General features: G+C 43.2%; 1 protein-coding gene and 1 pseudogene across 1 annotated transcript; both read right to left on the bottom strand.

Annotated features, from left to right (window-relative positions):
- Positions 1-1,850: 1,850 nt before the first annotated feature.
- LOC125550890 (transcription factor MYB52-like) lies at positions 1,851-4,650 on the bottom strand. The gene is made up of 2 exons (XM_048714003.1): positions 4,269-4,650; positions 1,851-2,765 (listed from the first exon to the last, which is right to left on the bottom strand). The coding sequence occupies exons 1-2, from the start codon at positions 4,438-4,440 to the stop codon at positions 2,107-2,109; spliced, it is 831 nt and encodes a 276-aa protein (XP_048569960.1). The 5' UTR covers positions 4,441-4,650; the 3' UTR covers positions 1,851-2,106.
- Positions 4,651-33,518: 28,868 nt separating this feature from the next.
- On the bottom strand, positions 33,519-34,925 carry LOC125554637 (annotated as a pseudogene).
- Between the last annotated feature and the right edge of the window lie 37,164 nt (positions 34,926-72,089).

The following is a 72,089-nucleotide window of genomic DNA, read 5'->3' on the forward strand; positions in this document are numbered from 1 at the left end:
ATTGCCTCTAGGGCATATTTCCTTCAGCAAGTGCTTCTCAAATCTCTCTTACGTCATCGACCAAGTGCTTGAATTTTGCTATGAATCGGTCGCCACTGGCAGAGCTAGAGGGGTCAAGTGGGGGCAAACGATGCCCAAAGTGTAGCGCCGGTTACGGTCAACCGACGCAGACCGGTCGAAACCATGACATAGTGGCAAAACCATAAAAGTAGCAAAGTGGCTTGGACATGACAATGATTTTTTTGAAACTAATGGCAAATCAAACGGGTGGGACACAACTAAAGGCATGGAAATGATTATGCTTTTCTTCTTCGGGGCGATGATTTGCTACGTAGATCGCGGTCACTGGCATCATCTTGTCTACATTGATGATTTCTTAGCGGCTACTTATACAAGCTTTTGGGTTTCAACAAGTTTTCTACGCTGAGATGGAGATTCTGAGGCGACAACAACACGCGTGGGCGGATGTACGAGGAAAGGATACTTCGGCACCCCAAGGGTTCGGATGATTAAAAAAATTGTACGGTTATTTTTGTAAGGGTCTATATTTTTCATATATATGACTTTAGCCTTTTCACACAAAAAAAAGAGTTAAACCAATGCAAAAATATTTCATCAAATATACTATGTTGGGTTATGTGTGTAGGCTATGGGGATATAGAAATATACTATGTCATTATCACAATTTCTATATCCCCATATCAATGCCGAATATTTGAAGCAGACATCTTTACACATTTTGTCAAGTCTAGCTTTCCTCTTTGCTTGCAAAAGCCATGCAGTTACTATGTATGCTAAGGCTTAAGAATATCATGGAGTTGCAACAACCTGCAGTCTAGTTGCCAAAGAAGTAAAGGCTTCAGATTTGAACTCCCTGCACAACCGCTTGGTGTACTTATACCTTACTTTAACATGCTCGTCTATTTAACATGCTCGTCTATTTTTTGCAGGTTGGTGCACAAACGGAATAAAGGCGATCACTACATAAGTTAAACCAACGGTTGGATGGTTTGTCTATTTTTTGCAGGTTGTTCATGCAGTTCCATCATGTGAATAGACTTCACACTATTTTCTTTCTAGAGTAACTTTAACATTCAGTCGACAATGTAGATTTGTCCATGTACTACCAGACAGTAAAATTCTTTATCATGGACTACTAATATATAAAAATATTACTGGATTATTAATAAAAATATATTCTTAGTTTTTTGGCAGATATAATTAGATTTAATATCATGAAAAGTGCTTCATAATATTTCTGGAATTTAAACTGTTCACTGACAAACTCAAAAAGGAAATTACAATCGAAGTTCTATGTTGCAGTTTTTGCATGTATATAAAACAGGCCAACATTTTTTCACTGTTATGTGTGGACAAAAGCTGCATAAAGCGATTTTGTTATTTCAGAAAGGTGACTATTTATTACAAGTCAGTGTTGATGACTGCTCGATCTTTCATGAGTTATGCATGAACATATATGATGAGAAAATCTTGATCTTATGGCTATGAGTAGTTGTCTAGAAATAACTGTTTCTAAGTCGATTTAGCCATAAATAGTCTTTTTTTGGGTAATTTAGCCATATATAGTCCCTCCCAATTACTAGTAATTACTTCTGACTAGCGGGACGACGATATTCACCCTTTAGTTTGCAAAATGTGTATTCCATGTGAATGTGATCTTGCTGCCTTTTTTTTGACGGGATCTTGTTGCCTTTTTTATCACAATTTACACGTCTGATGGTGATTAGCACTTTTTTTTTTACAATTGGCGTCTCAACAATCGGCCTTTAATAAGCAGCGATTAGCACACAACACAAATTCAAATTATTAACCAGAAAAAACCAACGATGTGCCACAAACCTTATTTGATCGATCAACAGTTCAACACATGATCATGTTCAACAGTTCAACACATTACACATGATCATCACAGTTCTAATTAAGGCCCTCCTTGATCTCTGCCATAAACAGTGCATGCATGCGCCTATCTAGCCAGTTAATTACCAATTAACGGCGATGCAATGCTCTAACAACACAGATCGATCGACAAGTTGATGGAGGCTGCAGCCGGCTGCTTCCTGCGATCGATCGTTCCATTGCCATGGTTCACGAGGACACGCCGACGCCGAGGAAGTCGATGAACGGTGGCGCATCCTTCGTTTTCAGTGGTTCATCGCCGTCGACATGGTAATCCTTCCTGTGCTGATGGTCAGGGCCGCCACGGCCATCCAACGCTAGTGCTTCTCTTGAAGGTGGGGAGGAGAAGGCGATGGAGTGAGAAGACGGCGCCGCCGGTTGCTTGCCGCCGTCCAGGTAGCTACTGTACCTTGACAGCAAGCTCTGGTTTCCTGAAGCGCCGTAGCCATTGAACAGTACTGGAGTAGAAGAAGGCGCCACTGCCGCCGCAGCCGGCGGTGAGCCGAAGAAACCGCCACCACTAGGCTTGGAGAAGCCAAAGCAGAAGGAGCCGGCCGACGCGCCGGCAAAGTCGAGCTGGGCGCCGCCGCTGTAGTAGGACGGGAAGGTGGACGAGGCGGCCTTCGCGAGGAGCCTGCAGCGCTCACGGCTGCGGCGGGCCCTGACGACGTGCCAGTGATTCTTGACGGCGTTGTCAGTGCGGCCAGGAAAATGGCGGGCGATGAGAGCCCACTTGTTGCCGTGGACTCGGTGCGCCGCTAGCAGACGCTCCTCCTCTTCCTCCGTGAACGGCCGCTTGTTGATCCGCGGGTCAAGCTGGTTGAACCACCGGAGACGGCAGCTCTTGCCTACAATTAATTACCACAAACTAGTTTTAAATATTCGAAATAAAATTGAAAATTTAGCACGTCAGGGAAATACATTCTAGCAATTATTAATAATGAAAGAAATCATAATTCAGTGCAATTCATTGACGAATGAAGAATTCGTAGTTTTTTATTTATTTTGGCCAATATGGGGAATTCATGGTTAAGTAGTGCAATTTTGCAAGGACGTGAAATTCTGATATAGCACTGTAATGTTGTAGGATTTGTGGGACAAATTAATCGGGCGAGTAATTACATAATTAACGCACTCAAGAGAGTAGGTCAGGGCACATAAAGGTTATTGCGTACAAATCGATTTAGTTGCATCAACCTGCATGCATGCCTGAGAGAGACGAGTGAAGAAATCTTCTCATTAGGCTAAGCCGTGTAGGTGATCAACTCTTGACACATGCATCCATATATACATGGATTTTTCACATGTATAAACATAAAACTAACCGTGCTTTGCCTGGTGATTATCTAATTATAATGCTGTCTCAGTGTTGCTAGTAAGAACACACCCTACCGCATCTTTTACATTAAGGAACTGTACAGGGTTTTAGTTATGTTGTTGCTTCCCTTTACCTCATACTATGTAACTTTTTTGTGAAAAATATTATGCAGCTGTATATGTTTTGGGAAAAAATTAGTTAAGTGAAACTAAAAGAGGAGATTTAGAATAAAGTTGCATGCATGCTAATTTCACCTTGTTCATGAATTTTGCAAGCTAGTAGTCATGCAAATAAAACCTTGTGTTCATAATTTCTTCTTCAATCTAGAACAAGTATTTCAGGGATATAACTAATTCCGAACTGCTAAAAATTTGTATGTTATCAATTAGACAAAGATCACTTAATCGTACCTGTTTGCCTTTATGGCCATCAGACTAGATTTATCTTTGGTCTAAGAAAAGTAACACTAATCTTTCCAAATTTCCGAAAATATTAGGAGAATTGTGTATCATTCCATTGAAGCGCCTTGAAAGATAGAAAAAGTTACATCCATAAGCACAGCAAGAGAACTATATAGGTACCGCAAAACAGATTCAACTCGTCATCGTGCACATTAACGAACAACTTATATGATCCTACTGTTTTTTGGGTATAACACAAAAACTCACTAACGAGGCATAATTTTAATTAACTTATATCTAAATAATCTTCTATTTTCAAGATACCCAAAAACTAAGCCCAGCGCAAATATCATTCCCCTCGAGGAAGGATTTTCTTGGTAGATGGCACAAGCAGCTAAAACAACCTGCTGCCCGTGCAGAAATTAGTATGGCAAACCCCCCTCAAAAAAAAAGTATGGCAAACTGAACCAAGGTGCGTAGATCATCTACTTCCTGAGCACAAATCGCATCAACCAAAGTCAATTTCTCATCAAGGTTATATGCATCAACGTCATCTGAAAAAGGAAATTAAGAAACATTTCTTGTTGGAAACAGATCGACGATCAACGAGATAGGCCGGCAGTTTCACCCACCTGATCTGCCCTCGAGCTTCTCGGCTATGGAGTTCCAGTTCTGGGGGCCGTACTTCTCCACGAGCTGGCGCAGCTTCTCGTCCTCCCCCGGCCGCCAGTGGCCTCTCGGGCACAAGGACGCTGGCTTCCCGCCGCCTTCCGACGTGTTGGTCGTCGACGACGACGCCGCCATCGGCCTTTGCCGGCCGGAGAAAAGGCGGAGGATCGAAGCCTGGCCGACGAGAGAGCTCCGAGCTGCGCTTGAGAGAGAGGAAGCTAATGCGTTTTTGGTCCGTAATGAGCTAATGGCCACAAGTCAGAGGCGCGTATGTATATAGAGGTAGAGTGAGAGAGAAGGCTATGGTGTGTGTGTTAGCTTTACCCACACACACGCACGCAGGTAATGACACGCATATTGGGCTAGGGTTTGGGGAAGAGGTCCTTTTAGTTTAGTTTTACACGACAAGAGAGGGGGGGGGGGGCGGGGGGCGGGCTGTGAATGATGCATGCACGCTCACATACACCGCTAATGGAGTATTCAACATCTCTCTTTCTCCCTCTCTCTCTCGTGCGTGTGTGTAGGGCTAGCTACCGTGTGTCCATGTCATCTCTATCTCCCACCAACTTGCCCCGTTTGGCTATTCGCCAGAGACCACTCCTCTCACAGCCCCCATCCAACACAAACCTATCCCCGGCCGGATTACTTCCAGCTGCAATATTTGTACTTCTTCTCTAACTTCCCTAACAATATTCTCCCCCCTCCCCTCCTCCATATGCAACGCAAAGACATCATCAACTTTCTTAACAAACGATCTTATCTAAACAACTCCCTGCCCTGTTGTACGTGTTCTTGACGCTTCTTTTCAATTACGTATGCCGTTTGTTCTGACACCTATTTATATTACATCACAGATCAAACGGGACTTTTTTCTTATGATCTTATGTTCCATGTAGTACAATAATTCCTCCATATGTACGCATCTCATTTACACCAGATGAAAAAGTTGAGAGAGGTTGTTATGGTCAACATCTGGGTGCACCCCCAAGAGGGCAAACCGTTCTATCCCAGCCATTACAGCCATACACAAAAACAGCAGCCGTAGTAATGGCCAATGAGCTAGCACACACACAAGGAAGGTGGTTGGCTGCCTGCATCCTGCAGAGCAGAAGCCCAAAACCTGCAAACCTTTGCAGCATGGGATGTGCTGCAGAAATGGGATGCATTCAAGCGTTCCATGCCGCCCACTGTTCGTTTTGTATGGGTGGTATGGAGTAACATGCATATCTTGAGGTGAGCGAGAACAGTAGATCGGTACATGCATATGCACTCTGCGCCGTAAATGTGACCATCACCATGTGGCCTGCAGGGATGTTGCTCTGCACTATTAACTGCTACGTACGTTTGATGTACACATGTAACTAAGCAAAACGCATGCGCTCTCCAAGGGGTGTCCGGTGTCCTGTCCTTCACTGGTACATTCAATTTGTACTTGCAGAACAAAAGGTAGAAGGGTGAACAGTTTATATTCACAAAATGGGTTCTACAACGATTTTCCAGGAGACCGGAGAAAACATGAACCATAGAAGCATTTAGGAGACTAGATTACAGAACCAAAAAAAAGTCAAACCTGTGAATATATTAGTTGCTATAATACTGGTCCTTCCAGTCTTGTCTTTACATGTACAAATGGTCAATATTTTGCTCAACTGTTTGCGAGTGAACATCTTATAGCATATATATGGTCAATACTTTGCTCAACTTAACTGAAGCTGCGCCAGCTACCAGCATTAGAAAATGTACAAGAGTGTTGCTGCGTAGAGCAGAATTAACACTCATGCATAGCTTTGTTCTGGTATGACTTGGCTTTTCTCTGGCGTTCTTTTTGTGTGTGTGTGTGCGCGCGCTGGTTTTGGTTGTCTGCATCCTAGCTATGCAAAAGTTGGGTTTGTGCCCATTGTGTATGTATCTCCTGCTTGATGCCTCATGTTGAGTCAATAAAATTCGCTCATTGTCGCAAAACAGAATTAACACTCATAAAAAACTAAAAGGCTTACTGCTTGGACGTTCCTATAACTAGCCCTAAGAATATAACTAAAACTGATCAACCCTTCCACCCAAATATGTAACATTGATAGCCCTTGTTTGGTTTAGCAAAGCAAGCACATATTTATGCAAATGGAATGGGAAACTGCTTAGCATAACTAAGTGGGGAAGTAGGCCCCAACAACAATGGACAAAATGCACATCCGTAGCAAACTGCGGAAATCTGATGCAACCACTAACCAAAACATGCACTACACATATATATTCCTTCCTAGATGCAAGTGTGAAGAGACAAATATATCTCGGTTTTTACTGCATATACAAAGTGATTTTTTGCTGACCGAGTCTTTTTCAATTTTCAGGGTTTTAGTTAATTAAATCACCAAAAAAAGTACCTTCAGCTCATTGGCTATAAGTAGCCTATCTGCAACAAGTATGACAGTGCCACCTACTTAAACGTACACTTCGCGGATGCACCCGATTGCAATAGCTTTCCATATTAAACATATGGTCATACATCACAAATACGCCCCCCTAAATTTTGTAGTCAAAGTAGTTTCACCCGTGAGATGCCGACGTTGAAAATTCGGGCGCCAACGACCTATTAACAATGACTTGAATACATTTCAGGTTACGAATTCCGTTCCAAGAAAGTGTGATTGATAACGCACTCGCAACCGCTAGTATTATATGAACCATTGTTTAACTAGTGCATAAGTTAAAACAGGTTAGTTTGTGAGTCTGACTTGGCATGTGTTGAGGGTGTAGCTTTAGCTTGCTGCTTTGGAATTAGAATCGGTTCCAGAAAGGTTTTGGTGATATCAACAGGTGTTGTGAACCTTGAAGGAAAAAGCAGCCAAAGTTACCACAAGATCAATGTAGTGTTACACAAGTTTTAGGCTGGTAAAGGATTGAGAGCTTTGATAAATCATGACTACAAGAGCTAATTGAAGAGCTTAATCAGAATCATCCTAACTAATATAACATGCATTAGGCACACATGCAGTCGGCATGTCCGTTGATCGTTTCGATCAAACTGTTTTAATCTAACTATTTTCGTTGCGAAGGTTCCTAATCATTTGCCATTAAGTAGTCGACACGATGACATGGATAATCCCAAAAAGGAACCAAAAGAGCTCCCCAGCTGTATAGCTGACATGTCTAGAGGGAGTTGTACAGCTGGCCACGCCACATTCCGGACATAATAATTAACTGATTCCGTCAGGCAACGCTAATTTTGGAGATTGACACGCTAACTTTTCTTGTATAATTGTGATTGTTAAACGGTATGTTGACTCAGCTAATTAAATAGTACTAACACCCACGTGTGCATGATGGAGCCACCTAGGAGCATGAGAAAGAACAAGCACTATCTAATCGACACTTGATATATAATAATGTCCAAAAGAGATGAGAGATTTTCAGGCATTGGCAGGGACTTGCAACCAATCCCCTGAAGAGATGGGAATGACAAGAAAACGGAAACTCTTACCAAAGTACATATGATTTCGTATCATCTTAAACAAGGAACCGAAGGTGTAGTGTACTATTAAACTATGGGGTGTGACCAACTACTTGAGATTCTACAATGGTTAATGAGTATGATTTTGGAAATTAATTATCTATTTGTTTTTTTGAAACGGAGGCATAAGATTGGCTTCATCCATTAAATAAGGAGAGAATAGAGTTTAGAGTTTTACAAAACACCCCACACAAGCGGCATGCCAATTACTCACACATGATATGCTGATCTGGCACCTCCCCCCCCCCCCCCCCCCCCCCCCCGCCCCCCCCCCCCCCCCCCCCCCCCCCCCCCCCCCCCCCCCCCCCCGCGTGCGGCAGCGTCGTGCCGCACCGGGGCAACCCCGCCGGCCGCCTCCAGTAGCCACAAGCGACCCTCACCTCCTACCGCCGTCGCCGAGGGCACCACAGGCTAAGCCTGTCACTACAAGAAATATGTCAACTTGTGACCACCACTATTGGTCACTGAAATGTCACAAATTTCCATTTACGACCTTTTTGTGACCAAAAACAGAAGGTCAAAAGCTGGCGGTCGTAAACTAACTATAGCGACCTTTAACAAAAGGTCGTTGATCCTATGACCTTCTGTTTTGGTCGCTAGCTCTCTCCCCAGGCCATGTCGGATCCGACGTGGCAATCTGACGTGGCAAAATTGCGACGAATTGAAAAGGTCGTTGGTTAAAATCAGCCCGGTCCAATTGGGGGTTTTACATGGGCCGAGCCCATTAATTCAGCCCATTTTATGTTTTTTTCAGTTAATTTTCGCTAGCTACATGGGCCTAGCCCAACATGGCGTTTTTTGTTTTCTAAGCCTTTTCCATTTTCTGGGCCTCAGCCTTTTTGCGGTCCATTTTCTATTTTTGAGACTTTTTTTGTTCCATCTTTGTCCAGCATTGTTTGGGCCAAAGCCTCTTCCAACCCATCAATATTTTCAGCCCGCTAATTCATAGGACTGGACAACAGAGAAATATATGAGTTTTTTTTATTTTGCTATCAAAGCAATATTTGTTTCGCCGTACAATCATATATCATATGTACATCTTCATCAGATTATCTATACATAAGCAATAGCAACTAAAAGAATGCCATCTATATCAAACGACAGCGAAGCAACAAAGAAGATATACTGCCATCACAACTCCAACAGACAACTAATGTACACTACCTACGAGAAGGCCAAACAGAAAAGGAATCGCTGAAAAGATGATCACTAGCTTAGATATTCAGAGACCACTGCCATGTTGTCAATTGGATTTGGTTGCAACCCTTCCAGTTTACTAAGAGCATCTTTCCAGCAGCATATCTTCTCATAACCTAAAAAGAGAACATAAACCAGCATAAGAATTTGAAACTTCTTGTCCTACCAAAACATTAGTACTTGTTTAAAACAAAGGATTATCAGCAAAAGTTATTTCCAACAGCATATCTTCTCATAACCTAAAAAGAGAACATAAACCAGCATAAGAATTTGAAACTTCTTGTCCTACCAAAACATTAGTACTTGTTTAAAACAAAGGATTATCAGCAAAAGTTATTTCCAGCAGCATATCTTCTCATAACCTAAAAAGAGAACATAAACCAGCATAAGAATTTGAAACTTCTTGTCCTACCAAAACATTAGTACTTGTTTAAAACAAAGGATTATCAGCAAAAGTTATTTCCAACAGCATATCTTCTCATAACCTAAAAAGAGAACATAAACCAGCATAAGAATTTGAAACTTCTTGTCCTACCAAAACATTAGTACTTGTTTAAAACAAAGTAGTAGTTTTAGCACACTAGTACATGTGACATGAAGTTTGGCTAAATTACAGAGATAAGTCCCACTATAACAGCAAGTCCTACTATAAAAGTTTCAACTAATGCTACTACTGATGCATGACAATATGTGTGTCAAATAGTTACTGCAATATTTAAATAATCTCTGGCAAGTTTCATCTAATGTTTCATTTAGATTTAGTTAATGGAAAAGACTCATCTCTGGAGTAGTTTAATTGAAAAGAATCTACAGAATACTCCAGTAATTAGAGTACACAGCTGAGATGCTGGAAAGAACATTGCACAAGCAGGACAAACTACTCCATCTCAGACCGATCCTTGGACTTTGCTTGAATGGAGGACTTGACACGGTTACTGTCCAGTATCCTGCCATATAATCTCTTGCGGTCCTTTATGTATCGAGTCTGAAAGATATATATTTTTTGTGAGCAGTCAGCACAACAAAATCAACCAGAAACAATACAAGATGACTTTGATTTAGACATTTCAAACCATGCATGTTCAGAACATAAATTAGTACTAGTTCTCTATATATGGTGTTCATTTATTTCAGCATCATATATATGGACTTTGAATGTAAACAAGCAGCCAGATTTAATTTCATGCCAAAATTTCTAGATAAGGCACGGATTAGGTGATGGTTTAAACTGTAGCACCAAACTGTAAAAACAAGCAAAGATTAGAGGATGGTTTCAAAAACTGCATATATATTCATCTACATTACTTCTTCAGTATAGTATAGTACATAGTATGGATGGGTTTGAGTTCAAATGTTTGCTTGCACGTTTACTACCCATATACTTAGGCACATGGAAAATCAACTACAAGCGGGAACACGATGAGTCAAAACAAGCTAGTAAGACACTAGCAGTAGAGAAACCATAATGTGAAGCAAACAGAGGAATCACAAGGTAATTCTACTAATTTCATTGAAAGAATAGTGGCAATTTTAGGCAGTGTGCTAGATGAGGTACAAACTGAATACTAGTACAGATTAAAGCAGGTTGAATGTTGAGCGGCACATATAATATGATGGTAAGAAAATGATGGCATCAAACAGATTGACAACAAGAATTTCTCAGCTTGGGCATGGAGAGCTCTGTATAATTGACAGATCCTCAAAGCAATTTTCATTACGTCAGGATTACATCAGTTACAGCTTACAGGTTACAGTACTAACATGTCCTGGGCGTCAACACATCCACTCTCAACACAGAGAAACACTTGAGCATTGGGATTAGTTTGTTCATGTGGGTTGCGATTGGTGCGGCAGTGCCGGTTGAACCCCCGGGTTCAGACCATTTCAGTTTGTACGGCATCAAACCAAACCACCCCAGTCCAGTTCGATTTTCTGTTCAACATAGACCAATCCAGTCCGTTCCTATTAAGCACCCATTTGAACCCATACGTACCAAACTAGCCCAAAGCAACAACAGAACCAAATAAACCAAGCTAACCCGCCTGATTCCCATGTTGAATGGACAGCAAGCAAGCACGCACTCTATTTTGATAGTACAAAGCTGTGCAAGCAAGCACACACTATAACATGGACAACAAGTTCAGAGATTCAGTGTATAAGCGGAAACCGGGAAGCAATGATTCTCCAAGAACTCACCCACGAGGCCAGGATCGGCACTGGAAACAGGGACAACCAGTGCTGGAGGAGATGAGGGCGTCGGCTGTCACCTGTCAGGACTGGAGGCGGGAGCAGTGGCGTCCGTGCTCTAATGGCAAGGGACTGGAGACGGGAGCAGCGGTGCCCTAGTCTGAGTCGGAGAAGATGATGCCGACGTCCGTGATCCAAGCCCAGTGTTCCCGGCCGCCTCCCGCAGGAGGAGGCCACCCCCCCCCCCCCCCCCCCCCGGAGGGGGGGAACTCCGGCGCATGCTCCCGCCCCTCACCATAGCCGAAGACCAGGAACACGGTGAACGCATATCTACAAAAAGGAGCATGAGACGAGGTGAGGTGAGGAGATGCTGCACGAAGAAGGAGGGGAGGGGCTTACCGGTGCTAGATCCGGCCACCTCTGGCCTCGCCGTCGTCGCATGTGGCAGATCCCGACGAAGTTAAAGTGGCGGCCGGAACCCTAGCCACGGGTGATGTTGCCGGCTTGCACAAGAGGGTGCGAGACACGGATCTGACGGGAGGGGGAAGAGCTCCGTGAGGGGAGCCCGGGGTGTGCTGCGCGCCGACGAGAGCCGCCTCAACTCGCCGGAATTGAGTGGAGCAGAGGAGTCGCGGGAGGGAGAGAGAGAGGGCTCGCGGGGAAGAAGGGCTCGCGGTGAGGGAAGGGGATGGGAGATAGGAGGAGGGCATGGGGAAGGCCATGGACGGCGGGGAGCTCGGCCGGAGGGAGGTGGAGGCGGCGATCTAGAAAGGAGGAGGTGGAGGCTGCGATCTGGAAGGGAGGAGGAGTGGTGTGTGGGCGGATCTAGAAGGGGAGAGGAGGAGGAGAGAGCGAGGGAAAGAAAGGAGGCGGCGGGGTGGATGTAAAATTACAACAGGGCAGAGGTAGGGTTTCGGGGATGGTGTGGAAGGGCTGATGACTGCCGTTGGATCCACGATCATCCGACGGTATTCGATGCATGATCCGCGTGATGCGTCCACGGACCAATCAGAATACAGTACGACGTTATCACCATCTAAATTGGTCAAAAAATTCATTTTCTATTTTTTGAGTGCGTAAATTGAGTTTTTTTAAATGACCTACCATATATTTGTTGCAAAATGGGACCAGATCATTTTTATAATATATTAGGCCATATTTAATGTTCAATTGACAAAATGATTGGTTGTCAAAAGTTTTCATTTTCTTTGGACGAAAAAACCATTTTTAATTTTCCGAGTGCCCGAAAGGAGGTTTTTTTGTGAAGGAACTACCAAATAATTGTTACAAAATTGGACCAAATCAATTTTCTAAAATACTAGGACATATTTAATGCACAATTGACAAAATGGTTGGGTGTAAAAAGTTTTGATCCACCTCTCGTGAAAAAGACAAATTTCCGCCGATTCAGCTGGAAGCGGGTCAAATTTGAACTGCAGCTGCCTCATAGTTCGCTATTTATTTTTTACAAAAATCATTTCTAGGTACATAAGTACCTATTTAATCAGAGAAACACCAAAAGTTTTCCAAGATTCAACCACTAGCTAGGAACGGTCAAGCCCGCCGTTTTGACCGCATTTTGAAACGGGCATAAAAAATTCAAAAAAAATCAAAAAATTGGGAAACCTTCGCATTGTGTCATTATATGTGGCCAAGTTCCCAAGAAAAATAAAAAACTTGTAATACGGCAATTATTTTAAAAAAGTGTTCTCAGAAATGAGCTATCATCTCTGAAGATTCATGGCTTTCAAGCCAAATGATCAATCTTATGGCCACATTCGTGGCATAGTTTGTTCAAATGATCTCCTATTGTGCACAAGGGTGCATATTGGAATGGCAAACAATGTTGCCTAAGGAAGTTTTCATTTTCTTTGGACGAAAAAACCATTTTTCATTTTCCGAGTGCCCGAAAGGAGGTTTTTTTGTGAAGGAACTACCAAATAATTGTTGCAAAATTGGACCAAATCGATTTTCTAAAATACTAGGACATATGTAATGCACAATTGACAAAATGGTTGGGTGTAAAAAGTTTTGATCCACCTCTCGTGAAAAATACAAATTTCCGCCGATTCAGTTGGAAGCGGGTCAAATTTGAACTGCAGCTGCCTCATAGTTTGCTATTTATTTTTTCCAATAATCATTTCTAGGTACATAAGTATCTATTTAATCAGAGAAACACCAAAATTTTTCCAAGATTCAACCACTAGCTAGGAACGGTCAAGCCCGCCGTTTTGACCGCATTTTGAAACGGGCATAAAAAATTCAAAAAAAATCAAAAAATTGGGAAACCTTCGCATTGTGTCATTATATGTGGCCAAGTTCCCAAGAAAAATAAAAAACTTGTAATACGGCAATTATTTTAAAAAAGTGTTCTCAGAAATGAGCTATCATCTCTGAAGATTCATGGCTTTCAAGCCAAATGATCAATCTTATGGCCACATTCGTGGCATAGTTTGTTCAAATGATCTCCTATTGTGCACAAGGGTGCATATTGGAATGGCAAACAATGTTGCCTAAGGAAGTTTTCATTTTCTTTGGACGAAAAAACCATTTTTCATTTTCCGAGTGCCCGAAAGGAGGTTTTTTTGTGAAGGAACTACCAAATAATTGTTGCAAAATTGGACCAAATCTATTTTCTAAAATACTAGGACATATTTAATGCACAATTGACAAAATGGTTGGGTGTAAAAAGTTTTGATCCACCTCTCGTGAAAAAGACAAATTTCCGCCGATTCAGTTGGAAGCGGGTCAAATTTGAACTGCAGCTGCCTCATAGTTTGCTATTTATTTTTTACAAAAATCATTTCTAGGTAAATAAGTATCTATTCAATCAGAGAAACACCAAAAGTTTCCCAAGATTCAACCACTAGCTAGGAACGGTCAAGCCCGCCGTTTTGACCGCATTTTGAAACGGGCATAAAAAATTCAAAAAAAATCAAAAAATTGGGAAACCTTCGCATTGTGTCATTATATGTGGCCAAGTTCCCAAGAAAAATAATAAACTTGTAATACGGCAATTATTTTTAAAAAGTGTTCTCAGAAATGAGCTATCATCTCTGAAGATTCATGGCTTTCAAGCCAAATGATCAATCTTATGGCCACATTCATGGCATAGTTTGTTCAAATGATCTCCTATTGTGCACAAGGGTGCATATTGGAATGGCAAACAATGTTGCCTAAGGAAGTTTTCATTTTCTTTGGACGAAAAAACCATTTTTCATTTTCCGAGTGCCCGAAAGGAGGTTTTTTGTGAAGGAACTACCAAATAATTGTTGCAAAATTGGACCAAATCTATTTTCTAAAATACTAGGACATATTTAATGCACAATTGACAAAATGGTTGGGTGTAAAAAGTTTTGATCCACCTCTCGTGAAAAAGACAAATTTCCGCCGATTCAGTTGGAAGCGGGTCAAATTTGAACTGCAGCTGCCTCATAGTTTGCTATTTATTTTTTCCAAAAATCATTTCTAGGTACATAAGTATCTATTCAATCAGAGAAACACCAAAAGTTTTCCAAGATTCAACCACTAGCTAGGAACGGTCAAGCCCGCCGTTTTGACCGCATTTTGAAACGGGCATAAAAAATTCAAAAAAAATCAAAAAATTGGGAAACCTTCGCATTGTGTCATTATATGTGGCCAAGTTCCCAAGAAAAATAAAAAACTTGTAATACGGCAATTATTTTAAAAAAGTATTCTCAGAAATGAGCTATCATCTCTGAAGATTCATGGCTTTCAAGCCAAATGATCAATCTTATGGCCACATTCGTGGCATAGTTTGTTCAAATGATCTCCTATTGTGCACAAGGGTGCATATTGGAATGGCAAACAATGTTGCCTAAGGAAGTTTTCATTTTCTTTGGACGAAAAAACCATTTTTCATTTTCCGAGTGCCCGAAAAGGAGGTTTTTTTGTGAAGGAACTACCAAATAATTGTTGCAAAATTGGACCAAATCGATTTTCTAAAATACTAGGACATATGTAATGCACAATTGACAAAATGGTTGGGTGTAAAAAGTTTTGATCCACCTCTCGTGAAAAATACAAATTTCCGCCGATTCAGTTGGAAGCGGGTCAAATTTGAACTGCAGCTGCCTCATAGTTTGCTATTTATTTTTTCCAATAATCATTTCTAGGTACATAAGTACCTATTTAATCAGAAAAACACCAAAAATTTTCCAAGATTCAACCACTAGCTAGGAACGGTCAAGCCCGCCGTTTTGACCGCATTTTGAAACGGGCATAAAAAATTCAAAAAAAAAAATTGGGAAACCTTCGCATTGTGTCATTATATGTGGCCAAGTTCCCAAGAAAAATAACAAACTTGTAATACGGCAATTATTTTAAAAAAGTGTTCTCAGAAATGAGCTATCATCTCTGAAGATTCATGGCTTTCAAGCCAAATGATCAATCTTATGGCCACATTCGTGGCATAGTTTGTTCAAATGATCTCATATTGTGCACAAGGGTGCATATTGGAATGGCAAACAATGTTGCCTAAGGAAGTTTTCATTTTCTTTGGACGAAAAAACCATTTTTCATTTTCCGAGTGCCCGAAAGGAGGTTTTTTTGTGAAGGAACTACCAAATAATTGTTGCAAAATTGGACCAAATCAATTTTCTAAAATACTAGGACATATTTAATGCACAATTGACAAAATGGTTGGGTGTAAAAAGTTTTGATCCACCTCTCGTGAAAAAGACAAATTTCCGCCGATTCAGTTGGAAGCGGGTCAAATTTGAACTGCAGCTGCCTCATAGTTTGCTATTTATTTTTTCCAAAAATCATTTCTAGGTACATAAGTACCTATTTAATCAAAAAACATGGTTTGGTGGCGATACGTCGAGGTTTGGGCGGTGGTCGAGGGCCCCATCTCTAGAGCGCGTAAACTCGCATGCCCGCCGCGTGGTCACCGCGTGACCGTGGCGTTGCCATGTGTTCTGGGTGGCCTAGACATGTCTAGTGGGTTGGGCACTCCCCAGGTTGGTGCTAGGAAGAAAATTACAACATAAGATTCTCACGAGGAGACCGATCGATGCTCAAACATGAATTAGCAGCCAAGTGTTTGATTAGCGGTACGGGAAATGTACATGGCCAATGGGCGTGAGTTTTGGATGAGGATGATCATCTACTAAGGAGAATGTCTTCACAAATTTTGAGCTCAAAAGGAGGATCCTAGGTGGTACTTGCTTTGCAAAGTACCACGCTGGACAAAAATATGAATGTTGAGGCTGGGCTCAAAATAATGAATGGAGTGAGCTGAAATTTTGTGAAGGATGGTTATTTGGGCATAGGAAAGCATTGTAGAAAATTGATACCATTTGGACATGCCAAAGTAGTACTTCCTTCACAATGCTCTTCTATGGACAGAAACTTGGGAAAACTAATGAGAGAGATTGGATGAATGAAATGAGCTCAAAATTGGTGTAGGTAAGTTACTTAGGTATGGTCATGCGCTGGTAAATTTTCAGATCATTTGGGTAAGCCTAGCTAGTACTTACTTCACAAAGCTTCTCTCGAGGTAGAAACTTTGGAAATTTCCCGAGAAAGATTTACTAGGAAAATTGAGCTGAATATTATCATGTGGCAATGATTTGGGTATGGAAGAGTGCCCGAAAAGTTTGAGGTTAATAGGAGGGGTCTATATAACACTTGCTTTGCAACGTGCCAATTTGGCCATAAAATATAAATTGAACCTGGGCTCACATAGATGATTTGACCGAGCTGCAATTTGGAGGAGGGTGATAATTTGGACATATGAAGGAACTGTATAAATTTCATGTCATTTAGAGATAAAAAAGGTACTTCCTTCACAATGCTTCTAGGTGGACAAAAACTTTGGAAATTTGCCGAAGAAGATTTGCTAGGCAAATGGAGCTGAATTTTGTCATGCGGTAATGATTTGGATAGGAAAGAGTGCCCAAAAATTCCGAGGGCAATCAAGAATATATAAATAGCACTTCCTTCATAAAGTGTTGTTGTGAACAGAATAGGAAAATGAATATTGTTGAATTAGTTTTGAACTAGGCAAGGAAGGATTTTTATATATTTGATGAAGATATGCCCCAAAGAATTTATGAGATTTTTTTGGGAATTTTGGGAATGATAGAAATATAGGTTGCTTCACAACCTAGGGCAAAAACTGCCACATGGACATGACACATAGGCAAAACTGATGAGATGGCGCCTAGTCATCACAACCCACCACAATCTACAAGGCTATGACCATCTATATTGGTCATTAACAACTAGAAATAAGGCAGCGGACTAGCACTGTTTGCTTTGTGACCATTTCGTGTAAGGAAATTACGACCTTTCTGACCAAAATGGTCGCAATGGTTTAGGGTTTGGAGCCCCCTGAACAGCTTTTGACCAATTGGTCTAAAATGGTCATAAATTTATGACCAATTCTTCGAGGGTCACTGACAGAAGGTCATAAGTTGACATATTTCTTGTAGTGTGTGGGCCGCAGCGGCGGCGGCATCAATCCTCCTCAGCCCGCGATTGGATCTGGGTGGCAGCGCTCTACTCCGGCCGGATCAAGGGAGGTGGCGCGGGCCGCGGCGACCAGGGTCGGCGTGCTAGAGACGGTGACGGAGAGATCTCCGCGGCGGCGGCTAGGGTGCCTGATCTGGGCCCAGATGGGCTTCAGCGGGCCGCTCCACACGCTGTCGTGCATCTCCGCTGATCCGGCGAAGTCAAGCGGCTTCTGGGTTAGACCTGCAACACGAGGACGTCAGGGGCTCCAGCCCTGGACGTGGCAGTGGTGGCCATCTCCTTCGAAGGAGGTGGTCGGCCTGATGCTAGATGGGCAGATCTCGAGATCCATCATCTTGCTCCAGCTGCGAGTCGGGAAGACATAGTTGCCAGTGAAAACCGAGCCGATGGCAGGCGATGGCGGCATTCTGTGTCGTTACCTTGATGAAGGTGTTGAGGAACGTAGTAATTTTGAAAAAAATCTACGCACACGCAAGATCATGGTGATGCATAGCAACGAGAGGGGAGAGTGTCGTCCATGTATCCTCGTAGACCGTAAGCAGAAGCGTTATGACAACACGGTTGATGTAGTCGTACGTCTTCACGATTGACCGATCCTAGTACCGAACGTATGACACCTCCGTGATCTGCACACGTTCAGCTCGGTGACGTCCCACGAGCTCACGATCCAGTAGAGCTTCGAGGGAGAGTTCCATCAGCACGACGGCGTGGTGACGCAGGGCTTCGCCTAAGCACCGCTATGATATGACCGAGGTGGATTATGGTGGAGGGGGACACCGCACATGGCTAAAAGACCAATGATCAACTTGTGTGTCCATGGGGTGCCCCCTGCCCCCGTATATAAAGGAGCAAGGGGGAGGCTGGCCGGCCCTAGGAGGGCGTGCCAAGAGGAGGAGTCCTCCTCCTAGTGGGAGTAGGACTCCCCTTTCCTAGTCCCACTAGGAGGGGGAAGGAAGGAGTGGGAGTCGGGAAAGTCAAGGGCCCCCCCCTTTCCTTGTCCTATTAGGACTCAAGGGGAGGGGGCGCGCGGCCTGCCGTGGCTGGCCCCTCTCTCTCCACTAGGGCCCATCAAGGCCCATTAGCCCCAGAGACTTGTGCAGGAAATATTGAATATTCAGATATCCTAGAGACTTGGTGAGTATTCTACATGTGCAAAACTAGCTTGCACCCATTGTATGTGAATGTAGAGCTTATCACACCCGATCATCACGTGGTGTCTCGGCATGACGAACTTTCGCAACAGTGCATACTCAGGGAGAACACTTATACCTTGAAATTTAGTGAGAGATCATCTTATAATGCTACCGTCGATCTAAGCAAAATAAGATGTATAAAAGATAAACATCACATGCAATCAATATAAGTGATATGATATGGCCATCATCATCTTGTGCCTTTGATCTCCATCTCCAAAGCACCATCATGATCACCATCGTTACCGGCTTGACACCTTGATCTCCATCGAAGCATCGTTGTCGTCTCGCCAACTATTGCTTCTACGACTATCGCTACCGCTTAGTGATAAAGTAAAGCAATTACATGGCGATTGCATTTCATACAATAAAGCGACAACCATATGGCTCCTGCCAGTTGCCGATAATTGTGTGACAAAACATGATCATCTCATACAATAAAATTTAGCATCATGTCTTGACCATATCACATCACAACATGCCCTGCAAAAACAAGTTAGACGTCCTCTACTTTGTTGTTGCAAGTTTTATGTAGCTGCTACGGGCTGAGCAAGAACCGTTCTTACCTACGCATCAAAAACCACAACGCGATATAGTGATTGCTTTTTGATCTTCAGAAAGAATCATGTTCATTGAATCCGATTCAACTAAAGCTGGAGAAACAGACACCCACTAGCCACCTGTGTGCGAAGCAGGTCGGTAGAACCAGTCTCACGTAAGCGTACGTGTAATGTCGGTCTGGGCCGCTTCATCCAACAATGCCGTTGAATCAACAATCAACTAGTGATGGCAAGAAATATGTATGTACCCACGCCCACAACTCCTTTGTGTTCTACTCGTGCATATAACATCTACGCATAAACCTGGCTCGGATGCCACTGTTGAGGAACGTAGTAATTTCAAAAAAATTCCTACGCACACGTAAGATCATGGTGATTGATACGTCTCCATCGTATCTATAATTTTTGATTGTTCCATGCCAATATTATACAACTTTCATATACTTTTGACAACTTTTTATACTATTTTTGGGGACTAACATATTGATCCAGTGCCTAGTGCCAGTTCCTGTTTGTTGCATGTTTTTTGTTTCGCAGTAAATCCATATCAAACAGAGTCCAAACGGGATAAAAACTGACGGAGAATTTTTTGGAATATATGTGATTTTTGGGAAGAAAAATCAACGCGAGACGACGCCCGAGGGGGCCACGAGGCAGGGGGCGCACCCCAGGGGGTCAGGCGTGCCCCTGACCCTTGTGGCCACCCCGTAAGGCAGTTGATGCCCTTCTTTCACCGCAAGAAAGCTAATATCCGGATAGAGATTGTGTTAAAATTTCAGCCCAATCGGAGTTACGGATCTCCGGGAATATAAGAAACGGTGAAAGGGCCGAATAAAAAAACGCAGAAATAGAGAGAGACAGAGAGACAGATCCAATCTCGAAGGGGCTCTCGCCCCTCCCACACTATGGAGACCATGGACCAGAGGGGAAATCCTTCTCCCACCTAGGGAGAAGGTCAAGTAAGAATAAGAAGAAGGGGGGCTCTCGCCCCCTCACTTCCGGTGGCGCTGGAACACCGCCGAGGGCCATCATCATCACTACAATCTACACCAACACCTCCGCCAACTTCACCAACATCTCCATCACCTTCCCCCCCCCTCTATCTACAGCGGTCCACTCTCCCGCAACCCGCTGTACCCTCTACTTGAACATGATGCTTTATGCTTCATATTATTATCCAATGATGTGCTGCCATCCTATGATGTCTGAGTAGATTTTCGTTGTCCTATCGGGGATTGGTAAATTACTATGATTGGTTTAATTTGCTTTTGGTTATGTTGCTATCCTTTGGTGCCCATCATATGAGCGCGCGCGTGGATCACACCATAGGGTTAGTTGTATGTTGATAGAACTATGTATTGGAGGGCAAGAGTGACAGAAGCTTCAACCTAGCATAGAAATTGATGCATACGGGATTGAAGGGGGACCAATATATCTTAATGCTATGGTTGGGTTTTACCTTAATGAATGTTAGTAGTTGCGGATGCTTGCTAATAGTTCCAATCATAAGTGCATAGAATTCCAAGTAAGTGATGACATGCTAGTAGTGGCCTCTCCCACATAAAACTTGCTATCGGTCTAGTAACATAGTAAATTGCTTAGGGACAATTTCGCAACTCCTACCACCACTTTTCCACACTCGCTATACCAACTTTATTGTTTCTTTATCTAAACAGCCCCTACTTTTTATTTATGCGCTCTTTATTATCTTGCAAACCTTTCCAAAAAGACCTACAAAGTACTTCTAGTTTTATACTTGTTCTAGGTAAAGCGAACGTTAAGAGTGCGTAGATTTGTATCGGTGGTCGATAGAACTTGAGGGAATATTTGTTCTACCTTTAGCTCCTCGTTGGGTTCGACACTCTTACTTATTGAAAGAGGCTACAATTGATCCCCTATACTTGTGGGTTATCAAGACCTTTTTCTGGCGCCGTTGCCGGGGAGCCATAGTGTGGGGTGAATATTCTCGTGTGTGCTTGTTTGCTTTATCACTAAGTAATTTTTAGTTGCTGTTCTAAGTTGTTCTCTATCTTTAGTTATGGATATGGAACATGAAATACCAAAAAATTAGGTGTGCCAGCTACTCATGGAGATGGGGAACCTCCTGAAACCCTCGATGCTCATTATGTGAAAGAGATTATGTACTACTTTGATAATCCTGAGAAAACCCCATTCAATTATGTTATGGGAGACACGTTGGATCAACATGAATACTTTAGGGATTATCGCTTGACTCAAAAAGGGAAACTATTATGGGATCAAATTCATATGTCGCATTGGTATGCTCGAGAACTATGCTTGAGATATGATTATACTTGTTGCTCTAGGATGAAGGCTCCACACCTTCCCTTTTCATGCAAATTTAATGATGATAAAACCTTGGCTTCTTATGCTAATGGTATATATGATTACTATGATGTGGAAGAAATAGAAGAATTTGTTGCTTTTATGGGTGATTATGAAATTGAATCTTTGTTTAAAGAGTGTGAAAATTTTGATGATTTAGTTTATAGACCTGAAAATTTAGCTATCCTTAACTATTGCTATGAGAATTATGAATTCAATTCCGATATTGATGATTCTATTGAGAGAGTCTTCGCTGTCCAAGAAGAGACTAATATTTTGCAGGAGCCTATGAAAGAAGAAATTGATGACATTGTGATCTCATTGGATGAAAAAGATGAGGAGGGGAGCGAAGAACAAAAGGAGGAAGAGCGGATTGATCACCCGTGCCCACCTTCTAATGATAGTAACTCTTCAACTCATACATACATTTTTTAATTTCCCTTCGTGCTTACCGAAGGATGATTTCTATGATGACTGTTATGATCCCGTTGATTCTCTTGAAATATCCCTTTTTGATGATGCTTGCTATGCTTGTGGCCAAGATGCCAATATGAATTATGCTTATGGAGATGAACTTGCTATAGTTCCTTATGTTAAACATGAAATTACTATTGCACCCATGCATGATAGTCCTATTATCTTTTTGAATTCTCCCAACTACACTATATTGCAGAAGTTTGCTCTTGTTAAGGATTATATTGATGGGTTGCGTTTTACTACTACCATGATGATTTTGATAGATATAATATGCATGTGCTTGCTGCTCCTACTTGCAATTATTATGAGAGAGGAACTATATCTCCACCTCTCTATGTTTCCCACGCGATAGAATTGCAAGAAACTGCTTATGCTATGTATTGGCCTTTACTTGATGTGCATGAATTGTTCTTGTATGACATGCCGATGCATAGGAAGAGAGTTAGACTTCGTAATTGCTTGATATATGTTACTTTGTGCTCACTACTAAATGCCAAATTATTGCTAATTCAAATTGGCTTTGATATACCTTGGGATCCGGGTGGATTCATTACTTCAGTACCTTATGCCTTGCTTAATGGCTTTAAAGAAAGCGCTGCCAGGGAGACAACCTGGAAGTTCTAGAGAGTCATTTATTTCTTTTGTGTGCTTTTATGAAGTTTAAAAATAAAAATAAAGTGTCAAGGTTTTCCTTTAGGATGTTTTAGATTGCTTGTTGGTTTGTGCGGTGCAGGACAGAAACTTTGGTTGTAGTGCGTGATTTTACATTTTTTACTGGAACGCCAAACGGTTCTGAAACTTTTTGCACTGTCTTTCTATACAAATTTTTTATTTTTCCTAATTTTGGTAGAATTTTTGGAGTACAGAGGTATGGTGAATGTTCAGATTATTACAGACTGTTCTGTTTTAGACAGATTCTGTTTTTGATGAATAGTTTGCTTGTTTTGATGAAACTATTGATTTATATCAGTGGATTAAGCCATGAAAAGTTATATTACAGTGGCTACAATGCAAAAACAAAATATGAATTGGTTTGCAACAGTACTTAGAGTAGTGATTTGCCTTATCCTATATACCTAAGAGATTCATCCCCACTAACTTATTTATCTCAACATGCAAGCATGCCACATCACCATACAATTATGAATGGGATAAGACCCACCTCATCATGCAACCATGAATGGAAAAAACCAACCACCACATGCAACCATGCATGAAAAAAATTCATTCTATTATTCTACTTATATTCAACAAATATTTTACAACTATACCTAATAAAATATACTAAGTTGTATACATTTTTTATTTTGGTTCACATGTTATCAAATATCATCTAAATATACTGCAAACGATTCCCGCAACAACGTGCGGGTTATCATCTAGTTATACTAACGGATCTTACCGAGCTTTCTGTTGAGTTTTGTGTGGATGAAGGGTTCGAAGATCGAGGATGTCTCGGTATGAGGATAAGGAGGAGAGACAAGAGCTCAAGCTTGGGGATGCCCAAGGCACCCCAAGTAAATATTCAAGGAGACTCAAGCGTCTAAGCTTGGGGATGCCCCGGAAGGCATCCCCTCTTTCTTCAACAAGTACCGGTATGTTTTCGGATTCGTTTCGTTCATGCGATATGTGCAATCTTGGAGCGTCTTTTGCATTTAGTTTTCATTTTTATTTTATGCACCATGCTGGTATGAGATGGTCCTTGGTTTATTTATAGAATGCCCTTTGCACTTCACTTAAATATTTTGAGTATGGCTTTATAGAATGCTTCATGTGCTTCACTTATATCATTTGAAGTTTGGATTGCATGTTTCTCTTGACATAGAAAACCACCATTTTTAGAATGCTCTTTTGCTTCACTTATATTTGTTAGAGCGTGGGCATATCTTTTGTAGAAAGAATTAAACTCTCTTTCTTCACTTATATCTATTTAGAGAGATGGCAGGAACTGGTCATTCACATGGTTAGTCGTAAAATCCTAAACTTGTAGATCAGTGAATATGATATGTTCAATTCCTTGCAATAGTTTTGTGATATAAAGATGGTGATATTAGAGTCATGCTAGTGGGTAGTTGTGGATTGTAGAAATACTTGTGTTGAAGTTTGTGATTCCCGTAGCATGCACGTATGGTGAACCGTTATGTGATGGCCGGAGCATGAGGTATTTATTAATTGTCTTCCTTATGAGTGGCGGTCGAGGACGAGCGATGGCCTTTTCCTACCAATCTATCCCCCTAGGAGCATGCGTGTAGTACTTTGTTTCGATGACTAATAGATTTTTGCAATAAGTATGTGAGTTCTTTATGACTAATGTTGAGTCCATGGATTATACGCACTCTCACCCTTCCATCATTGCTAGCCTCTTCGATACCGTTCATTGCCCTTTCTCACCTCGAGAGTTGGTGAAAAATTTGCCGGTGCATCCAAACCCCGTGATACGATACACTCCATCACACATAAGCCTCCTTATATCTTCCTCAAAATAGCCACCATACCTACCTATCATGGCATTTCCATAGCCATTCCGAGATATATTGCCATGCAACTTCCATCATCATCATATACATGACTTGAGCATCATTGTCATATTGCTTTGCATGATCGTAAGATAGCTAGCATGATGTTTTCATGGCTTGTCCCCTTTTTGATGTCATTGCTACGCTAGATCATTGCACATCCCGGTACACCGCCGGAGGCATTCATATAGAGTCATATCTTTGTTCTAGTATCGAGTTGTAATATTGAGTTGTAAGTAAATAAAAGTGTGATGATCATCATTATTAGAACATTGTCCCATGTGAGGTTATAAAAATAAAAGAGGCCAAAGAAGCCCAAAAAACAAAAAAACAAAAAATGAGAGAAAAAGAGAGAAGGGGCAATGTTACTATCCTTTTACCATACTTGTGCTTCAAAGTAGCACCATGTTCTTCATATAGAGAGTCTCTTGAGTTATCACTTTCATATACTAGTGGGAATTTTCATTATAGAACTTGGCTTGCATATTCCGATGACGGGCTTCCTCAAATGCCCGAGGTCTTCATGAGCAAGCAAGTTGGATGCACACCCACTTAGTTTCAGTTTGAGCTTTCATACACTTATAGCTCTTAGTGCATCTGTTGCATGGCAATCCCTACTCCTCACATTGACTTCAATTGATGGGCATCTCCGTAGCCCATTGATTAGCCGCGTCGATGTGAGACTTCCTTCCTTTTTATCTTCTCCACACAACCTCCACCATCATATTCTATTCCACCTATAGTGATGTGTCCATGGCTCACGCTCATGTATTGCATGAAAGTTGAAAAGGTTTGAGAACATCAAAAGTGTGAAACAATTGATTGGCTTGTCATCGGGGTTGTGCATGATTTGAATATTTTGTGTGGTGAAGATGGAGCATAGCCAGACCATATGATTTTGTAGGGATAACTTTCTTTGGCCTTGTTATTTTGAAAAGACATGATTGCTTTATTAGTATGCTTGAAGTACTATTGTCTTAATGTCAAATGATAGACTATTGCTTTGAATCACTCGTGTCTTAATATTCATGCCATGATTAGATTACATGATCAAGATTATGCTAGGTAGCATTCCACATCAAAAATTATCTTTTTTTATCATTTACCTACTCGAGGACGAGCAGGAATTAAGCTTGGGGATGTTGACACGTCTTCGTCTTATCTATAATTTTTTATTGTTCCATGCCAATATTATACAACTTTCATATACTTTTGGCAACTTTTTATACTATTTTTGGGGACTAACATATTGTTCCAATGCCCAGTGCAAGTTCCTATTTGTTGCATGTTTTTTGTTTCGCAGTAAATCCATATCAAATGGAGTCCAAGTGGGATAAAAACTGACGGAGATTTTTTTTGGAATATATGTGATTTTTGGGAAGAAAAATCAACGCGAGACGATGCCCGAGGGGGCCACGAGGCAGGGGGCGCGCCCTTGACCCTCGTGGCCACCCCGTAAGGCGGTTGATGCCCTTCTTTCGCCGCAAGAAAGCTAATATCCGGATAGAGATCGTGTTAAAATTTCAGCCCAATCGGAGTTACGGATCTCCAGGAATATAAGAAACGGTGAAAAGGCAGAATAAAAAAACGCAGAAACAGAGTGAGACAAAGAGACAGATCCAATCTCGGAGGGGCTCTCGCCCCTCCCTCGCCATGGAGACCATGGACCAGATGGGAAACCCTTCTCCCACCTAGGGAGAAGGTCAAGGAAGAAGATGATGAAGAAGAAGAAGAAGGGTGGCTCTCTCCGCCTCGCTTCCGGTGGCGCCGGAACACCGGCGGGGGCCATCATCATCACCGCAATCTACACCAACACCTCCGCCACCTTCACCAACATCTCCATCACCTTCCCCCCTCTATCTACAGCGGTCCACTCTCCCGCAGCCCGCTGTACCCTCTACTTGAACATGGTTCTTTATGCTTCATATTATTATCCAATTATGTGTTGCCATCCTATGATGCCTGAGTAGACTTTCGTTGTCCTATCGGTGATTAGTGAATTACTATGATTGGTTTAATTTGCTTGTGGTTATGTTGCTGTCCTTTTGTGCCCATCATATGAGCACGCGCGTGGATCACACCATAGGGTTAGTTGTATGTCGATAGGACTATGTATTGGAGGGAAAGAGTGACAGAAGCTTCAACCTAGCATAGAAATTGATGCATACGGGATTGAAGGGGGACCAATATATCTTAATGCTATGGTTGGGTTTTACCTTAATGAATGTTACTAGTTGCGGATGCTTGCTAATAGTTCCAATCATAAGTGGATAGAATTTCAAGTCACGGATAACATGCTAGAAGTGGCCTCTCCCACATAAAACTTGCTATCGGTCTAGTAACGTAGTCAATTGTTTAGGGACAATTTCACAACTCCTAACACCACTTTTCCACACTCGCTATACTAACTTTATTGTTTCTTTATCTAAACAGCCCCTACTTTTTATTTACGCGCTCTTTATTATCTTGCAAACCTTTCCAAAAACACCTATAAAGTACTTCTAGTTTCATACTTGTTCTAGGTAAAGCGAATGTTAAGCGTGCGTAGAGTTGTATCGGTGGTCGATAGAACTTGAGGGAATATTTGTTCCACCTTTAGCTCCTCATTGGGTTCGACACTCTTACTTATCGAAAGAGGCTACAATTGATCCGCTATACTTGTGGGTTATGAGTGATGCATATCAACGAGAGGGGAGAGTGTCATCCATGTACCCTCTTAGACCGTAAGCGGAAGAGTTATGACAACGCGGTTGATGTAGTCGTATGTCTTCACGATCGACCAATCCTAGTACCGAACATACGGCACCTCCGCGATCTGCACACGTTCAGCTCGGTGACGTCCCACGAACTCACGATCTAGTAGAGCTTCGAGGGAGAGTTCTGTCAGCACGACGGCATGATGACGGTGTTGGTGAAGCTACCGATGCAAGGCCTCACCTAAGCACCGCTACGATATGACCGAGGTAGATTATGGTGGAGGGGGGCACCGCACACGACTAAAAGATCAATGATCAACTTGTGTGTCCATGTGGTGCCCCCCTGCCCCCGTATATAAAGGAGCAAGGGGGGAGGCCGGCCGGCCCTAGGAGGGCGCGCCAAGAGGAGTCCTCCTCCTAGTGGGAGTAGGACTCCCCTTTCCTAGTCCCACTAGGAGGGGGAAGGAAGGAGTAGGAGAGGGGAAAGGCAAGGGGGCCGCCCCCCTTCCTTGTCCTATTCGGACTCAAGGGGAGGGGGCACGTGGCCTTCCTTGGCCGGCCCCTCTCTCTCCACTAGGGCCCATCAAGGCCCATTAGCCCCCGGGGGGTTCCGGTAACCCCTCCAGCACTCCGGTTTTCTCCGAGATCATACGAAACCCTTCCAGTGTCCGAATATAGCCGTCCAATATATCAATCTTTATGTCTCGACCATTTCGAGACTCCTCGTCATGTCTGTGATCACATCCGGGACTCCGAAGTACCTTTGGTACATCAAAACACATAAACTCATAATACCGATCGTCACCAAACATTAAGCGTGCGGACCCTATGGGTTTGAGAACTATGTAGACATGACCGAGACTCATCTCTGGTCAATAACCAATAGCGGAACCTGGATGCTCATATTGGTTCCTACATATTCTATGAAGATCTTTATAGGTCAAACCGCATAACAACATACGTTGTTCCCTTTGTCATCGATATGTTACTTGCCCGAGATTCGATCGCCGGTATCTCAATACCTAGTTTAATCTCGATACCGGCAAGTCTCTTTACTTGTTCTGTAATACATCATCCCGCAAATAACTCATTAGTTGCATTGCTTGCAAGGCTTATAGTGATGTGCATTACCGAGAGGGCCCAAAGATACCTCTCCGACAATCGGAGTGACAAATCCTAATCTCGATCTATGCCAAATCAACAAGTACCATCGGAGACACCTGTAGAGCACCTTTATAATCACCCAGTTACGTTGTGACGTTTGGTAGCACACAAAGTGTTCCTCCAGTATTCAGGAGTTGCATAATCTCATAGTCATAGGAACATGTATAAGTCATGAAGAAAGCAATAGCAATATACTAAACGATCAAATGCTAAGCTAACGGAATGGGTCAAGTCTATCACATCATTCTCTAATGATGTGATCATGTTAATCAAATGAAAACTCATGTCTATGGTTAGGAAACTTAACCATCTTTGATTCAATGAGCTAATCAAGTAGAGGCATACTAGTGACACTTTGTTTGTCTATGTATTCACACATGTACTAAGTTTCCGGTTAATACAATTCTAGCATGAATAATAAACATTTATCATGATATAAGGAAATATAAATAACAACTTTATTATTGCCTCTAGGGCATATTTCCTTCAGAAGGCATCGTCGTGTAACTACTGTTGACCCACTCGTGCTGCTCTGGGGGAAACTCTAGGATCTGGTCTTCCAGATCGAACGATGGTGGTACTACTGTGTCGTTTTATCTCTTGGGAGCATCGTCTGTTGAGCAGCGCTGGAAGACAAAGGTAGGAGGTGGAGCTGCTTTGTCTTGCACAGAGCTTTTGGTGGAGATGTCAAGTCATGCATGGCCGGTAGGTGCTACGCTGTGTCATGCCTGGTCAACAGGTGCTACGCATGGCAGATCTTCCAGAATCTTTGCGTCTGGATGGACAAGCGTGAGGCGGTGGCACCATTGGGTGTCGTGGTGGCGTTGACGGGTGGACGGACTAACAAGGATGATGCAGATCTCTCTCCTGGAGATGGGCCAACGGTCCGATGAAGATGGCGGCGTCTACAATGTATGCATGTGGTGTACACTTTAGGTCTGCTGCACCGGTTGTTGGTTCCGATAGGTTATGTGGATGGATCAGCGACGACATCGGATTTAGATATGGGGAGTGAGAGCACTACACATTATCGAGTTTTGTAGGCGTGAGTGGTGGCTTCGGGTGGCTTGATGTATGTTCTTGTTAGACCTTTGTTGATAATAAATAAAGATGGTCGTATGCATCGTTTGATGTAGAGGCCGGGGGTCTTAACCTCCTTTTCCAAAAACAAAATAGTCACACCAAATGATAGTCCCTAGTTTCTTTGCGCCAACAATAACCCATAACTTTGCCTCTTCAAGAATGGTTCTAAGAAGAATAGGTGGTGGCACAATTTTTTGTCGATACACCCTAGCATTTTGCTCGTTCCAAACTATCCATGCGATGAGCATAATGAGGGACGTCATCGCATGCAAATTTGGGTTTCAGTTATCGGTTTGTTTGCCCCACCACTCATTGATAGATTCATCTAGATGCCATTCAGGGATATTGATGTGAGGTAGCCCAAGATTCTCAATGATTGATGTCCAAAGCCTAAGCGTGTAGCGACACTTTAAGAAGAGGTGTGGCCCATGCTACTTGCATGTATCATTAGGGCAACACGGGTGGCAATCCCTCGATGTGGCTACACGACTCCGGTTCTCATCACCCATCGCCATTGTTGGACAAAGCCGGTATTGTGGGAAACGTTGCATGGAAAAAAATCTACGCACACACAAGATCTATCTATGGAGATGCATAGCAACGAGAGGGGAGAGTATGTATGCATACCCTCATAGACCGTAAGCGGAAGCTTTTAACAACGAGGTTGATGTAGTCGAACTTCTTCGCGTTCCAATCGATCAAGTACTGAACGCACGACACCTCTGCTTTTAGCACATGTTCAGCTCAGTGAGGTCCTCCGCCTTCTTGATCTAGCAAGACGGCGAGGTAGTAGATGAGTTCTGGCAGCATGACGGTGTTGTGACGGTGATGGTGTAGCTATCGCCGCAGGGCTTCGCCTAAGCACTACGAAAATATGACCAAGTGTAAACTTTGGAGGGGGGCGCCGCACATGGCTAAGACAATGTTGTGGTGTGCTAGGCACCCCCTCTCATATATATATAGCCAGGAGGGTGCCCCAAATAGGCTGAATCCTACTTGGGGTCTCCTCCCAAGTGGCGCCCCCCTGCCATGTATAGGTGCGGGGGAAAGGTAGGGGAGGGAGCCCCCCCCTTCCTTTCTCCCATGAGAAGGGGAGGGAAAGAGGGGCTAGCCCTCCCCCCTTTCCTTCCCTAGGGCTGGTCGGCCAGGGAGAGGGGTGCACCAGCCCCCTGTGGGCTGGTCTGTCCCCTCCTCGGCCCATTAAGCCCATACACCTACCGGGGGGTGTCCGGAACCCCTTCCGGTGACCCGTTGACTATCTAGTGCATCCCGAAACTCTTTCGGTGTCCGAATATCATCGTCATATATATCAATCTTTACCTCTTGACCATTTCGAGACTCCTCATCATGTCTGTGATCTCATCCGAGACCCTGAACAACATTCGTTCACCAAATCATATAACACTATATTGTCAACGAACGTTAAGCGTGCGGACCCTGCGGGTTCGAGAACTATGTAGACATGACCGAGAAACCTCTCCAGTCAATAACCAATAATGGAACCTGGATGCCCATATTGGCTCGTACATATTCTATGAAGATCTTTATCGGTCGAACCGTTATAACAACATACATAATTCCCTTTGTCCATCGGTATGTTACTTGCCCGAGATTCGATCGTCGGTATCTTCATACCTAGTTCAATCTCGTTACCGGCAAGTCTCTTTACTCGTTCCGTAATACATCACCCTGCAACTAACTCATTAGTCACTTTGCTTGCAAGGCTTCTTATGATGTGTATTACCGAGAGGGCCCAGAGATACCTCTCCAATACTCAGAGTGAAAAATCCTAATCTCGATCTATGCCAACTCAACTAACACCTTCGAAGATACCTTTAGAGCATCTTTATGATCACCCAGTTACGTTGTGACGTTTGATAGCACCCAAGGTATTCCTCCAGTATCCGGGAGTTGTATAACCTCATAGTCGGAGGAATATGTATTTGACATGAAGAAAGCAATATCAATAAATTGAACGATCAATATGCTAAGCTAACAGATGGGTCTTGTCCATCACATCATTCTCCTAATGATGTGATCCCTTTATCAAATGACAACACATATCTCTGGTTAGGAAACTTTAACTATCTTTGATCAACGAGCTAGTCTAGTAGAGCCTTACTGGGGACACGGTATTTGTTTATGTATTCACACATGTATTTAAGTTTCCGATCAATACAATTCTAGCATGAATAATAAACCTTTATCATGAATAAGCACTACAAGAAATATGACAACTTGTGACCTTGACTATTGGTCACTAAATGGTCATAGTTTTTCATTTGCGACCTTTTTTTGACCAAAAACAGAAGGTCAAAAGCTGGCGGTCGTAAACTGAAATTAACGACCTTCTCTATGAGAAGGTCGTAGACGTTTATGACCAAAATATTCCTACTGTTTTGTTTTGGTCACTAGCAGCCTCTCCGGGCCACGTAGGCATTCGACGTGGCAATCTGATGTGGCACAAGAATCAGCCCGGTCCAATTCGGCGTTTTACATGGGCCTAGCCCAACAATTCGGCCTTTTTAATGTATTTTTCCTATTAATTTTTGGTTGACTTCATGGGCCAAGCCCAACATTGCAGCCTTTTTATTTCCAGGGCGTGATCCTTTTTTACACCATTTATTTTTTGGGTCGCATCTATTTCTCAATTGGGCCTCAGCCTTTTTACAGTCCATTTCCTTAATGTTTAGTTTTTTCCCTATGAATATTATTTGGAAAATGCCCATTTTAGATGCCAAATACTATTAGGTCCCACTTGTCAGGTTCTAATTAAAGACAAACCAGGTTTCAATTTCCACACAATTATTTCAGTCAGAACAGCAAAGAAATGAAAAAAATTCAAACCACATACCAATTTTGGCTAAGAGCACAATCTTTACATAATTCATTTCACCATTACATGTGATACTATCTCAACATATAACTACTATAACTATACTCCTGACTTTTTCACTTTCACTTTCAGGCTGGAGCTTCTTAAGTGAGAGGAAACACCATTTCTGGATATGTTCGTACAGGCTGAACGAAGGCACCTACCAATAAATCAAAAGAGTTAGAAACAAAATAAAAAATATATAGAAAGCAGCTAGGGACTAAATCATGAAGCATCTCTACATATTCATTTTCAGAATGAGACATGTCATATGATTACAATTTGGTGCCAGAAATGACATCAAGGAATGCAAACAGACTTATGCACATAGTATCATGTTGTATCTCAGTTGTAAGAATACGAACAGATTCATGCACAAAAGATTTTGATCTAGCAAATAGCTAATTTATACTCAAGTATCAATGGCACGTATGCTGAAGAGAAATGGTATGAACAATAATATCATTAGTATTAGCTCTGATGTGCATTTGTTTGTCAATTGCAATTACACAAAACAGGATATAATGTTTCCTTGGTGCAGAACATACTTGTTTGGCAAGGACAGAACTGGTCGACTACGAAATAAATAGGGAAACACAAACAAAGATGGCCCAGTAGGATACTAAGCAACTGGGCATTTTAACCGCTTAAAACCGGTTATGAGTTTGACAAGAAAAATATTAGCAGCGCCATTTCCTAATATAACCGGTGAACCACAATAGTGTAATTAATGGCGAGTGCTGGCTGTACTGAATGCAGAACATGCATGGTCTAATCAAAGATCAGCTGCAGCCACGACATCGATCAACCTTCATTTAGTTGAGAACAACCTTGTAAACTACTAAAATTAAAACATTCTGGAGCAGAAGCTTACTTGAAGGGCAAAGAACTCGGTGTTGAGGTTCTGGGAGTTCTACAGGATGTGCACCACTTGCAGCCACATCTCGGGGTTATTTTGCAGATCCCGCAGTATCAGATCAGCGGCACTCCTCTGAAACAAAGCAGCCCATTTTAGTCAACACAAACCACAACAGTAGTAACACAACAGCAACACTACACACCCAGACTCATCTACTATAGCATGCAATCGGTTTCCAGGATGGAGAAGTAGAAACAATTAGCTTCATCAATGGGACAACTTGAGTTGCCATGGTCAAGTTAATGGAGAAACATGTTCCTTATGATTAAACTTGTACTATGGATAGGTTAGTAGGCCTTATATGTGCAAGAAGGATTTCTTAAACTTGGTCAAACTCTCGTTGTACATGTTTTGCAGTTTACCAGGGCCCCACAGAGGAAACCCATTCATCACATGAAGAGACACCCATAAGATTGAACTGTATGCACAAACTATATGGATTCGTACTACCAAATTCAGCAATTTACGCATACAAGCTAGTGAATTTAACACTACACACTGCAAGATGTGTAAAGTAGGCAACATAAGTTGAGTGCATGCGAGGAGACTCAATCTAAACGAAGCATCAACATGAATCACCGATTCATCTGGTATCGGAAACACCATCAAAGTGGCACATCACAGTCCCATAGCTATCACAGTAGATCAGCAGAAAATCAAACCCATAGAGTGGTAAGCTATATGATGAAACGGCATGAAACAGAATGAACCTAATACCGTCAGCGCTCAGCAGGCAACACAAGTCAGTACATCAAATTACAGGGAGGAGACGTACGTGGTGCCCAAGTTTAGCTATTCAAGGCTTCAAGAAATAACAGCAACATGAAGCAGAGTCTGCAGTTTCAGACTTGCTGCAGTCCAGTCACATGTGTGACACTATCTTGACCCTAAATATCCCCTGAACAAGCAAGCGGGGTCTAATACACACATGACAAGTCTCACAACTCCATAAACAGTGGCACAGAACTAGATATCACAGAAGGTATATAGCTCAATTCAGTTTGTTTAAATCTTATGCATGCCACGGAAACAGACAACCGGAGAAGTTCGACCCAACAACTCACCATGGCCTCAGCGGGGGTGAACTTGGCGCGGATGACGCCAGTGTTTCTGTGGGAGAGGGAGACCTTGCCCCAGATGCAGTGGTAGTTGGTGTCGTTGCTTGGTCTTGGCTTTGTAGACGCATGCCATCCTTTTGCCGCCGTACCAGGCCACGTCCTCCCTGGTGTTCACTTGGATCTGCCTGGATCTACGCGCCCAACCAAGACCAGCAATTCAGATACCCACGCGAGGGAGAAGGAGCAGAGCCGCGCCGGCGGAGGGAGCTTCTCACCTCTTGTATCCGAGGATGGTGCCGTGGACGTAGAGCCTCACGCGCTGGCCGGTGCGTCCCCTCACCATCTTGCTGCTGCAGCGCCGCCGAGGAGGGGAGTTGAGGTTCACCATCTTCCTGACAATCGCCGCCGCCTCCGTCCCCACAGACGAGGCGAACATGGCCCCGCCGTCTTGGATGGCCTGCACAAACCCGCACAAATGTAATGAGATTCGAGCAAGCTGAAGAAATCTAGAAGGAGGAGGAGAAGAAAGGGGGCAATACCAGATCTCACCTGCACGCGCAGCCTGCGAGGTGGCCATAGCGTCTATCTAGGGTTTAGGCATGGAGAGAAGGAGAGGGTGGAGTCGAAGGAGGAGGTCGCCGGCGGGTATGAAGTAGAGGATGTCAGGGGGCAGTCGAGGAGTGGGGGAGGAGGTCGCCGGAGGGGCTGGGGCTGGGATTGGGGGACTGGAGGTCGGCGGCGGGACCGGGTTTGGGGTTGCGGGAGAAGGAGGGCGGTGGGACCGAGGAGAAGGGGGGAAGTGGGTGAGTGGGGGTAGCGGAGGGTGGGGATCTGGGGGGTCGAGGGGAGGGTGGGTGGGTGGGTTAGGGTTTTTGATTCTCGGGAGAAGCTCCACCGTTGGATGGGTGCCTGATGGATGGCCCAGATTGTGTCTAATTTGGTGATCCGCGTGAAAATGGTTCCTCGCGTCTCATTGGCCGGCTCTCTCGCACTTGGATCTCAAAATTTTAGACCTAAAACTTTGATTTTTTTAAAACATAAGAATGGCATAGTTTGTCAAAATGATATCATTTTTTCATAAGTGTCCATCATAGAATGGCAAACGATGGCATAGTTCAACGGCTTTCATTTTCTTTGCAGAAAAAAATGATTTTCCATTTTTCGAGTGCATAAAAGGGTTTTTTGTGAAGAAGCTACCAAATATTTGTTCCAAAATAGCACAACTTCATTTTTCAAAAATATTAGACCACATTTTATGTAAAATTGACCAAGTAGTTACATGTCAAAAGCTTTTGATCCACCTCTTATAAAAAAACAAATTTCACCCATTCAGTAGGAAGTGGGGCAAATTTGAACGATAATTGTCTCATAGTTTGTTCAACTGATTTCATATTGTGCACAAGGGTGCATATTGGAATGGCAAACAATGTTGCCTAAGAAAGTTTTCATTTTCTTTGGATGAAAAAATCATTTTCCATTTTCCGAGTGCCCAAAATGAGTTTTTTTGTGAAGGACCTACCAAATAATTGTTGCAAAATTGGACCAAATCAATTTTCTAAAATACTAGGTCATATTTAATGCACAATTGACAAAATGGTTGGGTGTTAAAAGCTTTTATGCACCTCTCGTGAAAAAGACAAATTTTCGATGATTCAGCTAGAAGCGGGTCAAATTTGAACTGTAGCTACCTCGAAGTTTGCTCTTTATTTTTTCCAAAAATCATTTCTAGGTACATAAGTATCTATTTAATCATAGAAACACCAAAAAAATTCCAAGATTCAACCACTAGCTAGGAACGGTCATTTCCGCCATTTTGACCGCATTTTGAAACGGGCATAAAAAATTCAAAAAAAATCAAAAAATTGGAAAACCTTCGCATTGTGTAATTATATGTGACCAAGTTTCCAGGAAAAATAATAAACTTGTAATACATAAATTATTTTTAAAAAGTGTTCTTAGAAATGAGCTATCATGCATGAAGATTCATGGCTTTCAAGCCAAATGTTCAATCTTATGGCCCCATTCATGGCATAGTTTGTTCAAATGATCTCATAATATGCACAAGGGTGCATCTTGGAATTCCAAACAATGTTGCCTAAGGGAGTTTTCATTTTCTTTGCACGGAAAATTCATTTTCCATTTTTCGAGTGCCCGAAATGAGGTTTTTTGTGAAGGACCTACCATATATTTGTTGCAAAATTGGACCAAACAATTTTTTTAAAATACTAGGCCATATTTAATGCACAATTGACAAAATGGTTGGGTGCCAAAAGCTTTTATGCACCTCTCGTGAAAAAGACAAATTCCCGCCGATTTAGCAGGAAGCGCGTCAAATTTGAACTGCAGCTGCCTCGTAGTTTGCTCTTTATTTTTTCCAAAAATCATTTCTAGGTACATAAGTATCTATTTAATCATAGAAACACCAAAAAAATTCCAAGATTCAACCACTAGCTAGGAACGGTCATTTCCGCCATTTTGACCGCATTTTGAAACGGGCATAAAAAATTCAAAAAAAATCAAAAAATTGGAAAACCTTCGCATTGTGTAATTATATGTGACCAAGTTTCCAGGAAAAATAATAAACTTGTAATACATAAATTGTTTTCAAAAAGTGTTCTCGGAAATGAGCTATCATGCGTGAAGATTCATGGCTTTCAAGCCAAATGATCAATCTTATGGCCACATTCATGGCATAGTTTGTTCAAATGATCTCATATTATGCACAAGGGTGCATCTTGGAATTCCAAACAATGTTGCCTAAGGGAGTTTTCATTTTCTTTGCACGTAGAATTCATTTTCCATTTTTCGAGTGCCCGAAATGAGGTTTTTTTGTGAAGGACCTACCATATATTTGTTGCAAAATTGGACCAAATCATTTTTATAAAATACTAGGCCAAATACTAGGCCATATTTAATGCACAATTGACAAAAAATTTGGGTGCCAAAAGTTTTGATCCACCTCTTGTGAAAAAGATAAATTCCCGCCGATTCAGCAGGAAGCGGGTCAAATTTTAACTGCAGCTGCCTCATAGTTTGATATTTATTTTTTCCAAAAATCATTTCTAGGTACATAAGTATCTATTTAATCAGAGAAACATCAATTTTTTTCCAAGATTCAACCACTAGCTAGGAACGGTCAAGCCCGCCATTTTGACCGCATTTTGAAACGGGCATAAAGAATAAAAAAATCAAAAAATTGGAAAACCTCCGCATTGTGTCATCATATGTGACCAAGTTTCCAGAAAAAATAATAAACTTGTAATACGGCAATTATTTTAAAAAAGTGTTATCAGAAATGAGCTATCATGCGTGAAGATTCATGGCTTTCAAGCCAAATGATCAATCTTATGGCCACATTCTTGGCATAGTTTGTTCAAATGATCTCATATTGTGCACAAGGTGCATCTTGGAATTCCAAACAATGTTGCCTATGGGAGTTTTCATTTTCTTTGCACGGAAAATACATTTTCCATTTTCCGAGTGCCGGAAATGAGTTTTTTGTGTGAAGGACCTACCATATATTTGTTGCAAAATTGGACCAAATCAATTTTCTAAAATACTAGACCATATTTAATGCACAATTGACAAAATGGTTGGGTGTCAAAAGTTTTGATCCACCTCTGGTGAAAAAGACAAATTCCCGCCGATTCAGTAGGAAGCGGGTCAAATTTGAACTACAGCTGCCTCATAGTTTACTATTTATTTTTTCCAAAAATCATTTATAGTTACATGAGTACCTATTTAATCATAAATACATGGTTTGGTGGTGATACGTCGAGGTTTGGGCGGTGGCCGAGGCCCCCAACTCTAGAGCGCGTAAACTCGCATGCCCGCCGCGTGGTCACCGCGTGACCGTGGCGTTGCCATGTGTTCTGGGTGGCCTAGGCATGTCTAGTGGGTTGGGCACTCCCCATGTAGGTGCTAGGAAGAAAATTACAACATAAGATTCTCACGAGGAGACCGATCAATGCTCAAACATGAATTAGCAGCCAAGTGTTTGATTAGCGGTACGGGAAATGTACATGGCTAATGGGTGTGAGTTTTGGCTGAGGATGATCAGTTACTAAGAAGACTGTCTTCACAAATTTTCAGCTCAAAAGGAGGAGCCTAGGTGGTACTTGCTTTGCAAACTACCACACTGGAAATAAATACGAATGTTGAAGCTCGGCTCAAAATAATGAATGGATTGAGATGGAATTTGATGGAGGGTGGTTATTTGGGCATAGGAAAGCACTGTAGAAAATGGATACTATTTGGACATGCCAAAGTGGTACTTCTTTCACAAACTGTTGTTTTGAACAGAATAGGAAAATGAATATTTTTGAATTATTTTTTAACTAGGCAAGGAAGGTTTTTACATATTTGACGAAGATATGACCCAAAGAATTTATGAGATTTTTTGGGAATTTTGGGAATGACAGAAATATAGGTTGCTTCACAACCTAGGGCAAAAATTGCCACATGGACATGACACATAGGCAAAACTGATGATGTGGCGCCTAGTCATAGCAACCCACCACAATTTACAAGGCTATGACCATCTATATTGGTCGTTAATAACTAGAAATAAGGCAGCGGACTAGCGTTGTTTGCTTTATGACCATTTCATGTAAGGAAATTACGACCTTTCTAACCAAAATGGTCGCAATGGTTTAGGGTTTGGAGCCCCCCGAACAGCTTTTGACCAATTGGTCTGAAATGGTCATAGATCTATGACCATTTCTTCCAGGGTCACTGACAGAAGGTCACTAGTTGACATATTTCTTGTAGTGAAGGAAATATAAAATAACAACTTTATTATTGCCTCTAGGGCATATTTCCTTCCGTCTCCCACTTGCACTAGAGTCAATAATCTAGATTACATTCTAATGAACCTAACACCCATGGAATCTTGGTGTTGATCATGTTTTGCACACGGAAGAGGTTTAGTCAACGGATCTGCTACATTTAGATCTGTATGTGCTTTGCAAACTTCTTTGTCTCCATCCTTGACCTTTCCACGAATGGAGTTTAAGCGTCTCTTGATGTGTTTAGTCTTCTTGTGAAACCTAGATTCCTTCACCAAGGCAATTGCTCCAGTGTTGTCACAAAATATTTTCATTGGACCCGATGCACTGGGTATTACACCCAGATCGGATATGAACTCCTTCATCCAGACTCCTTCATGAGTTGCTTCCGAAGCAGCTATGTACTCTGCTTCACACGTAGATCCCGCCACGACGCTCTACTTGGAACTGCACCAACTAATAGCTCCACCATTCAATATAAACATGTATCCGGTTTGTGAATTAGAGTCATCTGAATCAGTGTCGAAGCTAGCATTGATGTAACCATTTACGACAAGCTCTTCATCACCTCCATAAACGAGAAACATATCCTTGGTCCTTTTCAGGTACTTCGGGATGTTCTTGACCGCTGTCCGGTGATCCACTCCTGGATTACTTTGGTACCTCCCTGCCAAACTGATGGCAAGGCACACATCAGTTCTGGTACATAGCATAGCATACATGATAGAACCTATAGTTGAGGCATAGGGAATGAATTTCATTTTCTCTCTATCTTCTGAAGTGGACGGGCATTGAGTCTAACTGAACTTCACACCTTGTAACACAGGCAAGAACCATTTCTTTGACTGGTCCATTTTGAACTTCTTCAAAACTTTATCAAGGTATGTGCTTTGTGAAAGTCCTATTAAACGTCTCGATCTATCTCTATAGATCTTGATGCCCAATATATAAGCAGCTTCACAGAGGTCTTTCATTGCAAAATTCTTATTCAAATATCCTTTTATGCTATCCAGAAATTCTATATCATTTCCAATCAACAATATGCCATCCACATATAATATCAGAAATGCTATAGAGCTCCCACTCACTTTCTTGTAAATACGGGCTTCACCATAAGTCTGTATAAAATGATATGCTTTGATCACCTCATCAAAGCGTCTATTCCAACTCCGAGATGCTTGCACCAGTCCATAGATGGATCGCTGGAGCTTGCACACTTTGTTAGCACCTTTAGTATCGACAAAACCTTCTAGTTGCATCATATACAACTCTTCATTAAGAAATCCATTGAAGAATGCAGTTTTGACGTCCATTTGCCAAATTTCATAATTATAAAATGCAGTAACTGCTAACATGCTTCGGACTGACTTAAGCATCGCTACGGATGAGAAGGTCTCATCGTAGTCAACCACTTGAACTTGTCGAAAACATTTCGCGACAAGTCAAGCTTTATAGATGGTGACATTACCATCGGCGTCTGTATTCTTCTTGAAGATCCATTTATTCTCAATGGCTTGCCGATCATCGGGCAAATCCACCAAAGTCAACACTTTGTTCTCACACATGGATCCTATCTCAGATTTCATGGCCTCAAGCCATTCATCGGAATCTGGGCTCGTCATAGCTTGTTCATAGTTTGTAGGTTCGTCATAGTCTAGTAACATGACTTCCAGGACAGGATTACCGTACCACTCTGGTGCAGAACGTGCTCTGTTCGACCTACGAGGTCCAGTAGTAACTTGGTCTAAAGTTTCATGATCATCATCATTATCTTCCTCTCTAGTTGGTGTAGGCATCACGAGAACGAATTTCTCTGATGTGCTACTTTCCAAATTGAAAGAAGGTACAATTACCTCATCAAGTTCTACTTTCTATCCACTCACTTCTTTCGAGAGAAACTCCTTCTCTAGAAATGTTCCATTCTTGGCAACAAAGATCCTGCCTTTGGATCTATGGTAGAAGGTGTACCCAATTGTTTTCTTAGGGTATCACATGAAGACGCATTTATCCGATTTGGGTTTGTGCTTATCAAGCTGAAGCCTTTTGACATAAGTGTCGCAACCCCAAACTTTAAGAAACGACAGCTTAGGTTTCTTGCCAAACCATAGTTCATACGATGTTGTCTCAACAGATTTAGACGGTGCCCTATTTAACGTGAATGCGGCTATCTCTAATGCATAACCCCAAAATGATAGTGGTAAATCGGTAAGAGACATCATAGAACGCACCATATCCAATAAAGTATGGTTACGAAGTTTGAACACATTATTACATTGTGGTGTTCTAGGTGGCATCAGTTGTGAAACAATTCCACATTGTTTTAAATGAAGGACAAACTCATAACTCAAATATTTGCCTCTACGATCAGATCGTAGAAACTTTATTTTCTTGTTACAATGATTCTCTACTTCACTCTGAAATTCTTTGAACTTTCCAAATGTTTCAGACTTGTGTTTCATCAAGTCGATATACCCATATCTACTCAAATCATTTGTGAATGTCAAAAAATAACAATACCCGTCGTGTGCCTTGACACACATCGGACCGCATACATCGGTATGTATTATTTCCAATAAGTCATTAGCTCGCTCCATTGTTCCAGAGAATGGAGTTTTAGTCATCTAGCCCGTGAGGCATGGTTCACAAGTATCAAATGATTCATAATCAAGTGATTCCAAAAGTCCATCTGCATGGAGTTTCTTCATGCGCTTTACACCAATATGACCTAAACGGCAGTGCCACAAATATGTTGCACTATCATTATCAACTTTGCATCTTTTGGCATCAATATTATGAATATGTGTATCACTAGATCGAGATTCAACAAGAATAGACCATTCATCAAGGGTGCATGGCCATAAAAGATATTACTCATATAAATAGAACAACCATTATTATTTGATTTAAATGAATAACCATCTCGCATTAAACAAGATCCAGATATAATGTTCATGCTCAACGCTGGCACCGAATAACAATTATTTAGATCTAAAACTAATCCTGAAGGTAGATGTAGAGGTAGCGTGCCGACGGCAATCACATCGACCTTGGAACCATTCCCGACGTGCATCGCCACATTGTCCTTAGCCAATCTTCGTTTAATCCGTAGATCATGTTTCAAGTTACAAATATGAGCAACCGAGCCAGTATTAAATACCCAGGCGCTACTACGAGCATTATTAAGGTACACATTAATAACATGTATATCAAATATACATTTGTTCACTTTGCCATCCTTCTTATCCGCCAAGTATTTGGGGCATTTCCGCTTCCAGTGACCAGTCCCTTTGCAGTAGAAGCACTCAGTTTCAGGCTTGGGTCCAGCTTTGGGCTTCTTCCCGGGAGTGGCAACTTGCTTGCCATTCTTCTTGAAGTTCCCTTCTTTCCCTTACCCTTTTTCTTGAAACTAGTGGTCTTGTTAACCATCAACACTTGATGCTCTTTCTTGATTTCTACCTCTGCGGCCTTAAGCATTGCGAATAGCTCAGGAATCATTTTATTCATCCCTTGCATATTATAGTTCAACATGAAGCCTTTGTATCTTGGTGGCAGTGATTGAAGAACTATGTCAATAACACTATCAACTGGAAGTTCAACTCCCAGCTGAGTCAAGTGGTTGTGACACCCAGACATTTTGAGTATGTGCTCACTAACATAACCGTCCTCCTCCATCTTGCAGCTATAGAACTTGTTGGAGACTTCATATCTCTCAACCTGGGCATTTGTTTGAAATATTAACTTCAACTCTTGGAACATCTCATATGCTCCATGATGTTCAAAACGTCTTTTAAGTCCCGGTTCTAAGCCGTAAAGCATGGCACACTGAACTATTGAGTAATCATCCGATCGAGCTTGCCAGACGTTCATAACATCAGCTTCAGCTCCTGCAGCAGGCCTTTCACCTAGCGGTGCATGAAGGACATAATTACTTTGTGCAGCAATGAGGATAATCCTCAAGTTACGGACCCATTCCGTGTAGTTGCTACCATTATCTTTCAACTTAGCTTTCTCTAGGAACGCAATGAAATTCAGGGGAACGGTAGCTCAGGCCATTGATCTACAACATAGATATGCAGAACTATAAGACTAAGTTCATGATAAACTAGGTTCAATTAATCAAATTACTTAAGAACTCCCACTTAAATAAACATCCCTCAAGTTATCTAAGTGATACATGATCCAAATCAACTAACCCATGTCCGATTATCATGTGAGATGGGGTAGTCATCATTGGTGAACATCTCTATGTTGACCATATATACTATATGACTCATGTTCAACCTTTCGGTCTCCAGTGTTCTGAGACCATATGTGTACATGCTAGGCTCGTCAAGTTTAACCCAAGTATTCTGCATGTGCAAAAATGTCTTACACCCGTTGTATGTGAACGTAGAGTCAATCACACCCGATCATCACGTGGTGTCTCAAAACGACGAATTGTAGCAATGGCGCATACTCAAGGAGAACACTTTTATCTTGAAATTAAGTGAAGGGATCATCTTATAATGCTACCGCCGTTCTAAGCAAAATAAGATGCATAAAGGATAACCATCACATGCAATCAAATATATGTGACGATGATTATGCATTTCTTCATCTGATGCTGCCTTATGATCTTCCATGCAGCACGGTCTATCTCTCCATTCTACTGGCTTTGCACCTTTTGATCTCCATGTTGGCATCTTGCGTTGCCAACTGTGTTTTAACGACTATCGCCTACACTTGATAAGTATAGCAATTACCATGCCGTTGCTTCTACATTAAGCAACACCATTAGGCTCCTGCAAGTTGCGATAACTTACACTAATGGGTTTCATACAACATTTATATTTCAGTTCTTGCCATTTCAATCACCACTGCTTGCGCAAAATACAGTTGCGTCCTCACTTTGTTTGTTGCAGTTTCTACGTTGGTAGCTCAGGGCTTCGTAGCAGACGTTTTTACCTATGCATCTAAACAGCATATTTTGTCATGGTGTGATGTTTTACCCGTTCAACAGGACAGTCCGGCGGTGTACTTGATTCAACTAGTTGGGAATCGACCCGTTCAGCTCACCTGTGTGTAACCCACGTTCGGTGACCAGTCTCTACGCGGTCATGTTTAATGTCGTGGGCGCTTTATCCATCATCATCGCCGGATAATTAGACGTTGGTGGTAAGTGATATGGCTTTATCTGCCACGCACTCTTTGTTTTCTACTCGTATATAACATTTTACCATTAGACAATGGCTCTTGTGCCTACCTCGCTTGGGGAACGCAGGTTTCTTTCTCAAAACCTATCGATCACACAAGATCTAATCTAGGAGATGCATCAACGAGAGGAGAGTGTGTCCACGTACCCTCGTAGACCGAAAGCGGAAGCGTTTAGTAACGGTTGGATGTAGTCGAACGTCTTCACGATCCAAGTACCGAACGTACGGCACCTCCGTGTTCAGCACACGTTCAACACGATGACGTCCCTCGAGCTCTTGATCCAGTTGAGGACGAGGGAGAGTTCCGTCAGCACGACGGACGTGGCGACGGTGATGATGAAGTTACTGGCGCAGGGCTTCACCTAAGCACTACGATGATATGACCGAGGTGTTGAATGTGGAGGGGGGCACCGCACATGGCTAAGAGATTGTCTGTTGTGCTATTGGGGTGCCCCCTGGCCACGTATATAAAGGAGGGAGGGAGAGAGGAGGCCGGCCAGGTTGGGCGCGCCAGGGGGAGTCCTACTTGGACTCCTAGTCCAAGTAGGATTCGCCCCCTCCTTTTCCTTTCTTCCACCGAGGGAAAGGAAGGAGGGGAGAAGGAGAAGGAAGGAGGGGGCCGCGCCCCCACCCCTTGTCCAATTCGGTTTGGGCAGGGGGAGGCGGCGCCACCTCGTGGCCCTTCTTCCCTCTCTCCACTAAAGCCCACTAAGGCCCATTAACTTCCCCGGGGGGTTCCGGTAACCTCCCGTACTCCGGAAAAATGCCCGAACTACTCGGACCATTCCGATGTCCAAATGCAACCTTCCAATATATGAAATTTTACCTCTCGACCATTTCGAGACTCCTCGTCATGTCCGTGATCTCATCCGGGACTCCGAACAACTTCGGTACATCAAAATGCATAAACTCATAATATAACTGTCATCGTAACCTTAAGCGTGCGGACCCTACGGGTTCGAGAACAATGTAGACATGACCGAGACACATCTCCGGTCAATAACCAATAGCGGGACCTGGATGCCCATATTGGCTCCTACATATTCTACGAAGATCTTTTATCGGTCAGACCGCATAACAACATACGTTGTTCCCTTTGTCATCGGTATGTTACTTGCCCGCGATTCGATCGTCGGTATCTCAATACCTAGTTCAATCTCGTTACCGGCAAGTCTCTTTACTCGTTCGTAATATCATCTCGTCTAACTATTAGTACACATTTGTTGCAAGGCTTATATTGTGCATTGAATTTTAAACATTTATCATGCTTAGGAATATACATAAAACTTTTTTTTTTGCCTCTCGGGCATACTCTTCCTTCGGTGACTTCCATCGGAATAAGTTTTAGGCGCTGAGTATATGGGTCCTGCACGTCCTCATGCTCGTGATCATCATCGTCATCTCCCCCTTGGTTATAAAATCAAGTATAGGTGGTGGAATGTTCACAGGACCTTGGAAACACAAGAAGGTTAATTGTAAAGGGAAACTAGCTAACCCGCATGCATGTGGATGAAACAATTATAATTACGGTGGAAGACAAACGTACCGAAAGCATAGGATTCCATGCAAAAACAGTGCCACGAGTGGTGGCAGCAAACACAAGACCCTCGTATTGAATTGCATCACAGTACTCATCCAGTGTACAGAAAATTGATTTTTGAGCAATATCCATCGAGGCGTGGAAGTAAGGAGGCAACAAGCTTGTCGAAGATAGCAACAACTTCATAGTTCTTGTAATCCCAAGAGCGGTTGGGAACTCGACAAATTGCTATCTTCCATAGATGACAGTCACCATGATCGTATTTGAACTCGTAGATCATCTGTGTGCTCAACCTCAGGGCAGTCTGTGATTTTTGGAAGTGGAACCCGGTGACGAGTGTACACATTAAGTTCCCACTCGCAGTTATACCAATATAAACTACCCAATCTCCATTTGCACCTGCCCAAGCCTTACCCTCAAGCGATGGCATATTAACATCACACGTATCATTATCTAGCGATATCAACTTGCACAAGGCGAGGCTTCCGTCGTCCCCATGCCGGCGACCTGTGTCATGGCGAAGAAGATAGGGGAGATCAAACCGCTCCTGAACCCTTGGTTTTTTGCAATGATGTTATTTGTTGAGTCGAGAATGGACTTGAATGAACCTGCCATGCTAGCCGAGGTGATGACGTCGCACCGATCAATGAGTTCCTCCACCAGTCATCTTTCAGATTGGGCAAGAATAATGGGGTCGTTTCCGGCCTGTTCCCTCCATGGAGAAGGAATCGAACAATGGCAGAAGGAAGGGTGAAGGAAAATGGAGGGAGGAAGAGCGTTGCAACAATTTCCAATTAAGAGGGGAGCGAAGAGGTCGGTTGGATGGTTGCCCTGGTACAAGAGAGGTAGTAGGACGCGACAGTTGCACCGAGGTCACCATAACGATTAGGCCGATGTGAACCGCATGCCGGTTCGCCACATGTCTGGCTGCGTTCTTTTTTAAGTTGCTTAATCCAAGTTCATCGAGTGACGTATTGTATATTCGACACCTTCATCTGGCTGCCCGTTACTTTTGTTCCTCCTCGCACAGTTCAATTGAACTGAACTGTATGCCCTGCATCGCACACACAACTAAAATCTGAACCGTGTTTGATGCATTCGTCATCGCAAACATTTTGCACTTTTTGACGGGTTTTTTACACCATCGTTTGCGATTATTGCATCGCACATAGTTTAGTCGAAAGGGTCTTTGATCGTAGTGTCGCGTTAGCAGCATCCTGCAGTAGTGGTATGTTCTTATTCAGGTATGTGCAAGAAAACGGCTCTTGTGCAGGGTTCAAGTTTGGCGTTTGACGACTTCTTCGTCTGAGACGTAGCCCTAGTCTCGCGGCAAGTATTTCCAGACATATTTAATGAGGAGTGTTCTTGGAGATGGCGCCGTTAGAGGAAGATGACATGTTTTTTCTTTGCTTCTTTTCAAGTGATTTTTCTTTCTCGTTTCCTTTGTTCCTCACTAAGGTCATCGCTCCGGAAATAATGCGCTATGTTGCCAAATGATTCAGGCCGGCATATATCTATATACATCTGCAACCACCTCATCCCATTGCGCGCTTGCACTGGCTTCTCTCGTAATCTGCTCTCGATTGCGTGATTCATGGTATGCCTGCAAGGATGCGCGACAGTGAATTTGCTTTTTTTTGGCGGGAATTCTGCACTCTAGCCCATCTTCGATCTTCCTTAGCTCTCGCGCCTATCATGCGCGAATTATTGAATGGGTGCTACATTGGATATGTGCTTTCCTTTGAGTCACGCTTGTTCTCCTGGCTTCTGCTCATACAGGCAATGTGCGACACACAAGGCACGCACAGTCTCTTTTGTGCGCTAAGGGTCCTGCTTTTCTGTGACGCGGGTTGGAAGATTGAAAGGACTTGATTCGACCAGCGGTAGGGCAGAGGAATCATTCATTCAAACTGATACCATCCACTTCAACGTTGCATGTTTTCGGCCCTATCTCCACCAGCCGTATTCTTCTTTCAAGCAGAACTTTTGGCTGTTCTTGCGACCATGTTGGCTGAAAAGCTTCACATTACAGGAACCAACTTTTTCACAGATTTCGTGATATTGGCTTCGAGATGACAACTACATCCGTCTTCAACACTGCAGATCATTGGGTCATCAGCCACTTCTTGCAGCTATTCACACAGTCCGCAGTTTTCATCCAACAGAATAGCTCTGTTAACAGGCAGGTGTTCAATGTTCTCTCAGTCGTTATAGCTCTTTACATTTAGTTCTAAGATCTTCTAGCTGTTAGGTGCCTCTCTTCAGGTTCATGTCTGTCAGGGGAGATGTTCTCCCATTGTCAGTGTGAGGTCCTTCCACACTTTCTTCTGTAAATGTTGCTAGATTGATAATAAATCTTTTATGTTCGAAAAAGAAAAACGCCAGCTTCGTATCGTGAATAACGGAAATCTTCTATCCGTTCTCGGTCCGGCCCAACGTCCGATCGCTTGCGTATTCGAACGCTTCCGGGGTACTAACCTTATATAGCGCCCGCGTGCGCGCCCAGGACGGCGCGGAAGAAACGGGACTCGAGAAAAGTGGAGGTTAAAGCGTGGGCAAGGAGAAGGCAGACAGGATTGTTGTTGGATTCGCCGGCGGTTTCGGGATCGACTGGGAGACGGAGGTTCCGGAGGGCAGTTATCGGTGCGGTTGATGGGGGCAGGGAGCCGGCGATGGAGATACCGGTGGAGGAGGGGGCGGCGGCGAGGGTGCCGCCGCGGATCAGGAGGAGGCTGTCGAGGGCAGGACCAGCGGCGGCGGCGGCCCTGCCAGCGCCGAGGAAATCTGAGGCCAAGCTCAAGGAGGCGACCACGTAGGCAGGTAGGTGTCCTGTCGTACCTTTAGTTTCCTCATTTATCTTTCGCTTTTTCCCTCTCTTCCTCTCACCGGTCGATTTGCGAAGTCGGAGGCGTTGAAGTGTGATTTCGACCAGTGTTGGGGACTGCTTTTTTTCTATGCCTGGTGACGTAGTTGCGTTTCTGAGAGATTCAGTACTTCGACGTTAAGTAGTTCTATGTGAATGCCGTAATTGTGGGAAGGTTGCGTGATGTGAAGATTCCTTTTGGTTGAGCCTGTTTCGTGGGGGAAAGTTACATTTCTTTTGGGAACTTTTAGGCGAGTAAGGTTAGTCGTGAGCTGTTATCCTCGGTCTTTGGGTTTTCTGCTGTTGAAGTGTATTATTATTTTTTATATTCTCAGAAAGTGGTATTGTTTCCGGAAGATTTACAGTCACTTTGGACGTTCTAGTTAGTATGTGAACTACTGTGTAATTGTGGAAGTTGTGGGTATTGTGAAAGAAATCCTTTGGAAAAAAATTAGGCGGTAGGTGTCGTGAGTGAGTTGGTCTCGCGGTGCCACGAATTGCTTTTCTGTTGGTTTTGCATACTTATACTTGTTTGGTTTTCCGGTGTGTTGGACTGAAGCGTTTCCCCTTATTGAAAAGGTCTCAATTTTATGCTGCGTTCGGTGAAGCGTAAACAGGGCAATTGGTATTGTAACAAATTATTGGCTGTTAAAGGAGTTTTCTTATACTAATAATGATTATTGTAGGTTGTAACTGCTAGCCATTGGTTTCAGGTTTATATGTAGTTTGTTAGGATAGTTTGCTTTTATCATCGACACTTGGTTTGGCTTTAGTAATCATTGCACTTGTACTGGTGAAATTTTAGTTGCAACTTCTGTACTTCTGTTAGTTGCTGTATTGGGGTTTGGTAGGGGCCTAATAGAAAATAACGTTCTTTTGGGTTTAATGAGGTTTTGAGTGAATTTAGCCATAATGCTTGATCAAATTGATGTTCAATTGGTTTCTCTGCAGCATTCTACATTGGTTATTCCTGCAAAGCAAGGAAGAGCCACGGAGCCTCTGTGGTCGTCTCAGAGGAGATTACGGACGTACCTTGAAGCCAGCTTCAGGCAGTCTGAGCGAAGGCTAAGCCTCTTGGCAAAGGCACAGAACCGGTTAGCCAGTTGGATGAACTCGACAAGCAGCGAAGATGATGTGGAATGCGGATTGGAGAGGAGAAGGAGACTTGAGACTAGAGTCGAGACTCGTGTTCGGCAGGCAGGGAAAACCGTATGCACTTCTGCATGCATATTTGAAGGGCGGGGCGCACTGAAGGAGAGACGAAAGGTCCTGGTGCAGAGGCCGACATTCTCGAGGCGTATACAAGAACGGGTGGATCTGCTATTCCCTGGAAAGCCGTGACAATAGGAACGCGGAACTCGGACCGACAATCTGAAGTGAATGCCAGCTTACCCCACTTCTGGGCACTACTTTTGTATAAGCCGCCGCACCTCCTCTTGTTAGTTAGATCGAAGATCCACGGCTTAGATTAGATTAGATTAGTTGTTGTTTTTTTAGTCGAACCGGTATGTGGTTAACCGCGGTTTTTATTTTAAAAACTACCGGTCGGTTCCCGTTAAACCGTGCGGTTTTATTTAAACCGAACGTTGGTTTTTCTTTAGTTAGCCGTCGCCGTTGTTTTTCTTATTTAGCGGCCATTCGCCGTATAGCCTCCGCAGCGGACGCTGCTCAGCCACCCGCAATCCGCCACGTGGCCAGGGACATGTTTGCGATAGTTTTCTTCTCTGTTTAGTCCCTATGATTAGCAGATTAGTCCCTGAACTTTGAGTAGCCACAACTTTTTAACCATAGATCCAAACTCGATGAAACCAACGGTAAATTTTTCGTCATGTTTAGATCTATCCAGTGGTATCCTTTCTGCAAAGTTTTGTCAGATTCAAATTTGAATTTATTCAGATTTGAATTTGAACTTCAAATGGCCATATCTCCCAAACCGTAGCTCCGATTAAGTTGATTCTTTTTACGCTTTGTCACCGTAGCCAAACCCTATCACCTGGACCTTTGTCACAATAATTTTTCACACACTAGAATCTGTCCAGTAATATTTTTACTAGTATGCATAGTATGCACTATAGTTCACATCACTTTTTGAACCATAGGCTTATGTTGTTTTGCATTTAGAATATTTTTGTGGTAGCTAAGTGTGTTGTATGTTCATTTGGTTTTTCTGAGACTTCTTTCTTCGCACGTTCTTCTTGGTTTTCTGAAATGTTTGCTTATGTTTGTTTATCTTCTTTGTGATAGATCGCACGAAGTGCGAAGCAGAATATTATCAGTCTTTAGAATTCAACCAGCAGTACCAAGGCAAGTTGCATCTTGATCATGTTTCATTACCTATGTTTTTATTATGCACTTAGTTCTTTGCGGTAGGACTGCATGGTAGGAATTGATGCCGCATGACTATGCTTTTCACCCTGTAGTTCATTGAGGTAGGTCTGAACCATATAACATTGTCGCCATCGTTTTAAATTATGTTGCTTCACTAAGTAGACGTGGATTGGGGAGTGATCATTGTAAAGTTTGAGTGAAAATGTAGTAAATAGGACCTAAGATAATTAATGAACTGCCTGGGCGGAAACTTGTTGGAATGTTGGCGAAGTACAGTGGGGCACGCATGGGAAATCCATGGTGGTGCACCACTAGTGGACCGTCCGCTCAGGCTCAAAGAGATCAATCGTATTCTTATGTCTAGAAGCTTATGTGTGCAGTCACAAGCCAATATGGGCTCTGGCTTAGTTGAGTAGTTAGTGTGACCCCTTCCGGGACGGGCTAGGAGATGTAGAATGAGTAGGTGTACTGGCCTATCCGTGGGTTAAGGGGGAATACTTTCGATAGACTATGTCTCGGTCACCCTGTTCTCAAACGCCAGGAAGTGCGAGAACTTCAAGGGAGGCGATCGAATCTTGTGGGAAAAGTGCGCAAACCTCTACAGAGTGTCAACCTAATCGATTAGCCGTGTCCCCGGTTACGGACAACTTGAGCATCTAGTAGTGGAAATGTCGGGAGATCTCCTCACCTTTAATCAAACAGTTGGGTTTTAAATGAAACTTGGGAATGGATGGAGTTGGGTTTGCCAACTCATCCTATGCAAATGTGTAGTAGTAGAATAACATCTTTTCTAATAGGGAAAAACTAGCTTTATGCAAAAACTAAACATAGAGCTTTCCACCAGCCAAATTGCATGTACAAGTAGGTTCATTACACTTATGATGTGACTTGCCAGTACATTCAATGTACTGACCTATATGGCTATAACTTATCACGTTGCAGACATATCCGACGAGGATTAAGGTGCGATAGGTCGATGTTCTACACTCAACCTTGCTGGTGGAGTTGGACTCATTTATTACTTTGCTTCAGTAGTATTTGCTTATTGGCTACATGCCCTATTTTGTAATAAATGTATTGCTCCTGGACTATCGATGTAATAAAGAGATGTGTGTTATTTCTGTTATGTCATCGAGTACTGTGTGTGCTAGCAAGTCGATCCAGGGACTAGCACGGTAAGCACTGAGACTTCGACTCTTATCGAGTCGGGTCGCTGCAAGATGGTATCAGAGCACACGTTGACTGTAGGACGCGACCCCTAGAAAATGGAAAATCCATAGGATAAAAACTATGTTTTCACTTTCCCTATATATCCTTTGGTCTCGTACCTTCTCTGCTTCAATACTAATTTCTTCTCTCTTTCAAAATGTAGATGTCATCCGCCCTTGTTGAGTTCGAGCAGCCCGATGAGACCATGCCCTTTGGACGGCAGCTGGTGAAGATCGCGAAGCACCTGAAGATTGGGCTTCCCACATTCACTGGAACCTTCACAGCCACCCTGCCCGAGGAGACACGTTGGAGGATCGATGCTCATATCCCCGGACGCATCCTCGGAAACTGCACCAAGTCCATTGATTTCCATTTGGATACCGCAACATGGGGCTTGGGCAGGACCGGGGTATCGCTGCTCACATTGCTCTCGGACGCATTCGAGAGGTGTATGATTAAGACCTCAAGAGGACCTCCTTCGTGATGTACGGACGCCGCGACGCAAATGGAGATGTGGTTCGTACCCTGGAGGACGAGACGATAGCATCCCATATCCAGGACATGGAGGAGCACATTCGCATGATGGAGCTAGAGCTGTCCGACAACATGATCGTCATCAAAAACCTCATGACCCGCAAGGCCGAGCTCGAGGAGGAGCTCCAGGACGCTCGCATCGAGCATGAGGGAGAGCTGGATGCACTGCAGGAGAAGATCGACAACCTGAAGCTTGAGCTTGAGGAGGCCGAGGAGAAGCTGGATGAGGGAGAAAACATCCAAGAGGATCACTCGTACGGTGCCTATGTCAGCCAAGAGAGGGACCAAAATGATGAGCTCGGAGATGACGACACGGAGAGTGATGCAAGGACACCCGATGTTGACATGGTTGACTGGTCCTCATGTAATGAGAGTTAGATTTTATACCACCATGAGAGTTTAGAAATTTGATTTCGTTATCCGATTAGTTTATTTCATCTGTAAGACCTTGTCAAATCTTGTGACATGGCTTACCTTAGGTTTGATTATTCATGTGAACCTCTTTGTTTGAAATTGAATTGGAGTGATTTGAAATTTTATTGCTACCATGTGCATATGGGTAGTGTGATTTTACTCACTAGGCCTTATTCTATTCTAACTCCTCATCCACTCTAAACCCATCAGATGCCTCCAAGACGTGACCCCGGATTCAACTTTCCGCCGGAGCTCACGCAATTGATCCAGCAGCAGAATGCTCTTATGCAGATGCTCATTCAGAACCAGAACCATTACCAGAACAACAACAACAACCCACCGCCGCCACCCCCAGTTGACAGTCTTACCCGTTTTCTGAGGCTGAACCCACCCGTGTTCTCCAGCAGCACAGAGACGATTGTCGCAGATGACTGGCTTCGCAAGATAGGAAGGGAGCTGGCCACAGCAGGATGCAATGATGCTGAGAAGGTGAAGTTTGCTGCCCACTAGCTGGATGGACTGCAACTGCTTGGTGGGAGAACTACACCACCACATACCCCATGGAGAATGTGACTTGGACTCAGTTCCAGCAGGCGTTCCGCACTGCTCATGTCTCAGCTGGAGCCATGAGTCTGAAGAAGAAGGAGTTCCGCAACTTGTGCCAGGGAGGACGCATAGTATCTCAGTATGTTGATGAGTTCAGTAAGTTGGCCCGTTATGCCCCAGAGGACATGGCCACTGATGCAGCCAAGCAGGAGAAGTTTCTGGAGGGACTGAATGATGAGTTGGGAGTTCAGTTGACTGTGGCAACCTTTGCGGACTATCAGGAGCTGGTTGATAAGACTACCATTCTCGAAGGCAAGCACCAACAAATGGAGCATTGTAAGAGGAAGTACGGTCATGGGAAGTATAACTCTGGAGTTCAACAGAAACCCCACTACAGCCCGTACTCAGGAAGTTCTGGATCAGGCACTAGCAAGTTTGGAGGGAATCACCATAACCATGGAGGCCACATTCATCATGGAGGAAATGGATACAACCACCATGGTCACAAGCATGTCAATGGCAATGGAGGAAATGGCAATCAGTAGCATTTCAACTCTTCTACACCAATGAAGAAGGATCTGAGTCACATCACCTGCTTCAAGTGCAAGAAGAAAGGTCACTACTCCAATGAGTGTCCTGAGGCGCAGAATGGAAATGGAAATGGCAATGGGAATTCTGGAGGCAAGAAGCCCAACCCTTTCACTAAGGGGCATGTGAATCATGTCAATGTGGAAGAGGTTTATGAGTAGCCTGACGCAGTGATTGGTAAGTTCTTGGTTAATTCATTTCCAACACTCATTCTTTTTGACACTGGTGCATCGCATTCATTCATATCAAGGGGATTTGTGGATAAACATAAGTTGCCTACCATAGCTCTTAAGTCACCCATTCTAGTGAGTTCCCCAGGAGCCGAGTCTATGGCTAGTCAGGGATGTTTCCAGTTTCCTTTGAACATAGGGGGACATGTTTTTCCCACAGATATGATTATACTAGAGTCGCAAGGGTTGGATGTAATCCTAGGGTTGGATTGGATGTCCAAGTATGAGGGAAACATTGATTGTGCTAGTAGATCGATTTTTCTCACCACCCCAGAGAAAAAGAGGATCAAGTTTGTATCCAGGCTTAAACCTAGGAGGACTTAGGTGAACTCTCTTACGGAAGTTGTCCAGGAAGAAGTACCAATGGTGAAGGATTATCCCGATGTATTTCCGGATGAGTTACCGGGTATGCTGCCAGATCGGGAGATTGAGTTTTTGATTGAGTTGCTGCCAGGCACAGGACCTATCTCCAAGAGGTCGTATCGGATGCCCGCTAATGATTTGGAGGAAGTCAAGAAACAGATTAAGGAGTTGTTGGAGAAAGGGTATATCCACCCGAGTTCATCACCTTGGGGAGCCCCAATACTCTTAGTGGAGAAGAAGGATGGAACCTTAAGGATGTGTGTGGATTACCGCTCTTTGAACGAGGTGACAATCAAGAACAAGTATCCCCTCCTGATGATCAATGACTTGTTTGACCAGCTAGAAGGAGCTAGTGTTTTCTCCAAGATCGATCTTCAATCGGGTTATCACCAATTGAAGATCCGTGAGAAGGATATACCCAAGACAGCTTTTACCACAAGGTATGGGCTTTATGAGTATACAGTCATGTCCTTTGGTTTGACTAATGCCCCTGCCTATTTTATGAGCATGATGAACAAGGTATTCATGGAGTTCTTGGATAAGTTTGTTGTGGTATTCATTGATGACATATTGGTTTACTCCAAGAATAAGGAGGAACACGCCGAACATCTGCGCTTAGTTTTGGAGAAGCTCAGAGAACATCAATTTTATGCCAAGTTCAGCAAGTGTGAGTTTTGGCTCAAGGAAGTCAGATTTCTTGGACATGTAGTGTGAGGTGAAGGGATTGCAGTGGACCCTACCAAGGTAGAGTCAGTCACATAATGGAATGCACCCACCACAGTTGGCGAGATTCGTAGTTTCCTTGGACTTGCAAGATATTATCAAATATTTATTGAAAATTTATCCTAGATTGCAAGGCCCGTGACAGCGTTGTTGAAGAAGGACACCAAGTTCATTTGGACTGAAGAGTGTGAAGCCAGCTTTCAAGAGTTGAAGAAGAGTTTGGTTACAGCTCCAGTGCTAATCCTGCCTGACGTACACAAGGACTTTCAGGTGTATTGTGATGCTTCACGTCAGGGACTTGGAGGTGTTCTTATGCAAGAGGGAAAGGTTGTAGCTTATGCTTCACGACATCTTCGACCTCATGAGTTGAACTATGCCACGCATGATTTGGAGTTGGCAGTTGTAGTGCATGCACTCAAGACATGGAGACACTATCTTATTGGGAATCGTTCTGATGTTTACACGGATCACAAGAGTTTGAAGTATATCTTCACGCAGAAGGAGTTGAATCTCAGACAAACGAGATGGTTGGAACTTATAAAGGATTATGACATGAGTCTACATTATCATCTAGGAAAAGCCAATGTTGTGGCAGATGCTTTGAGCCGTAAGAGTTATGTTAATACCCTTACAGCAGGAGGTTTACCTCAGGAGTTATGTGATGAGCTTAGAGACCTTTAGTTGGAAATAGTTCCCAGAGGTTATGTTGCCGCACTCGAGGTGTGTAAGTGCACCTAGTGCCCCTTAGTGATTTTGGTGTATTGAAGACTTATAGGTTAAGGGACTAATGTGTTTATGAGTGTACACAGGTCTATAAGTCTATGAGGAGTTTGATATTTACAGAGAAAGTCGACCCCTAAAAATGAAGTTCTTCGTCTGAAGACTTTGGTATTCTGAAGACATTATGAAGACTTTGAAAGTGAAGAAAATGGTGTGACCTTGAAGACTTGGTATTCATTCGAGGAACATAAAGCGTGAAGACTTTTGTTTTCATAGTTTCATTTTCTCTTTCTTGAGTCATAGGAAACACCGTACTGTTAAAGGGGGTCGAGGAAATACTAAGGAAAAATTTCCATGTGATGCTCAACTCAAAATCCTACACCTACCAATCCCTTCGAGTGAAGCCATTGGAAATCTCATACAGTCCAGTCATATTCTTCACTGACAGAGACGAAGTTCTTCTGGTCTCTGAGGAATTTGTTCTGACTGAGGAGTTAGGAATTCGCCAGTGCGGATTTCCTACACAGTGAGGAACATGATAGCCCTGAGGATTTTGCTACTCAAAATTCCGACCGTTGCTGTGCTATGCGCTAGTTGTCCCAAAATATCTATCCACCTAACGGTCATATCATTGAAGGGCATTTATGTCTTATCATGTCGGGCTGCTCCCTAGGCTATAAATAGCCGCCCCTACAACCACTAGCTGGTTGGCTACTCCGAGAGAAACTGACACTTGTCATTTGAGAGCAACCCATCCTCCAAGGACTTTGAGAGAAAATCATCAAGTGAGGAAAAACCAAAAACCCAAAACCCAAACACCTACAAACCCCAAGTGATTGAGCATCACTGAAGAGATTGATCCTGCGTGGATCGGACGCTTGTTACCTTTGAAGACTGTGCTTATTCCAGACGGTTAGGCGTCATGGTCTAGAGCATCCAAGAGGAATTGTGGATCGCCGAGTGACCAAGTTTGTGAAGGTTTGGAAGTCACCTGAAGACTTACCACAAGTGATTGGACGAGGTCTGTGTGACCTTAGTTCAAGGAGAATACAGTGAGGACTGGGTGTCCTGAGCTGCGTGTTCAGGACTGGGTGTCCGGGACTGTGTGTCCTTGAGTTTAAATACTCAGCCGCTCCAACCAGACGTACAACTGAGACAACAGTTGGAACTGGTCTACCAAATCATTGTCTTCACCAAGCTTACTGGTTCTATTTCCTCAACTCTTTCATTTCCTCATAACTGTGTTGTTTGCTTGTTCATATCTGTGTTTGAAGACTTTGACTGAAGACTTTCTCAATTTCCTCAGTTCAATTTCTTCAGTCTGTTTGTCTTCATCCTGTGTTATCCTGTGTTTACGCTTCTGTACTCTGTGCCTGTCTTCATTTCATCATGATGACTATGCTTGTATTCTGTTATGTTTACTTTTGAGTACTCATTCCGCTGCTGGTAGTTCTTCGCTAAGGAATTTCCTCACCAGCAAATTCCTCAGTGAAGAATTTCATAAAAATCGCCTATTCACCCCCCTCTAGTAGATATAACGCACTTTCAATTGGTATCAGAGCAAGGTACTCCCTTGTTCTGTGTGATTTTGGTTTAACCGCCTGGAGTTTTAGTTATGTCGACCACAGGTATGATCAAGGTCTCTGCTGGGTGTCCTACCTTCGATGGGACGGACTACCCCTACGGGAAGAATAAGATGCGAATGCATCTTGAAGCAATTGATAACGATCTCTGGTATGTTGTGGAAAATGGTGTTCCCTTAGTCACACCTTCTCTGAATGCTGCTGATGTGAACAGATTCAAGCAACTCGACTCTCAAGCGAAGAATATCATATGTGGCCATCTGAGCAAAGGACAGTATGGCAGAGTGAGTGCTTTGGAGACATCGAAGCTTATCTGGGACAGGTTGTCCAAAGTGAATGAAGGAGTCTCAACTCAGTGTGACTCTCGAGTTGATGTTCTTCGCAATCTCTTCAACCGCTTCAAAAGACTCGACAATTAAAATGTTCCACAAACCTTCGATCGCCTCACTGACATCTCAAATGAGCTTCAAGCACTTGGTGCCGCTGACATCACCGACCATGAGGTGGTGAAGAAATTGCTGAGATCACTTGATTCCTCATTTGACACTCTGGCATTGATGATACAAGAACGTGCTAATTACAAGTCACTTGATCCCGCTGATATTCTCGAAAGGCTAAATACTCATGAGTTCCAACTTGCTGAAAAGAGAGATCTCTATGGTTCAAGCTATGGCAGAACACGTGCACTGAAGGCCAAGGCCGTATATGAGTCCGAAGATGAAGACTCTGGTAGAAGCCTTGGTGATCCTGAAGAACTAAGCCATGATTTGGCTCTGCTTGTGAAGAAGTTCCAAAAGTTCTCAAGACATGGTCGCTTTGGGAGACCCTCAAGGAGCAGTGATTCCTCATCAAGTGACTACAAGAGGAGGCTCTGCCACAAATGCAAGAAGCCTGGACATTACATTCAAGATTGTCCTCAATGGGAAAAGGAATCAAAGAAGAAGAAATAAAAGGATTACAGTTCTGATGATGCGAAGAAAAAGAAGAAATCCACAAAATCCTCATCATCGAAATCCTCAAAGCCTTCATATCACAAGAAGAGCAGCTCCAAGAAGGCCAAGGCATTCATTGGCAAGGGAATGGACTCTGAGGCTGAATCTGAAGAAAATGAGGAAGAGGAGTCATCTGAGGAGTCCGAATCCGAAGTGGCGAGCCTAGCTCTCGCTACTGCATTCGTCAACAAGTCTATCTTCAACACTGAAGAAAATAACCTCACCAACAAAGCTGATGAAGGGGATGATGACTACGCTCCCACCTACTACTTCATTGCAAAGGGTGCCAAGGTACTCAAATATACCTCATCTGAATCAAGTGAGAATGAATCTGATGAAAATCTTAAGCCCAGCTATTCTAAACTTGCTAAGATTGCTGTAAAACAACAAAGGGCTTTAGAAAAGGTTCAAAACATGCTAGACAAAAGTGATGATATGTTGGGTGAAGAATTGGATCGCACTAAAGCCCTGACTGAAAATCTTCAGAGGTTTCAGACTAGGTTTGACAATCTTCAAAGTCATCATAACACTCTCTTATCTGATCATGAGAAGCTTTCTTATGAATTTCTTCAAAGAAAGCAAGACCTTGAGAAGCTAAGAGTGAGTTATGAAGATCTTCAGAAGGAGCGAGATTCATTACTTGCTCAACATATCGGCGCTTCTCAGGAAGAATTTGTTCCTCCATGCTTGAAGTGCATTGAACGTGAATCTGCTAATTCTTCACCTAAATGTTCAAATGCTGCTAATGTTTCAAATTCTTCACATACCTCTGCTATCACTAATTCCTCATCTGAGGACATTGCTAGTATCACTGATGATGCAGGGTTGAAGGAATTGTACACGACAGGCATGTACAAAAGCCTCAAAGGGCATCAGGCTCTTTGTGATGTGCTTAAAAAGCAGATCCTCAACAGGAACCCTAGGAAAGAGGGTATTGCCTTTGAGAGGAAACTCAATGTTGATGGTACATATTGGAAGCCTGAGCAGTACCCCAAAACTACATGGGTTGCTGCAAAGGGACCTCCAGTTGATCCATCTAACTTATCTGGATCTGCATGTGAATCTCCTCATTCTGATGATGAGTCAATTGACTCCAACTATAAACTGTTCAAAAATCAGAATGGTGAAGTATTTGCTAGATATGTTGGCACTAACTACAGGAACGGCTCCCCTATGAAGAAAATCTGGGTTCCCAAAAGATGCCTTGAAAATCTTCAGGTGAATGTCATCATGACACCACCTGTGAAGAATAGGAACCCTAGAACAAATTCTTCATATGGACCAAATTCTTCATATGGATTCAAGTCCTCGTACGGACCAAATTCCTCATATGGATCAAAGTCCTCATATGAACATCATCGCGCTAACCTGTAGGATCAAAAGTATGTCTAGAGGGGGGGGGGTGATTAGACTACTTGACCAAATAAAAACTTAACCTTTTCCCAATTTTAGTTCTTCACAGATTTTAGCTATTTTAGGACAAGTCAAGCAATCATCACATAATTTAAGCAAGCATGCAAAGAGTATATAGGCAGCGGAAAGTAAAGCATGCAACTTGCAAGAATGTAAAGGGAAGGGTTTGGAGAATTCAAACGCAGATGGAGACACGGATGTTTTTTCCCGTGGTTCGGATAGGTGGTGCTATCCTACATCCACGTTGATGGAGACTTCAACCCACGAAGGGTAACGGTTGCGCGAGTCCACACAGGGCTCCACCCAAGGGCAACGGTTGCGCGAGTCCACACAGGGCTCCACCCACGAAGGGTCCACGAAGAAGCAACCACCCACAAAGGGTCCACGAAGAAGCAACCTTGTCTATCCCATCATGGCCATCGCCCTCACAGGACTTGCCTCACTAGCGGTAGATCTTCACGAAGTAGGCGATCTCTTTGCCCTTACAAACTCCTTGGTTCAACTCCACAATCTTGTCGGAGCCTCCCAAGTGACACCTAGCCAATCTAGGAGACACCACTCTCCAAGAAGTAACAAATGGTGTGTAGGTAATGAACTCCTTGCTCTTGTGCTTCAAATGATAGTCTCCCCAACACTCAACTCTCTCTCATAGGATTTGGATTTGGTGGAAAGAAGGTTTGAGTGGAAAGCAACTTGGGAAGGCTAGAGATCAAGATTCATATGGTAGGAATGGAATATCTTGGTCTCAACACATGAGTAGGTGGTTCTCTCTCAGAACATATGAGTTGGAATGATGTGTGTGTTCTGATGGCTCTCTCATTGAATGAGAAGAAGGTGGAGGGGTATATATAGCCTCCACACAAAATCCAACCGTTACACAGTTTTCCAATCTCGGTGGGACCGAATCAATAAGCTCGGTCGGACCGAAAATGTAAACCTAGTGACCGTTAGTGATTTTCGGTGGGACTGGCATGCAAATCGGTAGGACCGATATGGTTATGGTTTGGGCATAGCGTAATCTCGGTGAGACCGATTACACAAAGTCGGTGAGACCGAATTTGGTAATTAGCTAACCAGAGAGTTGGTCAGGCAAACTCGGTGGGACCGATTTGCTCTTTCGGTGAGACCGAGTGGAACTCGGTGAGACCGAAAAGTTACAAAGGGGAAACACTGAGTTTACATTGCAATCTCGGTGGGACCGATTCGCGCTTTCGGTGGGACCGAAAAGTTACGAAAGGGAAACAGAGAGTTTGCAACCCCATCTCGGTGAGACCGAGATCCCTATCGGTAGGACCGAATTGCTAGGGTTTGGCAGTGGCTAATGCCAAGTGAAACTCGGTGGCTCCGGATAGGAAGAATCGGTAGGACCGAGTTTGGCTTAGGGTTTAGGTCATATGTGGATATGGGAAAGTAGTTGAGGATTTTGGAGCATATCACTAAGCACATGAAGCAAGAGGCTCATTAAGCAACACCTCATCCCTCCTTAATAGTATTGGCTTTTCCTAAAGACTCAATGTGATCTTGGATCACTAAAATATATAAAATGAAGAGTCTTGAGCTTTTGAGCTTGAGCCAATCCTTTGTCCTTAGCATTTTGAGGGTTCCACTTTCACATCCATGCCATGCCAATCATTGAGCTTTCCTGAAATAATCATCTTGGAATAGCATTAGCTCAATGAGCTATATGTTGTTATGAATTACCAAAACCACCTAGGGATAGTTGCACTTTCAATCTCCCCCTTTTTGGTAATTGATGACAACATATAGATCAAAGCTTCGACAAAAGATAATAATCATGAAATATATCGTCGCTTTGAGAAGTATGTGATAAGTAAGAGCTCCCCCTAAATTTGTGCATATTTAAAATTTTCTTTGGACTGCAAATGCACAAAGAGTTAGAGTCATGGGTTACTCTTCCATGTCACATACATCTTGGTGGAGCGCTTAAAATGATAAGAATGAAATACATGCACTCATCACCAAGAATAATGAATGATCACATAAGATAGATAAGATAATAGCATTAAGCAAGCATTAAGTGTAGCTTATGATCAAACACATGATCATCAATGTCTCACAAATAAGGACGTAGTATCTCAAGCACTCAAAAGCAAACAAGTTCGAAAAACCACCAAATAAAGCAAGAGAGAAAAGCAACACTCTCTCTCTCGAAGCCTATGATCTATACATCTTCTCCCCCTTTGGCAACAAGTTACCAAAAAGTTCCTAGAAAATGCATAGTGCTAAATCGACGCTCAGGCTTGATCTTCAGGTGGTGGTGGAGTCCGGATCACTCCAAGGACGAAGGCTTCGGTAGATGCTGAAGTATACGCTGGAGTTGGAGCTGAAGTAGATGCTGGAGCTGGTGGAACTGAGGCTGTGGCTGGTCCTGAGGTGGTGGCTCTTGTGTCAGCAACTGGCACGGCAGATGACCTCGGGCCTCGTGGCACTCTGGCAATGGCATGAGTGGTAGTCCTGCCTCTCCTCTCCTGCATGTCCTCCTGGAGCTGCTCCACTGCAGACTGAACTTCCGTTACTTTGACATCCAAGTCATAGAACTTCTGTTCCATGATTCTCTCTAGGCTCTGCTGATTTTGAGTGAGGGTGGCCAGACTTTGCTCAATCCTCAGCGTGGATGCAATCAAGTAACCAAGCTGCTCTTGTTTGGTCTTCAAGAAGTATTCAGATGCCTCCTCTTGAGTAGGCATCTTGGCAGCTTTCTCCTTCCTCGCCTTCTCCTTCTTTGCATATGCTTGTGCAGACGATGGCTCGTTCTCAGTCATCACAACTTCATTGTTCTCAAAATCTGGATGGATGGGCAAATGTTCCTTGTCCAATAAATATATGCCCGTGCCCATCTTGGAGTTGATGAGCTCCTGAAATCTGAGGGGCATATCTGCAGCTCCTCTTCTGGTCTGCTGCAGTCCTCTTGATTGTTTCCACTATGAGGCTCATCACCTTGAACTTCTGAGGCACATCAAACACATGTAGCAAGTTGATAGCATGGCCTCTGATCATCTTGTGATCTCCAGACTTGGGCAGTAAGGTGTGCCTTAGTATCCAATTGATCGTCGGCAGTCCTGACAGAAGGTAATGCACAGACCCAAATTTGAAGGTGTCAAGAGCTTCATTGGGAATTTCCTTGTACATATTGGACATGGAGTTATGGTCCATCTTATTCTTGGCATAGATATCCAAGTCATCATCTCGCTCCTCTGGGGCATTTATGATCTGTGCCCACTCAGCAACTGTGGATTGGTACCTTGTACCCTCAGACATCCATGTGATCCTCCCATCTGGATAAAAGTGAGCTGTGGAGTAGAACTGCATGATGAGTTCCTCGTTCCACTTTGTGAGCTTCTGCCCAACAAAGTCAGCTACTCCACAAGCATTAAAGCTGTCATATACTCCTGGGTAGTGCTCCTCCTTCTCCTTGATGTAGGTCCAGTCAACCCATCTCATGTCACAGACAATTGGCTTCTTATCTAGCAAAACAGTCTCATAAAAATCCTGCTGCTCCTTGGTGTGAAACCTGTAGTCTACGGCAGTCCTTCTCCTTGAAGCATACGGGTCTGCTTCTCTCCACTTTCTCATCCCTGAATCTCTCCTGAGCTTCATGTCCTCAGCCACAGGATGAGCATCGTTGTGGTCTGGGATCTTGGGCTTTAGCTTCCTTAGGACATTTTCTTCCTCTTCTTCAGCAACAGTCTCAGGCACTGGGGCCTTGTTCTTTTCAGCTGCAGGAATGCTTCTTGTGTTCCTCTTTGGCTTTGGCTTTGGAGCTAGCTTGGCCTTGGAAGCAGCTCCCCCTGATTTTATGGCATCTCCCATTAGCTTGGGTGCCTTGGGCGCTGGTGCAGCTACCTCTTCTTCCTCTTCCTCTTCCATGATGGAAGCTTTGCCAAGCACTCTAGCCACAGTCTTCTTCACCCTTTCCTTTCTTTTCTTGCCCTCAGCTGCAACTGGCTCTTGGGGAGTGGGCTTCTCAGTTGAGGCTCTTGCCTTTGACATGGGCTGCCTGCCTGCTGGCCTTTTGATTTTCAGACCTGGCTTAGTGCCTTGAGCTGGCTCAACTCTCTTGGAAGTGGCCTCTTCCTCTGCCACATAGTCCTCATCTTCGGAATCTGAAGTCCTCTTCTTCCTTTGTCTCGTGGCAGCCTTTGGCAAATTGCTAGGAGTGCTCCTGCTGCCTTCATCAGATGAACTGGAGGGACTAGTGCCCTCACTCATCACCACTTGCTGCTCTGACATATTTTGGCTATCACTCTGGTCTGACATGCTGCAAACTGACTGCTGACCCTGTGAATAGTTTATAGAAGAGATAGAGTGGATGAGCATCACAAAATGCAGAGATTTTTGCAAAAAGAATGATCCAAAAACTTAGTTTTAGTTTCCCACTGAAATCATCTCGGATCTACCGATTTTCAAACTCGGTGATACCGAAGCAGTTTTGGAACCTAAACTAGTGAACTCGGTAGGACCGAGTCACAGTTCGGTGGCACCGAGACTGCTAGGGTTTCACTGAGTTCAAAAATCGGTCACACCGATAAGTAATTCTCGGTCAGACCGAGTCTCACTTGTGCAATGGCATAAGCCAAATCGGTGGGACCGAGTTTTTCAACTCGGTGGGTCCGAGATAGTTTCGGCGGAAACCTAAACCTAGAATTTTCGAATCAAACCTAATCTATGAGCGTTTTCACTGGATAGAAGTTTATCAAACGTGGCTAGAATCAATATGATCACAATGTGCTAGGAATCAGATTGAGGAATAGCACAAAGATCAAGTCCATACCCTAGTTCGGCGGGGACTTGCTACGGCGGCAACGGCGGGGCAGAATTCCCGTTGACGGCGACGGAGACCAGCGACTGGAGGCGGCTGGCGGCGAGAAGACGATCCGGAGACCACGAGGGCAGAGCAGGCTATCGCGCGGGCGAAGGGGTTCGGAGAAATTTCCAAATTTTGCCCGTGACTATATATAGCCCGACCCTGTCGGTGTGACCGAGTGGAACGACTCGGTGGCACCGAGATTCATAACTGCGTGCAGTTACTGAAACTTGGTGTGACCGAAAGGTTCAAATCAGTTGCACCGAGATCAAAAACCTAGATCAACTTAATGATCTCGGTAGGACCGAAAGTGGAGTATCGGTCAGACCGAGAATCATAAAGAGGTTTTGGAAGTTTAAGTCTATGATGAATCGGGGACTCCGAGCGCTCCTCACACAGAGTGGTTCGAATCTAACTTGATCAAATTTTGTGATGCAGCATGAATAGAGTTTGAGACGAGAAAAGCATAGATAGCTAGAGGAGGTTCTTAGGCATTCTTGTCCATCCACTTGGCAAAAAGAAATAAAGCCGAACAATCAAAACAACAAGTGTATGTCCTCGAATGAGTAAAATATGCAATCAGCATGCTCACACAATAAGATGGCAAATGAAATATGTGACAAGGCATGCACAACCAATTCTAGCATCTATCAAGCAATTTGCGATGACTAGGTCATCTATATATGAGTATATTGACATAGGAGTCAAGTGAGATCACTTGATCATAGGTCATACTCATCGTTTAAGCTCAAGTGGGGTTACCACTTTTACATAAAGCATTGTTGTGTTCACATCTTTAGAGTTGCTTTAGCTCAAGTCTTAGAGTAAAGCTCCCCCTAGATGTGATATCCCCCCTAAGAGGGATGAACTAACCTTGGGTTTTGTCGATGATGACTTCATGTAGATATTGAAGATGTGGATGCTCAATGTTGATGTAGATCTCTTGGAGCTATCCATTTGAGTGAATTGCACTTTCAATACCTACATGAAGAAATGAACTTTCATTTCTCATGTCCTCATATTGCTTTATCAGTTCTTTTACTTGATGAAATTGATTTGATGAATTGATGTCATATTCTTCACTGATGAAGTATGAGTTTGTAAGCTGCACTAATTCATCTGCAGGATGATCAACCCAAAGCCACTGAGTGAGTTCTCGATAGTGGATGTACAAACCACATGACTGGTGACAAGAATCTATTGATGGATGCTCCATTATCTCCGTCGCATCTGAAGCATATCATCTTTGCTGACAAAGGCAAAAGTCAGGTATTGGGTCTAGGTAAGGTTGCGATTACAAAGGATCGACACATGGACAAAGTCATGCTTGTTGAGTCCTTAGGATACAACCTTATGTCTGTCTCAATGCTTTGTGATCTTGATACGGTTGTTGTCTTTGGCAAGTACCATTGTGTTGTGGTTATGGAAGCTGACAATTCCAAAGTCTTCAAAGGCTTTAGGAGAGGAGACCTGTATATAGTTGATTTCTCTACAGGACCACAACCAGCCATGTGCTTACTTGCAAAAGCTTTAGAAGGCTAGCTCTGGCATCTAAGACTTGGTCATGCAGGCATGAGGAATTTGCACACGCTTGCAAAGAAGAAGCACATCATTGGCATCGAGAATGTCAAATTCCTCAAGGATCACCTATGCGGAGCCTGTGAAGCTGGGAAGATGACCAAGGCCAAGCATCCAACGAAGACTATCATGACCACCACTCGCCCATTTGAATTGCTTCACATGGATCTCCTTGGTCCTAATCATTATTCTGCTATTTCAAATGAATCATCTCAATATGGCTTTGTTATTGTTTATGATTATTCTCGCTACACATGGGTACACCTTGTTACATACAAACATGAAGTGCAGGAAGTCTTCAAACGATTTTCCTCGAGGGCTTCAACCAACTTTGGTGTGAAGATCAAGCACATCAGAAGTGACAATGGCACTAAGTTCAAGAATTCTTGTCTCGATGACTATCTTGATGAGCTTGGTATTACTCATGAGTTATCTGCTCCTTATACTCCCCAATAGAACGACATTGTGGAGCGCAAGAATAGGACTCTTGCTGAGATGGCTCGCACTATGCTTGATGAATACAAAACGCCTTGTCATTTCTAGACTGAGGCAATTGATACTGCGTGCCACATCATCAACAGAGTATATCTTCACAAATTCTTCAAAAAGACTGCCTATGAACTCCTCACTGATAAGAAACCCAATGTAAGTTATTTCAAAGTCTTCGGTGCTAAATGTTGGATTAGAGATCCTCATCACAACTCAAAATTCGCACCGAAAGCACATGAAGGTTTTATGCTTGGTTACGGAAAGGACTCGCACACCTACAGAGTCTTCAACAACGTTCTTCACAAAGTTGTTGAAACTGTAGATGTGCGGTTCGATGAAACTAATGGCTCGCAAAGAGAGCACCTACCTACTGTGATAGATGAACCGGCACCTGAGGAAACTATCAAGTTCAAGGCTACTGAGGTTGTCATTCCTACGGAAGAATCTGCTGAAGAATTCATTCCAGAACATGAAGAACATCGAGCTAATGCACCTAAAGAAAATGCTGAAGAAAATGGTGCTGAAGAAAACGCTGATCAAATTCTTCAACGACAACCAGCTCATCCTCGCATTGCAAAAGAATTGCAAGTTGAAAAGATAATCAATGACATCAAAGCGCCAGGTCCTCTCACATGCTCAAAAGCTTCACATTTGTCTAAATTTTGTGGGCACTATGCTTTTGTCTCTATTACAGAGCCCACTAAGGTAGATGAAGCATTTCTGGAGCCTGAGTGGATTCAGGCCATGCAAGAAGAATTACATCAGTTCGAGCTCAACAATGTCTGGGAACTGGTCAAACGTCCAGATCCTCGCAAGCATAATATCATCGGCACAAAGTGGATCTACCGCAACAAGCAAGATGAAAATGGCCTTGTGGTGAGGAATAAGGCACGGCTTGTAGCTCAAGGCTACACATAGGCTGAAGGACTTGATTTCGATGAAACTTTTGCACCTGTTGCTAGACTTGAGGCTATTCGCATATTACTTGCTTATGCTAACCATCATGATATCACTTTATATCAAATGGACGTGAAAAGTGCATTCCTCAATGGTAAGCTTGAGGAAGAAGTATATGTTGCTCAACCCCCAGGTTTTGAAGATCCAAAGAATCCTGACAAAGTCTTCAGACTCAACAAGGCCCTCTATGGCCTCAAGCAGGCCCCACGGGCTTGGTATGATACTTTGAAGGAATTCCTCATGACGAAAGGCTTCAAACCCGGTTCACTCAACCCTACCCTTTTCACTAAATCTTATGATGGTGAATTGTTTGTGTGCCAAATATATGTTGATGATATTATCTTTGGCTGTACTGACCAACGTTATAGTGATGAATTTGCCTATATGATGAGTGAAGAATATCAAATGTCTATGATGGGAGAGTTGAAATTCTTCTTAGGTCTTCAAATTCGTCAACAACGCAATGGCATATTCATATCTCAGGAGAAATACCTCAAGGATGTACCGAGGAAATTCGGCATGCAAGATTGCAAAGGCGTCAAAATTCCTATGCCCACAAATGGCCATCTGTGCACTGATTGAAATGGTATTGACTTCGATCATAAGGTATACCGCTCCATGATAGGTTCTTTATTGTACTTATGTGCATCTAGGCCAGATATAATGCTTAGTGTTTGCATGTGTGCCCGATTTCAAGCTACACCGAAGGAATCACACCATAAGGCTGTGAAGCATATTCTTCGATATCTAGCTCACACACCAACACTTGGATTATGGTACCCCAAGGGCTCGGCTTTTGATCTCATTGGATATTCTGACTCTGACTATGCTGGTGATCGTGTGGACCACAAGTCAACATCTGGTACATGTCATTTCCTCGGACGATCTTTGGTCTGTTGGTCCTCGAAGAAACAGAACTGCGTATCACTATCTACTGCTGAAGCTGAGTACATTGCCGCTGGTTCTTGCTGTGCCCAATTGCTATGGATGAAGCAAACTCTCAAGGACTACGGCGTCAACATGAAGAATGTGCCTCTCTTCTGTGACAATGAGAGTGCCATCAAGATTGCTCACAACCCAGTTCAGCACTCGAAGACAAAGCACATTCAGATTCATCATCATTTTCTTCGTGATCATGTGTTGAAGGGCGACATTTCTATTGAGCATGTGAAGACTGAAGAACAGCTAGCCGATATCTTCACAAAGCCCTTGGATGAGAAGAGATTTAGCAAGTTGCGGTGTGAGCTAAATATCCTAGAATCTTCGAATGTTCTTTGAAAAGGACACTCATCCTAACACTTATGCAAAATTGATGACTTAGATGTGCAACACATGAAGAAACGTTTTTCTTCAATCAATGAAGAATAACACTCTTAGTGTGAAGAAATTAATGAAGAATTTGATTCTCAGAACCCTACGATAATTGTACGCGGTGTCTGAAATCATCATTCTTATACGATGGATCATGCCACCACCAAAAGTTGAAATTCCTCAAATTATTCATATTCTTCAACTTTGCATAGTCTTCACTGGTTCCGTCGTTTTTCTTCATTGGCTATATATATATATGAGTTTATGTCCTCTACATCATTCACTTATTGCTATTTGTTCAAGTTGGTTTTCTACTAAGTGAATGTGATCGGACCCTTCCCCTCTATGCTGTACTCAACCCAATCTGTTCACAAATTCTTCATGTGCGTTCTATTTGAAACTCGTTCAAAATCTTCACTGTGTCCTTGTCAGTTGAAGAAATTGCGAACGGAACTTTAAAACCTATCTTATCGAAATTTTCGGCTTTGCTGCTCAAACTGTTCCGCATCCCACGATACACTTATCCACTCACCCACGATCTAACATGATCTCCACCTCTCACTACGTGGGTGACACATGTCATGCGAGTGAGAAGGGTTAGGGGCACGTTCGTCCAATTTCTTAGGGTAAGCAGTTTTTCACCTTGGCTATAAATACCCCTCCTTCCCTCCCTCACTTCTTTTACTCCGTCGATCTCTCTCTAGCTAGAGCTTCTCAAACCCTAGCGCCCCCGCTACTTCATCGCCGCCGGTGAGGAAGAGCTTCACTGCCTCGACCTCGTCGCCGACGTACTTGCGCCGACCACGGAAATCTTCACTCCGCCGCCGCCGTAGCCGTCTTCCTCCGCCAAGTTAGGGCGTGGAAGATCTGCATAGACGAACTTCACATCTCCTCACTCCAGTTCGTCGTGTTCTTCATCCAGGGTAATTAAAAGTTACTTTTACTACCCTCGTTGATTCGAATGATTATCTTAAAAATCTTCAAAGGTATTTTTCTTCATAGATTCACACACCGAACACCTCACAGGTCATCTGTTCTTGATTCGTTTCTGTAAGCCATGTTTTTCTTCAAGATTCCTCAAATGTGTGGATTTTTTATCTACACATCTCTGGAACCTAAGACAAAGAATGCTTAGTGAAATTCTTCAAGACTCATCTGGTCAAATTCCTCTAACTTGTTCTTTTTACAAAACCTTCTGAGAACGCATATGGCCTCTCCAAATTCCTCGCAACTATACTCTGTTCACACGTACACATGTCAGCTGCTGAATCACTAGGTTCTCATCAACTTAACTCATTTGCAGCATTCCTCGAAGAAAAGTTGCATACTTCTTCAGAGAATTCAATTGTTCAAATTCCTCAACTGAAGAAAATGGCTGATGGTAAGAAGCCACAGAAGGGAGGAAAGAGGCCTGAGGTAAATACAGCGTTTGAGATCCCTGATGAAATATATGCTGGGTACTGCACACCTACTGAGGAAACCAAGAATGAGCACAAAGTGCGCATTCAGAAGATAGAGAGGAGATGGGCAAGAGAGTGGAGGGAATACAGATATGTCACTCCTAAGTACATGAAGAAATTCGCACTCAATCCTCCATGCCCAAGACCTCCATTGGCACCTGGCCAAATCGCTGATCCCACCAGCCTCAAGCACGGTGAGGACTATCCTGATGAATGGGCCAAGCGCCAAGCCAAGTTGTCTAAGCAAGCCAGAGAAGCAATGAGGAAATTCAATGAAGACTCTGCTGCTGCTGCTGCCTCTGCTGAGGCCTCTGCTATCAAGCCAAAGAAGGCTATGCCAAAGAAGCCTGCGCGCAAGCCAAGTGCTTCACCAACAATGCCCTCACGGCCAAAATCCTCAAAGCCCTCACAACCAATTCCTCATGCTGCTCCTGTTCCTCCAAAGTCCTCAGCTCCTTCACCAAAGCCCTCAGCTGTTCCGACTAAATCCTTAGCACCTGTGCATCTCGCCTCGTGCCAAAGGACTTCAGACATCTCCATTGCCTCAGGTGTCTCAGCTAGTTCCTCAGCTGCACCAAGTTCCTCAGCTGGCCCCTCACTGCTGAAGACAAAGGCCACTGCTGGACGAGGTCCTCGCCTAAGTCCTCAAAAGAAACAAGTCTCTTTCCAAGTAACGTCTGAAGAAGACAAAGCTAATGATGATGAACTTGCAGAAATCATCAAAGACAGGCAAGTCAGGGTCGCTAGAGCCAAAGGATCAGAGGTGCCACTGCTTTTGGATCCCAAGTTGATCCTCGACTACATTGATGTCTGGCACAAGGACCCCAACACTCCCTTGCCTAACTTCAAGCTGACTCCTGGC

Source organism: Triticum urartu, chromosome 4 (assembly GCF_003073215.2).
Source record: "Triticum urartu cultivar G1812 chromosome 4, Tu2.1, whole genome shotgun sequence".
In the NCBI taxonomy this organism is placed as follows: domain Eukaryota; kingdom Viridiplantae; phylum Streptophyta; class Magnoliopsida; order Poales; family Poaceae; genus Triticum; species Triticum urartu.

Bases quoted from the DNA above. Each gene is read 5' to 3' on its own strand.
- LOC125550890 (XM_048714003.1), bottom strand. From the start codon at position 4,440: ATGGCGGCGTCGTCGTCGACGACCAACACGTCGGAAGGCGGCGGGAAG. The intron at 2,766-4,268 runs GTGGGTGAAACT...AATTAATTGTAG, and splicing joins GAAGCTCGAGGGCAGATCAG to GCAAGAGCTGCCGTCTCCGG.